The sequence below is a fragment of the Cryptomeria japonica genome, chromosome 8, assembly GCF_030272615.1.
Source record: "Cryptomeria japonica chromosome 8, Sugi_1.0, whole genome shotgun sequence".
Lineage (NCBI taxonomy): Eukaryota > Viridiplantae > Streptophyta > Pinopsida > Cupressales > Cupressaceae > Cryptomeria > Cryptomeria japonica.
Window position 1 is genome coordinate 436477096 of NC_081412.1, and position 72089 is coordinate 436549184.

A 72089-nucleotide genomic window follows, 5' to 3' on the forward strand; every position below is an offset into this window, starting at 1 on the left:
ACCCAACATGCAAAAGGGATGATTTAATAATAATAAATAAAAGGCAAAAATTAATGAAAATGTCATATCTTAATATTTATCCATAACATAGCATGGAGTGATGAGATTTCTTTATTATTTAATGAAAATAAAGGGCCTTCACTAAAATTCACAAAGAATAAATAATATGATAATAAAATCCACAGATTTAGAGTTAGTATTTCTATAAGAAATGTAGAATTACAATCTGTAAAAATTTAATAAATTTAATTTGATAATTAGATAAATTTTAAATATAATAGTATACTACTAAACATAATAATAATTAATTCACCAATTATTAAAAATTAGGATGTTGTTTAGATGAATACATCAACATCTACAATTTAAGCATACTTTAGGTTAATTCTAATATCTTTTTATTGAATCAATCTAGCACATGGAATTGAACCTAAACAATCCATTGAAGTGATTGTATGAGAATTGATTACTATAAGCAATATACCTCTTCTCATGATACCTATGTTTGAAGTGGGATGGTACCTTTACATACTATTTGGGAAGTTACCAAGCAACAATTTAATTTTCTTCACAAGGATTCCTATAGTTATGTATGATAATTCGTGCTTTGATAAAATAATTCAAATAAATGAGTAAATATTATAAATAACTATATAAGGATGCCTACTATGATGTATGATAACTCTGTTGGTAAGAGACATTGTTCTGGTGAAGATTAGTGTATGAGAGATGCTTAGGAGTTGACATTCATGGCAACTTAGTTCAGAAATCATATCTAGTGCATGTAAATTTGATTTATCGAAAGCCATATTATCATGAGGCATAAGTCTGGAAGGTGGAATAGAGTATCTGATAGAGTATGAGTATGTTGTGTAGATATTGATTTTGGTTGCATAACTTTGGTTGTGGTGATAGAGGCAGATGATTCAAGGTTTGAGGAAGATTACTTCATAATCCTAGTATGCGTTGTTGATTCATGAGCAAGATTCAAGGTCCGAAATCTAGTAATTTCGGTAGAACATAGCTATTTTGGTGTAAAGTGTGATGCAGAATGATTGGGTTGATTTCAGTGATTGATTTCGAGTCTAAGGTGATTGGTTTGACATATGTGAAACTTGTTATCATTGTGTTTAGGTCTGCATTTGGTTTTATAGATGGATTGAACTGACTTAAGGTTACACATTTCATGTTGCATGCTATGCACTTTTTGGAAGCCGACATGAGAATTGATCTATTTTTTTTTTTTATGCAAATGTATAAGATCTATTTGGTTGCGCATTTTGGATGATGATATGAGTGTGAGAAGTCTGTATGAGCAAATGTGTGAAGTTTGGCAAATGTGATTGAAGGTTTTAGTGCTCTGGTATATGATAGAGCAATAAAACAAACCAAGAAGACTAAATAGTTGCAGAAGAACTCTTGAGCCTAACCAGAACTGCTATTTGGCACTAGTAGATGCTATTATTCAGTTCATTCATTATTTTAATCACTTATAATCTCTATAAGGTAGTGAGCCTTCATTTGGGTTGTAGCCCTCTCTTGTGATTGAGCAGTGAGCTCCAAGAAGTGTGCCTGAATGCAAGTGCATTCCCCTTCATGTAATATTATCATACTCCTGATAAAAGTAAAATAATATTGTGCGTTCAAATCCCACTGTAGTTTTTCCCTTTTTGGGTTTCCATGTAAAATTTTTGGTGTTATGGTATTGTGGTTGATAGGTTCATATTACTTTATTTTCATTCTTATGCATCAGATGATTTAAGAATCAGTTTAATAGATTTGTAAATTGTAGAAAACCGATTCACCCCCCTCTTAGTGTTCATTGATTCTAACAATTGGTATCAGAGCCTAGTTCCTCAAAAGAAGCCTAACAACTTGAGAAAGATCTGGAAGATTGAATCAATAGACTCTGGTTTGCAGAAGCAACTTACTATGGCACATGAAGATCTTCATGCAGCAATGAAAGAAAATATTACTCCAAGGAGAAGTCTAGATGTTGCTGAGGATTCCATTGAATCTCTGAATGAACAAGTGAGTACATTCATATAGAAGAGAAAGGAATTTATGGATAAAATCAAGGAGAAGGAAGAACAAAGCATTGACAATCAAGCCCTACAAGACAAGACAGATGAATGTGAGAATCCCTCTAGAGAAAATGGAGCCCTAAAGAATGAGATGCAATCCATAGTGATGAAGTTGATAAAGGAGATTGAAGACAAGAAGAAGAATGAATAAATCTAACTCCATTATTGAAGGATAGATTTGATGAATGTTGTAGATTGAACTATGAGAGTGATCCTTGAATTGGTGCAATGCAAGAATGGTGGAAAAGAACTTGAAAGGCATATCATAATTTTGAGAGATAATCTTTCCACTACCAAAGAGTACAAAGAAAAATTTAAAGCTAGCTCAGCTAGGCTAGTTGAGATGCTAGAAAGTTAGAGAAATGGTAAAGACATGCGAGGACTTGGCTATGAGAAAGGAGAATCCTCTAGTTCTGGACAAAGCAATCATCTAAAGAACAAGAAACCTTTGGTAAGACAACCTAATGCCTATCAATTCAATGGTAAATGTTTTGTTTGTAGTTAATTTGATCATATGGAAAGTCAATGAAAAAATAGGATGATGAATAATGCAATGAATAATGATTCTACCTTTACCGGTCAATATTTCATATGCAACAACTTTGGTCATAAGTCAAACATGTGTAGAACAGTGATGAATAATTTTCAAAATAAGAGATGCTATTCTTGCGGAATGTTTGGACACATTTCTAACCAATGCAGGATGAGATCAAATCATATGAAATTCACACCTATGTAGGGAAATGTTGTTTTCCATGCATGTAACAAATCCAATCACATTGCAAAATATATGTAGAAGCAAGAATGTGAGCAAGAATTCTCCAGTAGATAAGAACAAATCAGATGAGAAAGGAAAAGTGAAGGTTGAAGAGGTTAGAGAGCATCATAAGAAGATGTGGGTTAAGAAGGAAGATTCAAATGTTCAGAATGGCTCCACACCTGATTCTGGTGTTGGAACCTCATCCATTAACTAAGGCATTTTGGCCTTAGGGGGAAGCTTTTCATGCAAATTCTTAAAACCCCCTTTTGAAGATCTATAATCGGTTTAGGATGGTTGCAAATGATTGATATTAGTTGTACAGTTAATATCTAGAAGATTGCATGCCTATTTGAGAATCTAGTGATGAATTCTTGAAGAAATAGGGTATCCAGAAAGTCTTTAGGGTTGTGCATTTATTATAACTTAAAGTTAGGTTTTCAAAGAATAAAAACGACATTCTATCATTCATTCTTTGAATTGTGAATGAAGAGAAAGAGCAGGAGAGCGAGGTGAACGAGATTGATCAACGAAAATAGAGATTGAAGCGATCCAACAGTGATTCCAATCATTCAGTTGAATTTGAAAAAAGTATTTCTCCATATTTGAGCTATCTATTTATAACCCTATTTTTGAAATGGATTCACAATCTGGTATAGCAACTCCATTGGTAGTTAAGATCACTGAAAGGGTAAGGCTAGTGTTTAATAAACACCAGTTCAAATCCATCAAAGATTATCTAGAAGGAGCATTTTCTTTTGTGACGTATGACATGTTGCATAATGAAGATATTAGAGCATACATTCATTGTAATATCGAAGAGATTGAGAATGTAGACATGCTATCATTATACACCAAGCATATGATGGATGGAATGGGGAATCTAAAGCCCGAATTTAAATCATTACAAGATAAGGGTTTTATCCAGTTTGTTCATTTTCCATTGTTTGATGAACCTAGATGGGTCAAGTATGTCGAGTCAAATCCATGATGAGTTTATGTGGCTAGATAGACCTCACAAGATCACAAAGCAAGACATTCAAGAGGTAACCTATTTGAATGAAATCAGTGAGATCCCTAGTCTAAGAAATGTCAAGAACACAATAGTGACAGAGGTTATCAGATCTCAGCATGATAGTCAGTTGATGAAAATAAATGGTATCATTGAAAATGATGTGAGATTTGCTTCAATGGTGACATGATATAAGGTGTATCAGTCCATAAATTTTTTTGTATTCAGTACTATAATATATGCATCTTATCAGATACTCAAGGAAGACAAAAGATATGATTTGTGTGGAGTGCTTCTTAGTGAATTAATGAGAAAGTTGAAGAAGATCAAACAAGATAAGAAACATGTTTTTAAGTTTGATTCTCTTTTTGTTTGTTTGGCACTTTAATTTTGAATGAAATCCTCGGTATAGGAAAAGTACAGTGGCCTTATGATAAACCGGTGGCACTACAAATGAAAGAGGGTTTGCAAGGATTGGTTGATACAATAGCACATAAATATTCTTTCTGGGATTACTTCAAATTATTTTAGGCTATGATGCAAAGTAGAGAGAGAATCCCAAAAGACATTATTGAAAAATATGGAGATACTATATATTTCATGGTAGATAAAGACCAATGCCACATGGAGGTAGTTTAACCAAGAACCATTTGGATCATGTCCATGGGGTATGAAGTAGATGGAAACACACTTGATGCATATGCTCAACACCTATTGAGTAAAATGGTATATGAGAAAGAAGAGAGGTTCAGTACTTATAAGGAGAAAGATTTAGACTTGCACAAGAAATTCACCAAACCTACAAGAAAAACGAAGGTTAGAAAAGAGGTTGAAGAGCTTGTAGACCAAATGGGAATAACAAAAGAAGTTGTTCAAAGGTCTAGGGAATAGAATATACTAAAGGAGGAGGACATGGTAAAGCCTAAGAAGTCAAAACTAGTCTCCACTCCTCCCAAGAAAACCAAGCGAAGGCAAACCCAGTCTACACCTACCTCCAGTGTACAGGAGCCTATCCCTCCATCCAAATCACAAGCCAAGTCAACTGATGATGCTGAGAAAAGGAAGAAGGAGAAGCCACAAAGGGAGTATGTTGTGTTGGAATCAATTAATACTAAGAGGGGGGTGAATCATTGTTTTATAATGTGCAAAATTATTAATCTGATTCTTAATCCACCAGATGCACAAGAAAGAAAGTAAAATGTAAAAACCGAAAGCAAACAACCAAACAACCATAACACCAAAAATTTTACGTGGAAACCCTGAAAGGTTAAAACCACAGTGGGATTTGAACCCACAATATTATTATACTATGGCTAGAAGTATGATAATATTACATGAGGGGAATGCACTTGCATTTAGGCACACTACCTAGGGCTCACTACTTAATTACAAAAAGGGATACAACCTAGAGGAAGGCTCACTGCCTTATAGGCTAATAAAAATGATTACAATGATGAATGAACTAAAGTATAGAATATAACTATGCCAAATGCAATTTCAGTTAGGCTCAAATTATCTCCTACACCTAATCTTCTTTCTTGCTCTATCACTCACCGAACCACCAAAACCTTCAATCACATTCACCAAACTTGCAAATTCACTCATACAGACTCCCTTCACTCATAACATGCATCAAAATGATCAAACAATCAATCTTATTTATCCACACCAACAAAAAGAATCATTAACCATGTTGGCTTCACAATACTACATAATATGAAACATGTAGTAACATGGACCAGCTCAATCCATCCACAAATGCATATGTAGACCCAAAATAGATGATGAAAAGATTCACACACAATGACACAATTAACTCAAACACAACACCAATCACTAAAAACAACTCAAGCATTCCAAATCACACAATACCCAACTGATGAATGCATTGGCTTCGTTCTTCCAGAATCACCAAATACTGGACCTTGAATCTTGCACTAGAATCGACACCGAAGGTTAGAATTGTAAAGTAAGCTGCCTCAAATCATGAATCAACTTCCTCAATCACTGCAACCAAAGTTACAACACCAATGCCAAGATATGCACCATGATCTCATGCTCTACTGGTTACTCTATTCCACCATCCAGACTTATGCCTGATAGACAATATGACTTTTGGTAGATCTAATCTGCATATACCAGATAGAGTTTATTGAGTGAATTAACATCAATGATAACCCCTAAGAAATCTCCATACATGAATCTTCATCGGTACAATGTCTTTTGCCAACAATCTCTCCCTTTAGCATTGATGGCAACACTATGAAAAATGAACTGCACACTTAAGACTGCAAAACACCAAAACTTTTGACTGTCCAAGAATCTGCAAGCTCCCCCTAAGAGCATGCACCATTTTTCAGTTCATTCTCTCCCCCTTTGACATCAATGGAAAAGGTAGGAATTTGCCAAAATTTATGTACAGAAGAATATATACAGTGATTTACATGAATTTTAAATTATCAGCATGGGTTATCTTTAAGGACTTTAGATACTCATTCCATCCTCTCAGAAAATAATCCAAAAAATTTATCAAGGTGTTGAACATGTAGGCATGTATTTCTACACCCTTAAGGTATCAGGGGGTAGCCTTACCCAAAGCACTCATTACATCTTGCTGACTACCAAGCAAGTTTCTAACCATGGAGTGATAAGGCTTCTCAATTCACCTACTCTGTTCATAATCTAATCCCTTTCCTTATGAAAGCTATTAATTTTATCTCTTAGATCCATAACTTGAGCTTCAATACTACTAGCAAAAACTAAAAGGGGAAAAAGGTTGTAAAATTGCAGCTAACTACCCTTCATATTTTGTAATCTTCTCATTAATGTCTAAGGTAAACTTCGACAAAACAAGACATGACTTATATATCTTTCCACCTTCATCTAAAGCATCCTGAATACTCTTTACTGCAAATTTCAATACTACCCTATCATCCTCAACTACTTTTAACATATTCTTGAGCTTACCGGAGGACAAGTCACCAGAATCCTACTTAAAGGAAGGCAAACTTTTCTCTAAAACACTAGTTGCCAAAGATATAACCTCCTTGTCTTCTGATTGAGACTTTAATAAGTCCTCACTTTCTTTGATTTGGGCAAGGGTGGCTAACTTTAATGCTTGAATGGGAGAACGAGTGTTCAAATCAATCGGTCCATGGGAAAAGGCCTCTTCATCTATAGCAATCTACTTCCCTTTGTCAGGTACAGTGCCTCTTGCCATGGTCACCAGTGCCTCTTCAACCTTCTCTTCTCCTTTTTCTTTCTCTACACCTACACTTGCACTTGTATCACCCATTGTTGCATCAGTTTCTTCTCCTACATTCTCACCTACTCCCTTCTCATCTGCACTCTTCTCGGCTGCTTCCTTGGAATGAACTTCCATAATTGGATGATCTTGCATAGCTTCACCGGAGTCTTCAACTGCCTCATTATCAATGGTATCATCTGCAACTATTCTTAACCGATTATAAATCTCTGAAAGGGGGGTTTTAAGGATCCACATGAAAATATTCCCCCTAAGGAAAAAATGCCCTAGTTACCGGATGAGGTTCTAACACCCGAATCAGGTGTGGAGTCATTTTGTACATTTGAATCTTCCTTCTTTACCCACATCTTCTTATGCTGATCCCTGATCACTTCCATCTTTGCTTTTCCCTTTTCATCTGATTTGTTCTTGTTCACTAGACTATTGTTACTCATGTTCTTACTTCTGTAGTATTTTGCAATATGAGTGAGTTTGTTTCATGCATAGCAAACAACATTCCTCTACACAGGCCTGAAGTTCATCTGATTTGGTTTCATCCTGCATTGGTTAGCAATGTACCCAAACATTCCAAAAGCATAACATCTCTTATTATGATAATTGGTCATCACTGTTCTGCACATGTTTGATTTGTGACCAAAGTTGTTGCATATGAAACATTGACCAGTAAAGGTAGGACCATTACTCATCACATTATTCATCATCACATTATTCATCTTACTTCTACATTGACTTTCCATATGACCAAATTTACAACAAGCAAAACATTTACCATTGAATTTATAGGCATTGGGTTGTCTTACTAGAGGTTTCTTATTCTTCTAATGATTGCTTTGACCAAAGCCAAAGGACTCTCCTTTCTCAAATCCAAGTCCTCACATCTCTTTCCCATGTCTCTGACTTTCCAGCATCTCATCGAACTAGATTGAACTAGCTTTGAATTTTTCTTTGTACTCATTAGCAGTAGAAAGCTCATCTCTCAGAATTATGATATGTCTTTCAAGTTCTTATCCATTATTCTTGCATTGCACCAATTCAAGATTCAACTGATCATTATCATATGTCAATCTACAACATTCATCAAATCTATCCTTCAATGACTGAGTCGAGGTTTCTTCATTTTTCTTCTGGTGTTCAATCTCATTTGTCAGCTTCATCACAATAGATTGCATCTCATTCTTCAGAACTGCATTCTCTCTAGCCAACTTCTCACATTCATCTGTCTTGTCTTATAGGGCTTGATTATCCATGCTTTGTTCTTCTTTCTCTTTTAGTTTGTCTATCAGCTCCTTTCTCTTTTCTCTAGAAGTACTCACTTGATCTTTTAGAGTTTAAATGAAGTCTTCACCTGCATTCAAATTTCTTTTCAGAGAACTTACTTCATTTCTTTCTGCATCAATATCTTCAAGTGCCACACTAGGCCGTCTTTGCAAACTAGAGTCCATTGATTCAATCTTCTGAATCTTCCTCAAGTTGTTAGTCTTTTTCTGAGGAACTAGGCTCTGATACCAATTGTTGGAATCAATGAACACTAAGAGAGGGATGAATTAGTGTTTTATAATTTGCAAACTTATTAATCTGATTCTTATTCCATCAGATGCACAAGAAAGAAAATAAAATGCAGAAACTCAAAGAAAACAACCAAATAACTATAACACCAAAAATTTTACTTGGAAACTTGGAAAGGGAAAAACCATGGTGGGATTTGAACCCACAATATTATTATACTATGGCCATAGGTATGATAAAATTACATGAGGGGGATGCACTTGCATTCTGGAACACTGCCTAGAGCTCACTGCTCAATTACCAAAAGGGCTACAACCTAGAGGAAGGCTCACTGCCTTACAGGCTAGTAAAGATGATTACAATTATGAATGAACTCAAGTATAGCATCTAACTATGCCAAAATGCAGTTCTGGTTAGGCTCAAATTGTCTCCTGTGCCTAATCTGCTTTCCTTCTCTATCACTCACCAGACCAACAAAACCTTCAATCACATTAACCAAACTTGCAAATTCACTCACACACTCTCTTTGCTCATAACATACATCAAAATGATCAACCAAATCAATCTTATATATCTGCACCAATAAAAAGAATCATTAACCACGTTGTCTTCATAAAACTACATAATATGAAATGTGTAGTAACATGTTGACTCAATCCATCCACAAATGCATATGCGAACCCAAAATAGATGATGACAATCTTCACACGCAATGACACAATTACCTCAAACACAATACCAATCACCAAAAACAACTCAAGCATTCTGGATCACACAATACCCAATTGATTAATATATTAGCTTTGTTCTTATAGAATCATCGGATACCGAACCTTGAACCTTGTACTAGAATAAATAATAGAGGCTGGAATTGCAAAGTAAGTTGTCTCAAATCATGAATCAACTTCCTCAATCACCACAACCAAATTTACAGCACCAATGTCAAGATATGCATCATGAGCTCATTCTTTATCGATTACTGTGTTCCACCTTGCAGAATTATGCCTAATAGATAACATAAATTCTAGTAGATCTAATCTGCATAATCGGATATAGTTTATTGACTGAGTTGCCATTAATGACAACCCCTAAGCAATCTCCATACATCAATCTTTGCTGGTATAGTGTGTCTTGCCAACATGTTGCAGCCACAACTGAAGATGTAGAGATAGAGTTTGATGAAGTGGTGTGAGGGGTGAAGAAGACAACTACCTATGCTAGGGTAGTGAAGAAGACTCAACTCAGTGGAGCCCAACCTGCCAAGAAGCCAAGAACAAAATTTGAGCTATCTAGTAGAGCGAGAGAAAGCAAGAAGCAATACTTTGAGTTGGATGAAGCTCTGAAGTCCAACAAAGTAGAATGTACTTATGTTGTTTCCCCCCTAAAGATATTAAATAAAATAACTGATGAAGTGCTAAAGGAAGGAAATTTGAAGAACGTACTTGTATATTATGAAAGGTGTGAGGATAATGATTAGAAAGCATTAGAGGAAGCATATGTACAATATATGAATGTTTATAGAAAAACCTTGATAGAGTTGTCATCTATTATTCTGAAGGGATTGTATGATATTTTGGTTGCCAAGAGGCATACAACCACCTTAGAGGATGAAAGAATAAGAAAGTATGTATTAGTGAATTTATCTTTTGTTATTTCTAAAATTGAAGTTGATAGATTGCTTAAGCTTGCAAAGGACAAATTCTGAAGCAAAAAGAGAGTCAATAAAATCATGCTCGGTAAGATAGATGAAGTGGTTAAAGAGAACAAAGCAATTATGAAAGAATTTTTTAAAGAACACATATATGATATAAATCTGGCACATGATGTAGGTTTACTAGATAAGATAAAGAGCCTTAATCAGGAGAAGGACAAAATTTTGGGCAAATTGGGAGAACTAAGAAGCCTTAACACTCCCCGAATAAACACATTGATCAGAAGTAAGCAGGATGCAATGACTGCTATGAACAAAAGTGTTCTAACAGATCAAAGAGTAGCAGAGATGCACACATATCTTCTTAGTGGTATGATCAGTAGTTTGGAGAATATGAAGAAGGGTTGGGATGACTACCTACTGTCCCTAAAAATAATTTTTGTAGATATTTTCAAGTTTTTGTAAGTAACTTTATATATCCTTGTATATAAATTTTCACAAATTCCTATCTTTGGCATTGTTGTCAAAGGGGGAGAGAGAGCGTAGTGAAAAATGGTGCAAATCCTCAGGGGAAGCTTATTGAGATTGAAGAGTCTTGGAGATTTTTGAAGTTTTGAAGTTTTGCAACTTTGAGTGTACAGTGTCATTTTTCACAGTGTTGCCATCAATGCCAAAGGGGGAGATTGTTGGCAAGAGACACTATTTTGGTGAAGATTGGTGTAGAAGATATGCTTAAGAGTTGTCATTGATGGAAACTTAGTTCAGAAATCATATCCAGTGCATGTAAATTTGATTCATCGAAAGTCATATTGTCATGAGGCATAAGTCTGGAAGGTGGAATACATCATCCGACAGAGTATGAGTATATTGTGTAGATCTTTATTTTGGTTGCATAAATTTGGTTGCGGTGATAGAGGCAGATGATTTGAGGTTCGAGGAAGCTTAATTTGTAATCCTAGTATCCAGTGTTGATTCATGTGAGAGATTGAAAGTCCAGTATCTGATAATTCTAGCAGAACAGAGCTATTTTGGTGAAACGTGTGATGCAGAATCTTTGGGTTGATTTTGGTAATTGATTTTGAGTTTGACATGATTGGGCTGACATATGTAAAGATTCTTATCATCATTTTTAGGTCTGAATGTGGTTTTGTGGATGGATTAAGTTGACTTAAGGTTACACATTTCATGTTGCGTGTTATGCGGGTTTTGGAAGTTGACATAAAAATTGATCTATTTTGTTGATGAAGATATATAAGATAGATTTTATTGAGCATTTTGGATGATGATATGAGTGTGTGAAGTCTTTATGAGCGAATGTATGAAGTTTGGCGAATTTGATTGAAGGTTTTAGTGCTCTAGTATATGATAGAGCAACAAAACAGAGCAGGAAGACATAACAGTTACAGAAGAACTCTTGAGCCTAACCAAAATTTCTATTTGGCATTAGTAGATGCTATTATTTGGTTCATTTATTATTGTAATCACTTGTAATCTCTGTAAGGCAGTGAGCCTTCCTCTAGGTTGTAGCCTTCTCTTGTAATTGAGCAGTGAACTCTAGGTAGTGTTCCTTAATGCATGTACATTTCACTTCATGTAATATTATCATACTTCTGATCAAAGTATAATAATATTGTGGGTTCAAATCCCACCGTGGTTCTTCCCTTTCCGGGTTTCTGCGTAAAAATTCTGGTGTTATGGTATTGTGGTTGATTGCTTTATGTTTCTGCACTTTACTTTCATTCTTATGCATATGGTGGTTTAAGAATCAGTTTAATAGATTTGTAAATTGCAGAATACTAATTCACTCCCCCTCTCAATGTTCATTAATTCCAACAAACTCATGCTTTGATATAGCTTCTATTAATGATCATAAAACATGTTATTATTTATAATAATATAGCACATATTTCTACCCAAGTGTGCACTAGTTTGGGTCATGGTGAGTAGCATTAAGGTTAGCAATAATTTATATATATTTTTTAGATGAAAGTTTAAATCTATGCATTGGTTTAAAGTAACCTATTTCAATTGTGCACCAACCAGGATATTCCTATGTTGTATATAGGATATAGAACTAGTTCTTAGAGATGAATGATACCAAGATGGGATAAATTCATGAATCTGAATTCACATAAAAAAAAGCCACACATAGGCTTGTTATGGTATACAAAAACTCTAATCAAAGCTATTGAAATATAGGGAAAATTATCATGGTGTGCAATCTTCACTATTACTTTGAATTTTACTTGAATCAAATGTGGATACAAACTAATATAAGGATGCAAGTTGGAAGTATCCTCTACCCTTGCGCTTCCATGCGATCTAGGGATTAAGGTTGTCAAGTCTGTTTATTGAAAAGAAGCTTTAATGTAATATTGGATGTAGCTTGCCTTATTGTTATTCCGTACTAAATTTTTATCAGATCTTGGGTAATATTGTAATACCATTATCACCATTGTAATCACCCATGTTCATTAAGGACAATTTGAGTCTATTATCTTCTTATGCTATGTTCCTTACATAAGACTTTTGACTAGAGTATCTGTGTTATGTGTTAATTGTTATTTTGTTCAAATATTGTTGAGAGAGTGCAAAGTTTGAAAGATTGAGGGTAAGTCTTGCAAGTAGTTGTGGACCCTGCAAAAGTAAGACTTGCTTTTGAAGCCAAGGAGGCGTTATGAAGGGCATTCGTAAGACGATAAATTGTAGTAGTGAACGAGGACTAAAATTTTGAGTAAGATCTAAAGTTTTTCTCAGTAATATTTTCTTAGAATGATAACATATAGAGGTATGAATGCTTCTAGTTCAAGACCCATGTTAGGACATAACATTGTTGATAATGAATTGTTTGTTGATAAGAGTGGATGTTGTAAAATCTCAAGGAATAGGCAATAATATTTAAGGAATGAAATTAAAGCTTGTTTACAAAAAGACACTAGACAAATTGAGTTAAACTTGCAAGTCCAAGGTCAAGATATAAAGATTGCTAGAATAGAAAAATATATAGAAGATTTGAAAGGAAATCTTGAAGCAATTGAAGGGGAGATTGATAGTAAAGAGTAGAAAATCCTATAGAAATGTAGAAAGTTTAATAGATAGAATAATTAAAAAAGAAAGGTATTTGCAAAGATAGAAAGCCTCAACAATGAAAATGATAAAATTGAAAAGGAAATAGAAACATGGGTAATGAAAATAAGGGATTCTAGAGATAATCTTTTGCAGCAAAAAAAGTTACAAAAAGAAGATGAAACCTTTGAGATTCAAAAAATTTCTAATGCTAAGAAGATTCAGGATACGTTAAGGAAAATAAAATTCCTTAAAATTGAATATGTGAGTTCAAAAGATAAGGGAAGAAAAGTAGTAATCAGTGGGATCCACAATTCCCGGGGTTGGGGGGGAATTGTGGTTGTGCCAGCTTTCCATATGGTGGAATCATCGATTGGGGTGGAACTAAAGTTTAACTACGCGGGGACAGCTACGTGGTGGGACAAGCCCAGTCATGGGTCATTTCTCGTCCTTCTAATCAACTGGTCTAGTAACATGGGCATCTCCTCACTCAATTAAGGTAGGAAAGCTTACTCACCGATATGAGACAGGATATCATTCATTTGTTAAACTATAGTGGGGTGGGCATAATTAATTAATTCAATTTACTAGCAGGTTTCTTGTCAATTAATTAATGAATTAATTAGAAGCAGGCCTCTTGATATTACGTATATAATCTGGCAATGTGGAAGTGAAGGTTCGAACCAGTGGAGGTTAGGTTATAACTGGCAATGTGGAAGTGAAGGTTCAAACCAGTGGAGGTTATAACTGGCAACTGATTCTTCAAAGATAAGAAGCTTGTTTGGTTAAAAAATAAAAATGGAAAGAATATTCTGATCTAGCATCTCAGAATGTCTTTAAATATCCTTCTTCAATTTCTATTGATATGAATCATAATAGAGGAAGATCTACAAGGTACAAGAATGGTAAAGATTCTAGTCAAGATATATTCTTCAAAGACTTTTTAGTACTTGTAGTAAAGAAGCAAAAGGGAAAGAAGAGACTTTGCATTTATCATAGACCATTCAAAGAAATTGCTTACAAGAAAATCTTCTCTAAAAGTAATGGGAAATCAAAACACAAGAGGATCAAAATGAATATCAAGATCTTAGCGAGAAACAAATAAAATATTCAGTTTATAGATATTGAAGAGATTCCAATTAATAATAGTATAACAAAAAGGGGAGGAATAAAATACCAAAATTTCTCATCATACATGCCAGTGAGAATGTTTTGGTATATCTTGGATAAATGGATTAAGAGGGGAAATTTCATGATTTTTCCGATTTCTATGAAAAGAAATGAACTCTTTAATAGGATCATTTTTTCTGCATAAATATATTGGTTTCCTCAAAATCTTGTTGATAAGTTCAAGAATCTTGGTCTTCAGTTGATATTCAATATTGCTAAATACAAAAAAGTGACAAGAATATAGAATGAAGAATGGGAACAATTGATAGAGCAAGAATATGAAAGGTTGGATACAAATACTGAGGATCCACAAGCTACCACGATACAAAGAATCAAAGAGCTTCCAAAAGAATGCCATAGAAATATTTTAGAAACATATTTCTTTCATAATCCTACTCTTATATTTCAAGATGATGGATGGAGATATATCCAAACAATTCCAGAATTGAATCAAATTCACTTTCTATCTCCATTCTTGACAAAAGGACAACTAGTTGTGTTAAAGCATTTGGTAAGACAATATAGAAAAGCTCACATCATTCTTCGATGTAGAGATATTACAAGAAATGTTCCATATGGTTTCCATAGTCTACCAGTCCTTTTAAGTATTTTTAGTCCATCTTGTAAGATATTATTATCTAAGCTAACACCTTTCAAGGTTGATAGTGAGAAAAACACTTTATTGCACATTCTCAATCTATGTGTGCATTTTACTAGTAGTTAGCTAGAATGGTATATTGAACATTCAAATACCAGAAAATGGGAGAATGGTACTCACTTAATGTTAAACCATATGTCAATAAATTAAAGCATTTTTATCACTACAAATATATTATGGAGTTTAGTAATCCAAATAATATCAATGGTCTCCTGCTTATACCTGATATTGGCTTATGGCACATTTTGGATTGGGATAATGGTTATTTGAAGATCATGGTATTGTATATAATTAGTTTGTATATAATTAGGCTTGTAATAAAGTAAGGATGACACTGTCAACCTTTTGGTTTGATATTCCTCCTTGCAAATTAGATAAATACATTTTAATCTTTGTTGTTGTAATTTAATAACTTGCATACAACTAGCACAAGGGTTTGTCTATGCTGTGAAGTCAACCATGTTAAAAGATCTGACAACAAGATGCAACCCTGTTTATAAAAAGCCATGATGTCAGCCATGTGAAGCTCTAACAACAAGATGCAAAACTTGTGTAAAAATAAAGAACCCTAAAACCACTTATAGGTGTTAAGTGGACCGTTCTCACTTTTTTGAGTATATAAAAGATGATAGTAAATATATTAGTAAATAGTCAGTCTATAGAAAAGTTTTAGAAATTATTAAATAAATAATAAGGGGCCTACATGAGCTTGCAAATCCCAAAATACGTACTCCAATATGAAAAAATTTCATAGTACGTACTACCACCTACCACTCCACTTCCACTACCTTCCAAAAGTTCCTCCTACTTTTTCATTTACTTTTCTTACTACTGCTCACATCTACCAGTACCACCATCTACCAGTTTCTCCATCTACTACCTACACCTACCAGTAATTCAAAACCTACCACTCATACCTACCGGTCAAATCCATCTACCCCTTGGTCTCCAACTGCTATAAACAGAGGCCTTGTGCGCTCATTTGGGCATGGAGTGTAGGATTTTTCTTGAGTCTTGTATAGAGTTGGATCAAGTCTTGTGTGAAGTTAGTCTTGTATTAAGTAAGCATTGAGTGTTAGAGTCATATCTTGTGTTGTACATGAAGCAAAGTCTTGTATTAAGTAAGCATTGAGTGTTAGAGTCATATCTTGTGTTTTACATGAAGTAAAGTCTTGTATCAAGATTCTATTGTGAAGAGTCTCTTAGGAGCAATTTGGAAGTATCCTCTACCATTGGTGTGCAATCTTCACTATTACTTTGAATTTTACTTCAATAAAATGTGGATGCAAACTACTATAAGGATGTTTATCAAACTAAAATAAGTTGTTGACATGAAATAATATTTAAACATTCAATGGATATAGCTATGGATGATGATGCTTGTAATCTCTTCCTAATGAGAGCTCCATTAAAATCTTATAAATTAGAAAATAAATGAAATGAGTATCACATTTGACACCTTTAAAATGTTGAAATATGCATTTCACTTTAGGACCACAAATAATGAATTCACCTTCACAATAGAGAGAACAATATTGCACTAGACAAATGAAATGATTTGAGATGTCAAACAATGTACAAGAGCCTTTATTATAAAGGCAAAGGCAAGTATGCAAGTACTAATGATGTGTGAGAAGGTAACATACAACTACCTAGGTACAAATACTTTTGCACTTAGGAAATATCAAATTATGACAACTAGTACCTAAGTGGAACTTAAGGATAGAGTAAATAATGATTTACTCCAACACCCCTCCTTAAGTGAAACTTAGGGAGAAAAATTAAATATGAGCAAGATGGTCTATAAAACCATTCTAGGTACCCATGTACAATACAAATGCTCTCTCACAAATGGAGAAAATGAGAAAACTACATGGGAGAAAATTCCTTTCCAAAAGAGAATGAAAAGGAAGTTAAGTGATAGGATGAGTGATGAAGTGAGGTCTCAACATCAATACCCCCAATAACTACATCCATCAAAAAGATACAAATGATGTCCTTCCCATAAGAGGAAATGTGAGAGACTATTTAGCTCCCCCATATAATGAAAAATCCTCTACAAAATGGTATGTGTCTGAACTTGATGCCATGCATACAAAAATATTTTTTCCCATAGGAAGAAACAAGCCCATGTAGAAATATAGGGGTGTCTCCAAATCTAGATCGAAAATAGAAGGAAGGTGAAGATGATGTCCTTGAACTGTTCATGTCTCCTTATCCATGTTGAAGTATGGACTTCACTCTAAAAGACCATAGACATTGAATTCACCTTCAAAATAGAGAGAAAAATATTTCACCAAACAAATGAAATGATTTGAGATGTCAAACAACGTACAAGAGCCTTTCTCATAAAGGCAAAGGTGAGGATGCATGCACAAATGACATGCAAGAATAGGTAGGGAGTAGGTAACATCCAACTACCGAGATACAAATACCTACGCACGTAGGAAATGTCAAACTATGACAACTAATACCTAAGTGAAACTTAAGCACATAGTAAATACTAATTTACTCCAACATAAAATAGATATTTACAAATTAATTAAAAACTATCTTCATAAGTGTTGAATGTAAAAGAGGAGCAAGGTAAGGGATTATATCTAAATGGTAAGTGGTAAGATTTGACAAAGTAGAAAATTGGTAACACTTTTACTAAGTAATTTTTTTTGACAATATAGAAAGATTGATAAGGCTTCTTCCAACATCAAAATCATAATAATATTGTCACTATCAATCATAACTCATAAAAGGAACATTACTAATAGTATGCCCCCTCAAATTGGTTACATAGGAAATATACAAAGAATTAGTGATAAATAGAAAAAGATGTCATCATGATAAAACATGTGAAAGTGATAAAAGATATCTTCATGTGATAAGAATACATAAGGACATAAGTAGGAGGTGGCCATGAAAATAGATATAAGATAAAGATATTCTTCAATGTAGCACATGTTCATTGTATTTTTAATTATAATATAAAGATAAGAATAATTTGACATGTAAATTAGCATTTTCCATGAAATGCCTCTATTATAAGTGTGCTAAAAGAAAGGGCATTATAAACCAAATCATCATGAATAAATAAACCAACAACCTCATCATAAGAGGATAAAAACCTAACACTATGCTCCTCATTAAACAAATCATCAATAGATCAAAAGACATAAGAAAGGGGAAATAGACCAAAATAATCTAGTGAAAGTGAAATATGTGCATCAACTTCACTACAATAATTAAGAGAAGAAGAATACCAAGATGCACAAGTAGTAGAGTCCATAAATAAACAAGAAAAAGGTAGCATGAGATGTATAAGTTATATGGTCACTGGGTATATCATCATCACATGAATAAGATCACTAGATGTATCACTAGTGCCCAGAGCTAACTCATCAATATCCATACAAGGTAAATCAGCAACATAAGTTAATGCATTTCTAGGTTAATGTACATCACTATCACAAGCCATAAGATTGATAGGAACAACATAAAGCTCATGAACAAGTAGAATGACTATACTAAATCAAAGGAATAAGAAATAACAATCTCTATGATGGAAGGAAAGGAATGCATGATGAAGAAAAACCTTCATAAAAAATTCATCCTCATCTGTAATATAAAAAGTCTTAAGAGCATTTAAGAAAATGGAAGGATTGAAGAGCACATAAGATAGAAACACATCATATATAAAATTATTTCATGCATCAAGCCTATGAGAATGGCTATGAAAATTGTATAATTAGCTAAGTACTAAGAATTAATTTGTCAATCTAATGAAAATTGGGCCTTGATCAAATATATGTCTCAAAATCTACGAAATAATTGTAAAACATTTTAATTCAAATCCATGCCTCCTTATGCATGCAAAATGAATTTGTCACATAGAATTGACTATGTACTCATAAAAGCATTAATAAAGAATTGATAATTACATCATTACACATTAACACATTTTAGCTATGTTTAAAGTTGGGTGGTATTTATAGACATTAATTATGAATTAGATAGACAAAGACTTATTCTCATTTAATCAAACCAATTGATTAACTAATTCTGTGATTTTGAACAATGATCAAAGTCAACAAGTCAGAATGCAATGATGTCTAAAACCTCATTGATGTATGCTTTGAAGATACTATTATAGATGTATTATGAATGCTGTATGAAAATTCTTTCAATAACTCTTTGATTTTCAAATTAAATAATACATTTCCTTATATACAATAACATAAGAGACAAATGCCCACAAATATGTGCTAGTATTTTTTTCATTTGTAATCTGTTCTAATCTATGACTGACTGCTACAGCAGTAATATTTTAGTGTTTTTCAATTTGTACTCTGTTTTGATTCTTTTCCTCAGTTAAAAAAAAGTTAAAAAGAGTTGTAGTACTACACGGACAGGCTTTCAATTACTTTAGTGATAAGCAAAAGATTCTTTTCAAAGGGATAACAAACTCTAAAGTAGCTCATTTGTTACGGATCAAATCCAGTTGTAAAGATACCTTTCTTGGAAACACCAGTCAATCGGAGAAAATCAATACGCTCTGTACGCTTCAGAATACGGGTTGCAGTGAACTGGAAAAGTCCTCGGGCAGTGAGAAACTTTTCCAGGCACGAAATTCGAAGTCACTGATGTGAAAGCGATGACAGGAAATCCCATTTATAACTGACTTAAAGACTGTTAAGGGATTTGTTAACGCTAGAATTAATATTATTGCTACCACAGAGGAAATTGAGATTTGTTCAAGAAGATAATTGGTTTCAGCCCGGCTGCCTGCTCATGCCGTTCTCCCGGAACAATTTGATAGTCTGGAAACTTCCAGATTTTTTCATATGGAGATTATAATTCATTTACGGATGTGCTCCTGGCATACGTGGAGCTCGAGGATAAGCAAATACCGACAACTGTGAGCATTTAACATCGAGGGTTTCAAGAGCCTTGGAAGTTGACATCTCCGTCGCCAGTTTTTTAAAATCTGACTGCAAAGTACAAAGTCCTTTAAATGAGCATCATACTTCCTTTTGTTTGTCTTTTCAAATAACTCGGATTTTACAGACAGATTTTCGTGTGATCTGTAGATTTTTAGGTCCTGCCATGGAACGCCGTTGTTAACAAGCTGTTAAATGTTTCTGCTTTTAGCGAATCAAAGTTCTCGCTTTTTCAAAATATGCTTTTTTCAATGCTTTATGATTGTCCTGTTTCAACATGCGCAGATTGTCAGAAGAGATAATGAGAATAACGAGGTAGAATGAGTCGATTTCAAATGATGCCTGGTCTGACAAACCTTCTGCTGGTGTTATGAGAACAGCCAGATGTTGAGGGAAAAGAGCAATGTCAAGCGATCTGCCATGAAAAGGTCTGCTCTTCATTTCTTGAGCTCACGGATGCTTCATGTAAGAAATTACGGCAAAATTCCCAAACCCCGAAATACAACAACTTGCCCTGTAAATGTCAGATATTTAGGGTTTGATGACGATACCTGCAACTCTGCGTTGCAGTCTCCGTCTTGCAGAGTCGATATTCATTGTCAATACTTGCACATTTTGGATACATTTATTCCAGATCCTTTGCAATTATAATGTCTGACAAAAATGCCCTTCCATTATGTTTTAAGGGATGTCCATACCCTGTTCGAAGGCTCCTGGTTTGACACTGGTTGGAAGGATGCTGGCAAATGTCGTGCAAGTGCAGAGAGCTGAAGATGCCGAGGAAGTAGGCTTTCCAGGATGAAAGAGGTAAGATCATCCTTACATTTTCTCTTGCTGTTAAATTAACCTTTGAGAAATTTAGGGTACGAGTAAAGAGGAAAGATCTTCCTTCCATTTTCTCATTCTGTAAAATGAACCTTTCAGAAATTTAAGAAAACAGAAGACCTTTTAATACAGTTTGAAAATATACTTCTTTTATTTCAGAAATTTAGGAAAACAGAAGACCTTCTATTACAGTTCGAAAATATACTTCTTTTATGATTCCTTCTGATATTAAGAAATTAGTTTCACGGAGCAAATCATTTATTTACATTATCGCGTACTTCATTACCAGTTTCATAAGTAGATCTAAAACAAAGGCAAAATGCCGTGAATTACGCATGATTTTCAAATTTGTGATAAGCCTGGTAATGGAAATTTGGTTGGTTGACATTTAAGCTCGTACTGTCACCTGTAAATTGGAAGATTCACTTGAATATTGAAGTTTAAAATACAGCTGTGAACTTATATGAGACTTTGTTGTATCTGCTCGTATTAGAAATATCAAAACTATGATTTATTAGATCTGGGTACAGGTTTGGTGTATCTGCTCATTTTAGAAATATGAGCAGAACTAAAGTTTATAAAATCTGGGTACAGCTTATATGGTATTCCAACACTTTTCAAAACTAAATACGATACTATATCTTCTTTACCTAAGCAAGGTTATCAATAATTTTAATAATGAGATATCATTTATTAAAAAAAAAAGAAAAAAATTGACAACCTTAACATGTATCTTTCTAGTTGTTTTAATGAGTTTCTATATTTTTCATGAGTTATTTTATTTAAAATTTATTCCAGTTGTTTGAACCCTTTTTTCAAAGTGAATATTTTTTCAATAAATTCCAAAAAATTTAAATTATTAAAGATTATCTTTACAAAAGGTATAGTCAAAAAGTCTATCTTACATTGTCTTATCAAGAATTTTTCTAATACTCATGTAAAAATTGTCTTTTATATAACTCAAAATCATACTTCTTATAGTAAAGATAGAACTTTGTATCATTAATTTTAACAAAATTATATAAACACTAAATATTGGCATATGTCCACTCTTGAAGCAAAAGTGATAAGAGCCTTATGTTCAAACCCCTTCTTGCTTAGAGCTTTGGGATGTGTTTGTTGTTAGGAGAGGATAATCTAAGAATCTTACAAAAGAAAATCCCTTTAACCCGTACATAGCTTTGTACATTCCATCTATAGAAGGCATCCATCTGAATTTCAGTCAAAATGGATGATGTTTCAAATAGCTTATACAAGAATTTGTAGAACTCATTAATCTAAACAAAAGAAGATTGAATTGGGTTACCAACAAAGGTTATAAATTAGCTCTTTCTAGATTTAAAGACATTTAGGTTGTATAGTTTGACACACTTTTGAGCGACTCTTTGTAGTAAGAAATGAGAATAAAGAACCACATAATTAAGTTGTTTATAGCTTATCATATGAATTTCAAGAGATTGATTGTTAATCTCTTCATTCATATTACCTTGACTCCTATATAATTTATTACTTAGAATAATAACTTTCTCTCTATATAAAATTTCTTCCTTTTATCATTCCATGTCATAGTCTTTTGTGGATTCTTTAGCATAATGGTACTCATTGGCATCCATGTCTACAACTCATGTTAGATTTGCATGATACTTCCCTATCATTCATGGCCTAGTCATTGCTTATGGGCTCTAGTATATCTTTAGATCCATTTATTTTATCCAGATGCCCCTAATGTTTTTCCCTTATGATTTTTTTAATTTGATCAAGGTGTATATCATCCACTATGATTGGAATCCTTACCATTTCTTGTTTGATGCTACTATCCCTCTCAACATCAACACTCCTTGGTTATCCTTAACACATATACTAAATACTTATAATCATAGATTGCTAAAGGATGGCATATGTTCTCCTATAAATTGACCCTTTCAAAATTTATTTAAAGCTACAACCTCTTACATTAATATTAGGTAAACCTAAAATGCTTTATCAAGTACAACATCCATCATGAAATTTTTGATTGAAGAAAACGAAAAGTTAAAGAATATTTATTTTAAAATTATAGACTTGACAATCATCTAAATTAAAAAGATATGTTTTACTTCAAACTAGAATTTTTTAGCAAAAAAATATTTTCCCCTTTGTTTGTATCTTTGGTTCCTGTCTGATTGTAAGTACTCCTTTTATAAATTCTGGAGTAGTGCCCCCTAGATATTTTACTACTAAACTTTGTTACATGATGACTTGTATTTGAGAGTACATGGTTGCTTGTGTTTATCTCTAGGTTACTTTTTGTTGATAATCTATCTATTCAATAAAGCATAAGGCTATCTTAGTAGAAATTCATTCATGCCCCTCTTAGCATAGCCCACCCCAAGTGTCACAATCACAATCTAATGCAAGCTTGCAAAGCAAGGGGAATTAATATTTGTTAAATTTTCCAATCCAAACATAGTAGCATTCAACTTAGTAGCACTTTTGAGCATTTGGAAAATTAATGTATCTATAGGAGAAACAAATATTTAAATACTTCACACCATATTGTTTTGGGTAAGTTTAATTTTATATGTTATCGATGGCAAGTAGAAGATCTAAGTTGTATCGACTTATTTGACTATAAATTCAATAGTATAATCTATATTTTTGAATATTCAAAAGATATTTAGAATTTTTTATCAAGTTTAAGAATGACGAGTTCAACTTTTTCTTCATATTTATGATATTAACCATGCTTTTGATTATATGATACAATATTTACTAGACTTAAGAGATTAACATGAAATACACCTTTTTATTCTAAACAAAATGAAAAGATTTCTTCAATTTTCATAATCATAATAATGTTGTGATTATATGAGATGGGTACAAAATTACACTCTTTTAAGTCATTTATACCTAAAAGTTTCTAATATCAATTAATCTTGATAGTCATGATAGTGAGCTATGCATTTATAATTTCTTTGGCATATTCTTGAGATCTAAGATATTTTAAAATTGGTAGCCATGGGAGCACCATCTAAGATTTTGATATTTAGTTAGTATGATATTAATAGATAATTTTTTTATATTTTTATGATAATATTTAATTTTGAAGATTTAATCAAACTATCTAGTTCCAGTTAGGCTACACTTTTGATAATATGAGGTTAACAAGTAGTTGCAGTCTTCCTCTATTTTTCATAAGATCTTTCTTCTAAAAGAAAAAATATATTCTAAAAATGGAACAATCCAAAATGATTCCAATGTGAATACTAATATTGGGTAATACTCTTTCATTTATTTTGACACATTTATATCTAAAATCCTCTTCACGTTGATAGTCTTAAGCTCAAAATAAAGCCATAATTTTGATGTTATCATGTTAAAAATGAGCTCCATTCTCTTCCTATTTTGATATGATTATTTTGAAATTTCTAATTCATTGGATTCCTATCAGGATGTTAAAATTGGGTTGTACTCTTTTATTTTATTTGTCACATATGAAGCCAAATTTATATTCAAATTGGTAATTATACTAAATTAAAATAGTGCATGGCTTCCAATTTCATGAACTATGTTTTCCTCTTCTTTTTTTGTTATACCAACGATATCCCTACAACCCAGCCCAACGCTCAACTTGCCTTACCTTATAGCCAATTTCGGGTTTAGGAAGGGGCGAGTTGAGGTGAGTCTAATCCCTTGGGGATGCACACAATCACCAGTAAGCTATGTGCATGGGGTAAGATTGGGCCTTGAAGTCAAACCCAAAACTAATGGGGAGCAGACCCACGGCCCAAGCCAACTCTACTAGCTATGCATGTTCATTGTATTTTTCTCTTTTAACTATTATACTTAAAAATGTTCTTTAATTAAGAAAATGACAATGAGTAGATAATTTCATTTAGTTATTGCTACTCAAGTCAAGACAAACCTAATTTGGCCTCCCCACAAAAAAACACAACATGTTGCCTCAATGGCTAATGCTTCAGTAAGTTCCTCATCAAAGAAATTATTTGTAGACTTTCTCCACAAATCCCTAAGGGGTTCTTCCGATTCACTTGCAAAATTCCTTCCCAAAACATCCTTTCTTCCTAAGGCGGTTCTAGGCAAGGAGGGTTTGGACTACATTACATACTACAAAAAAATTCTCTCAACAATGGATTCAATGAATTGTGGTTGTCTCTTCCAACACTCCATTACAATATCTTTGCACATTGGAACCCTTTTGGTGTCAGGTAAGCTAAAGATTTACCACAATACTAAGGTTTTCTTGTCATTTTATTTAACAATATGAATGATAGGGAGGTTGTTCTTTCGTTGGGCCTCTAGAAATAGGACTCACCTACTTTCTTCCTCTACCCTTAGACCCCCTTCAATCACCTAGTGGATCCTACTAAGGTCTCCCCTACTTGGGTCAAATTCCTTCACCACCCCTTTCATTTTTGGTCCATGTTTGCCTATGAATCTATTGGCAACAAACTCTAGGTCGCTTTATCAAATTCAACCCTAATACTTGTCTCTTCTCCTACACCTCCTTTGTAAGAATCCTAGTGGACTTAGACATATATAAATTACTTCCTACTTAAAACTCTCTTAAGGTTTGCGAGCATTCATGGGGCCAGAGCTTAGACTATGAAGGAGTCTCGTTCAAATGTGTATGTTGCTTTGCAACTAGGTACTTGGCATCTTCCTCTCCTTGTGGTTCTCAACTCGACTCCTCTCCAAGCTAGTGAAAATATGTGGAAATGTGTCATCTTACTGTCTTTCATGTATATTTGTCTTTAAATTTGTCTTCGGCTTTAGAGTCCTAATTTTTGTGTTCTAAATTACTCAACCCTTGTTCCTCTTCCTAAGTGTCTCTAGTATCTTTTACTGATGTTGTTGAGGCCCTGATTGATTCTCCTTCAAATCTTGCCTTGTGTATAGCTAACACTCCCATGACTTCTTTAGGGGCTCTTTCAAGTACTGGTCTCATTTCCTCTTTGGTTTTCAATTCCCTTTCTCTAGATTGCTAGGTTCACCTTTTGGGTTCAGTGAATCGACTTTAAAACTTTGTTGCTACCTCTAAGGGTTTTGCCAACATTGCTCCCCTTCTTTGTCTGTAAATGGATTCCTCTTGGACTGTGTGTCATAAAAAATTAAGTCATTCGAGCTTCTGACCTAGAGATCTCTTACTATTCCTTTGGACCCATGTCTTGGTCCTATTTTTTATTTCCAATAATGGATATGTTTTGTTTCTGATTATGCTTTATGATTTTTTTGTTGAGTTATCAAGGTGTAACTCTTTTATTCTTCTTCATTGTCTGATTCGTAATGGGTTGGGACCCTTCCCCACTTTCATAAGAAAAACGACTAAGATTCTTAATGATGACAAGGTGCACCCTTTTAAAAATTAAGAAATGTTTTGATTGTGAGTAGGGTGCTTTCTTAAAATTAATGAAAGAAATGTGATAAAATATTTACCAAATTATGGGCTATCCCTTCTTGTTACAATGGGTTCTTCTCACCCATGTGATCATCAATGTGTTCAATCCTTGTCAACATCTTTAGTATATGAAAATGTGGCCAGTGAAATGGAGTTCTTTTAAATCCATATTAAAATTTATACTCAATTACAAGTGATAAATATTTAGAGTTACTTATCATTTTAAATCCAAACTTAAAAAATACATTTAAAAATGGGTTTATAAGCTTTTAAATATTATCAATTTATCTCGATTGTTAAAGAAAATCCTTAGCAATATATGTTGGTTGTTAGTTCTATAAGCTCAATTCTTGTAAAATGTTATGAGCTACAATGAATATTTGGCCTCATTTTTTAATATCTTGTCTACAACTACTCCCTGTATTCTCTTTAAATTTTCTCTAGCTTTGATAGTGAATATATTGGCTACTATAACTAAAATATAGATTTTATGTAATTGTTCCTCTATTGATGAAAATTATAGAGATTTGCTTGAACTTGCTACCCTCTTGTATAGTCCCTATGTTGTTACAATTGATGTAATAATAAAATCAAGTTATATTATCAAAAGTAAAATTTAAGATAACTTAAGAATAAAAGATTTTAAAACCTAACAATCTTCTAAAGTTTTTGCCATGTTCTTTGCTACTGGTTTATCTTTAAAAACTATTTCTTTTTGTAAGGATTTCGAGTCCCTATAAAATCCATTTTACACTAATAAAAAACACAAGACACATGATATATTAAAATATATAAAGAACTACCCATTAATTGGTTAAATAACAAATTTTAGAAAAGAAAAATATATTGAATACATTAAATTAAAAGGAAGAAGGGACATGGGTATCTATAAGTAAATGATATTGTTAAATAATAAAAAGTGGATGGGAAAAATAGTTTTGCATAAAATATAGTCATGTACATCATGATGCTTGCATTTTTTTTTCAAGATTCTCACTAGCAAAGGTAGAGAACAATTGTGTATTATATCATATAACTAAGAAGAAAGTTTCTTACCTAGAGAACCACATTGGAGAATACTCTAAATAGTTTTTCTTGGTGTCAAATGCTTTATACATTTCATACCTCAATCTTTATTTAGTTGAAGAATATTTCTTGGTTAATTCATTTTTGCATTGTACAATATACTTAAAGCCTTAAAATATTGTTGCCCTATATAAATGAACCATTGGACAACAAAAAATATATATTTAATATCACATCAATATTCAAGACATGAATATAGGGTAATAACAAATTTATTCTTTCAATCTTGGGCAAGAACTTTGTCGCACTACATCTCTTGTTATGAATTTAATCATAGATATGTGATCAAAAGAAGAGTATTGTTTATGAAATATAACTTGACATCAAATTTATGGTTGTGTATATTTAATTTATATATCAATTCTATAAATATTTATGAATTATACTAATTACAAATAGTTTCAATTTATAATTTTGAAGTGATTTTTTTAATTATAGATAATTTGTATAAAGAGTATTTATTTCTCATACATTAAAGTGTTGAATTTGATTTACCTTATATATTTTAAGGTTTTTCTGGAATATTTATCCTTCTTACCTAATTTTTTTCAAATCTTATATATTTTATTGTATGTTATTCCTCTTACTATTATCTATCCACCCTTATTTTCTTTGATATGTCTTATATTTGGGTTTATTATATCACTTCCTTCATCCATTATTCCTTTAATTTTATGGTATAGATCCTTATGAATCCATATCTTGGAATTTTCTTCATGCCTATTTCAACAATTGTAAGGTTTTCTTTACATAGCTTCATTTATTTATACCCTTAAATTATAGTTGATGATATTACATTTCTTTTTGACATTAATGATGTTACATGTTGAATGACTAAATCATTTTTATTCTTATCTAACTTCTCCTCCTTCATGGACATTTGTTTAATGTTTATTCATGTATCCTAGAGGATTTGAATTCATTCAACTATTTCCCTTGTGTGATGGATAGTGATGGTCTATTCCCATCTTCTAGTGATGTATATAGTAAAAATGTTTTATGTAGTTAGGTTACACCTTCCTTATCTATCGATGATAGTGTTGAGCATTGTTATGTTTTTATTTTATTTTATTTTATCAGTAATGGGCCGAAACCAATAAGGTGTAAATACCCTACCCCCTTGTGGAATTTGAACCTGTGACCTCTCTTTCAAGAGCACAAGTTCTCCACCACGAGGCCAACTCAGGTTGTACTCGAGCATTGTTATGTTATTCTTTCTGTGACATCCAATTTATATACCCTTAGATTTGTGTTGTTTTGATGGAACATATAATGATGAATCTATAGGTTCCTTAAATTATTGCTAACACTCCTACAAGAACTATTCCATTTTAGGGATAGGTAAATATTATAGTAAATGTGGATTGATCTAATCACCAATAAGATTATATATTAATTTAATGTATGAATCATTTAAATTAATAAATTTATCTTGTATATTATTTAGTTTATTTTTTATATTGGTGTGTGTCCTAATTGAACATTATACATTTTGTAAAGTGGTCAAGGAAAGACATGTCTTAATTGCAAATTATGCATTTTGTAAAGTGATCAAGGAAAGTTTGGACATTTTAATTGATTCTCCTAATAAATCTTTAGACACTTTTTATCCTCTTCACCAAATGTTTGTATGGTTCATAATTTTGTTTATTCCATGTAGGCCTCATATTGAAGTTTAAGACATGCCTAATTTCACTCTATCTAGGCTTAAACTTGTATTTTATAAGGCACTAATTTAGGCCCTATAATGATTTTGGACATACTTAGTAGAGGACGAGTAGATGAAAATATATGTATATAAATGACAAATTTTGTAATCTATTAATCTTAATCTTGATTGTATAGCTCAATCTTAACAACCAAGGAACATGTAGAGTATGATATAATTGATCAAATTGATAATAAATAGGCTAAGATACATCCTTGAGATTTATTGTATACATAATCTTCATATAAATATATAGTACAAAAACCTTATTTAGAGAATATTTAAGTGAATTCTAAAAGTCAATCATGAATAGTTTTTCTAAAATCTAGAATATATTTTTCATGCAACAAGAAAAGGATTTATTTGATACTATAGATGTTTCACTTGATCTTTTAATAATGAGCATTTCTCTTTGTATATTGTGATTTGAATGTAAAAAAGTTATTTGTTTTTTAAAAAGATAAACGAGTTTTACATGGACCCAAAACCAAGAGTTTTATAGAACCTGGCCATCAGCCAATCAAACAGAAACCAACAACAAAACATGGGAACACCCTAATCCGAACACAAAAGAAAAAAAAACAACAAGAAACAAAACAAAACATAGGCAAACACTCAATTAAGCGAGTGCACCAGCTCCTTGTTCTTCTGGATGGTAACCTTGTTGATTTCCTCCAAATCCTCCATAATAAACTGTAGTTTCTATTGCCACCCACAGGAGAGTCTTCATCGCCCATATCTTTCTTTCTGTTACTCTCATTAGTATCACTGTCAATAGGATTAGATCTGTACTCCGCCATCATGGCATTGATCTTTTCCAGCCCCTCCATACTATTATTCATGGGCTCCTTGCTCATGTCAACCAAATTCTTAAGGTTATTCTTGATCTTCTCCATAGACTGCTCAACCTTCTAAATTATTTGCTCATGATTACATTTCATAACCTCCACAACATGGGAAAGCTTATGGGTCATGATCATGAGCTCTCCATTTTGTTAGGCTCAGGTGAATCAATGAAGATATCAATTATCTCCTTAATCCCCTCTTTGAGGGTATCAATCTCCTTCCCCACCCACTTCCAACAGTTCACCTGGCTTCTAGTCGCTTCCATCACCAGATTCATCAGAGTACTTTCCTTCTGTAAACCACTATCCACATCTTTAGGTAGAGTCCCCTACTTCTCCTTCAGGACATTAAGATGAATGTCCAATTTGATTTCCTGGTCCAAGGTCTTGGGACCATAGTCTTTAGCAACCAACTTCTTCTTTTTGGAATAAGGCTCAAATTTAGATATCATCTTGCTGGTTGATTTATATTTACTTGCAGCCCATCTGGGAGGGTTCTTACTACTATGGGTTCCAGGAGTGACCAACATCTCACCCTCTTCAGTCGGCTTATAATCAGGGTCAACAAGAGGTTTAGCACTCCCACTATCCTCCATCTCCATATCCAAATCAGAGACATCTTGAACATTAGTATTAGGGATTTGGCCTTTCTTAGAGAGAGAGGGCACAACTTCATGGGCTTTGGCGTACTCCATAATGAGCACAATAATCCCTTCATGGAGGACTGGATTATTCGGATTCTCAGCATGTTTTTCAAGACTATTCTCCAAAGAAGAAATCAGATAGAAAGGAATTGAAATAACTTTGCCATGCCTAAAGTGATTCAAGATGGTAAAATGATAATAAAAGATACTGGCATATCTGCCATCAAGCGTAATGTACCTCATGATGAATTCAGCCATATCCGCCCAGGGAGCCATTAGATCCTTTCTGTTGTAGCCACCATCAACCATTTTATTAGCTTGAATGCTCGTTATCTTTATCAAAAAAATTCGCCATGTCTTCCTCCCCAGTTTTTGTCTCTGTGAAACCTTCTACCATTCAGAGCCAAACCTGTAACCGTAGCCACTAGGGTTTCATCCACCTGAAATTCAGCACCATAAGCCCTCAAAACCCCCTCCTTCCACTCATCGATAAACATTTCTGTGAGCAGAGGAAAAGGGCCATGGAGTCTTTCCAAGAAGGGAACCATCCCCCCATCAACACTTTCCTACCACACCTCCTTATTTTCTTCCATTTATCAAAAGTGGGCGGTTTTTGCCTATTCTTGTCCCCACCCATAATGGTCCGGGTCACCAAACAAAAGTAGGAAATGGGCCACACCAGACAAGTCTCCAAACAAAAGCAGGATAGGGGCCACACAAGAAGACAACAAATCCAGGCACAAGGGAAGTTTCTAGATCTTCGAATAGGGAAATCTAAAGGAAACCATTTCCCCAACAACTTAATCAAATCATGATTGTTCTTCATTTATTATCGCAAGTGGATGGTATCATCATATGCTAGGTCACAAATGGTAAAAAATTTCTTTGTTGATAATGGATCTAGTTTAATTATATATAAGTAGGGATTGTTTAAAATATTTGAATGTGGATATGTGCATTTATAATTTTCATGTTACTATAAAATGATTTAATAATATTGGTAGACATTTTATGGGAACTATTATTCATAGTTGAACCACTTACCGCTAACCCACCATTCTAATTCATGAGAGAAGACACTCCTTGTGTAATATGTTATTAGGGCATACTTGAATGTATTCTATGAGAATGTTGCCTTCTACAATTCACAAGAATTTTAATTTTTACATAAAAAGCAAAAAATATTTGATTTACATGTAGATAATCATCAATATTATCATTTTCAAATGGTTGGAGGGCTTACAAATTATTTTAACAAAAAAGGCAACCAAAAAAAATATTCAAAATAGAAAAATTAAAGCACAAAGAGGTTCAAATCTCCCACAAAATGATATTTATATAACTAGTAACAATTGGGGTATATTAAATTTTACAGTTTGGTGTATATGAGACAATTAGGCTAATCCTAAAGATTTCAATACTCATTCACTATTATATGGATCCATAGAACATACAAGTATTTGTCACCTAAGAAAATACGTATATAGAAAGAAATCCAAATCATCTTGAGTGTGACAATAATTATAAGTATATTACATCCATTGATGATTCTTCTTCTCATCTAGCACTTGAATAGCTATATGGTCATGGATATAAAATAATGCAAAAAGTTGGTTACAAAGAAAGGACTAGAACATTACAAGAATGTCATCACCTTGTTGAGTAATAAGAAAACAACTTGGACATAAAGGGATTGGATATGCACCTTAGGATATTATTAAAAAATAGTTAAAAGAGTAAAAATAAAAATAAGAAGCATTCAATATCTAAAGTTTAAATATAATTTTGATCTTTAGGGACACAATGATTTCATTCATACATACATACATACATACACTACATCATGAATAATTCATTTATTCACATTTGACAATGGGATTTCTTATAGTGTATTGATTGATTAATCTTAGGTAGTGATTCCATTATGATGTAGTGCACATTAGTTCATTTTGTATGTCTTTATACCATTTGCATTCAAAAAATAAAAAAATACAAATACTATATAAACATAAACTTCTTAAGACATGTCTTCCGAACAAGACAATATAACAATGATGGGGCATGGGAGTGGGAGTAGGAGTAGAGCTATGGTTTCGATGGAGGAAGATAAGGAATTAGGAGAGGGGGATGAGGATGATGAGGCCAATGGCCTAGGGGTGTGTGGTTTCTCTTCCTTGACCAGAAGTGCTTTTAATCATATCTTTTGGTGGCTTGTGTTGGTTGCTTTCTTGTTTATGATCGGACATGTTTTGTACCTTATTTGGGGGGGCTTGCATTGCTTCTCCCTTCGGCTTTGTAGGTTTCTTGCCATGGGGTTCTTCTTGTTGGAGTGTGTTGTCCCCTGTTTTTTATGCTCATGTTCTTGGGAGCGATTGGTGGCAAATGTTGCTCGTTTTGAGCTACTTTTCTTACAGGTCTCTTATTGACTGGTGTGTCTTATGTGTTTTGATGCCTTGGCCTAGCTAGTGCTTTATGCGCACTATTTTCACCAGGTGCTTTTTTTTCTTTGGAGATTTGGGGGAGTGTTGCAACCTTTATTCGAATCGAATCTTTGAAGGTATCATCTTTGTGTGGCCCTTTCTTTGGTATGGGCTTTGTTTTAGTTTTTTTTCTTTGTGGGGGCTAATGCTTTTGATGGGGGTTGCTTGTATTTCTTTAGCCCTCTCATTCTATGGAAGCCTTGTTAGGGCTTTGTCCCTTTGTGGCTTCTCTGGGCCCTGTGTAGGTATGCTTTTTTTTTCTGGGTTATGGGCCTAGTGCTTCTATGGAGATAGTTCTTTGGGGTCTATTTTGTTGTGCTTTTTGGGAGATTTTTTTTTTGTTTTTTGGAGTGCCCCCCATTTCATGGTTCCCAAAGTTGTTGCTTTGTTCTTGGAGGGTGTAGTCCTTTCTTGCCTATCTTAAATGTCTTCACTCTATGTTTCATGTTGCTTACTTTGAGGGGATGGTTCAGTGTTTTTATCCCCTTGGTGTTGTTTGATGTGCCTTTCCTGTGGGTTGTAATGATTGTCTCTATTTTGTTGGTCCTACTGTAGTTTTCCTCCTTGTTTCTATGGTTTTGGTCTTCATGCTTCTATCTCAACATCTTGGGGTTTCTTCCATTTTTCCTATAGAGGTGGCCCTATCTTCTATTGAGGTGGAGATGGATGGTGTTGGAGATGACCTATCTTCTATTGAGGTGGAGTTGGATGATGCGGGAGACGTTGGGAGGTGTTGTTGGGGGCCTGATGGTGACTTGTTTCTTGGTCTAAGGGAACTAAGGCTGGTCTTTTTATTGATAATTTTTCTTTCTCTCCTATTGAGGTGGAGATCTTGAAGGGTAAGGTGAATTCAATGTTGTTCATTCTCAAGGTTAAGGTCATGGGAGCCTTGCTAAAGCCCATTATTAAGGTTGAGGGAGCCTGGAAAAACCCTATGTTCCTGTTTGTCTAAGTTTTCTACTGTATGGATTCAGCCTTTCATTTTAGCTAGTTCTTCAATGTTTAATCTTTGATGTTAGGCTAGGGTTGGGCTATTGGTTGTTTATGTTGTATCTTTTGGTAGCATTCTGCTTTGGGTTCCAGGTCCCTTCAAAACTTGTTGTAAGGGGTTTTGGGTCTCCTCAAAACTTGTTTGACCCTTAATAAAAAACTAACACATGTCTTCCTAGATGATCTAGGTGCTAGTAATCTCTTTGGAGATACCTTAGAGATTATGAGAAATATTCTTACTAGACCTTATTCTTCACTACTTAGATTTAGAGAAGTGTAGAGAAATGATAAAGATTCTTTTAGTTGGCTTTGTTGGAACTTGCGATCTACCCTATTCGAGTAGGATATGGTAAGTTGGATTATTCCAAATTGAATATTTGGTGTACTTTTTCTTGGGGTATAATCCTAAATTTTAAAGCTTGGCATATGGCCAAATTATTATTATGGTTCATTTGTTGTTCTAGGATTCTTATTGAATAACAACTTAAAGAAAAAAGAGGCTTTTCTAGTCTTTTTAGATGCCTCCATGCCTAGTAATGGAAGATGATAGTGATCAGCTAATTTTATCTCAATTTTTTTCTTAGGTAAATTTTATATGAATTAGTTGCTTGAACGATCTTTCATATATAATTCTTGAATCTTGGCTTTTCCTAGTTAAATTAAACACTCTTTAGGTCCCATTGTGCTTAACTCTAAGTATGATTGGATGGGAAATCTGGTTAAAATGAAATAACATTATCTTCAATGATAAGGAATAGATTAGAAAGTAAATTTGGGAGAAGGTGGTTATGGTTTACTCTTAGAAATTTACTCTCTAAAAAGTGGCAAAAGTTAAATAAGCTAATCCCATGGAAACAAGTATTCTTAAGAACTTGTTCGATATAAGAAGATTCTATAATGTGATTTTTGAAAAGAAAGGAAAAAACATGTAATAAAAAATCTCTTCTTTCAAAAATAGATTAATCTATATTTTGATAGAACTTTTAGAAAAAGCCCAACTTTATTGAATAAAAAAGTTCTTATTATAAATCATCTTTAAAATGTGAAGGATGTTAGCAATCACTTTACTAATATGAATATCAAGAATGTTGGAACAGCCAAAGGACTACTTATGACTCTTAAATTAGATATTAAACATTATTAAATTAATAATCATACTATTAAGGAAGACTTTAAATAAACGAAATAAGAGGATTCATTTTGAAAGGAATGTCCACTTTGTTAACACAAAAGAAAGAGATATCCGTTTGTTGATTGGTTGGTGACTCTAACCTCAAGGAAGGTTTCTATTGCTTAATGCTTAAAAGTAGTAGCATATATGATAATGAAAATTTATATAATTTCTTTAAAATCACTGAAGAGATAAAGTCAAGAAAGGTATACAGGATGTACCTTTAACTGTATTTAACTTAATTTTCTATGGACTTGTTGCAATTTTTTTTTCTTTTTTCTTTGGGCAAGTTTAACCTTGGTCTTTTCTAGCGCTCTTCCATAGGAGGTTTACCTTGGTCTTTTCAACATTTCCAAAGTACAGTGGCAAACAGCTTGAGTTTGCAGGAAATTCTTTTGGAAGTCAAGCTTGGATTTGCGTTGCTTTTTGGCACTTTCTGGAGCTATACATAGGCGTTCTTTAAGGTGTTTTTCTTGGTGTTTGAGATGCCTTGGAGCGATACATACACGGCATACACCCTCTCCCTGTGGGCGGATTCCCCTTCTGTTTTGAATATTATCATTTCCGTTGGAATTTCATTACGAAAGTTTCATAGAGTTTTCGAATTGGTGTTCGACTGAGATGTCTTTTATCAACTGTTTACATGGAGCCAGATGGTCTGTTACTTATTGCTCCACAATCCTGTTTAAAACTCTGGAATCCAGGGTTTGCTTCCGCTTAGTTCTTCTATTTTCTCACATTTTAATTCTCTCAATTATTATGGCACCTTTTTCTTGTGATCTTTATTATTCATATAGTCTATCTCTACTTGGCCATTGACGGTAGCTGGTGAAAGCTCTGGTGTTTCTTCTGTCGTGGCACCACCTATTCTGTTGTTTATTATGGCCCATGATGCTTTGGTTTTATCAGGTGCTTTTCTGACCTAATCCGATGGCAAACAAATACCCTATTGATATTGAGGCCTCTCCTTCTCTAAGGCCGTTTGCAATCCCTGAAACCCCTTCAAAGCATGGTCTATGAGATGGTAATGTCAATCAAAGCACGTGCAGAATCCCTGAAACCCCATCAACTTCTTCTCTTCTTGTGATTGAACCTTCTCCTTCCAAGGTACTGCACGGTGTACCGGACCCTGAGGATCTCATTGGATGTTCGTACTAATTATTCTCAGTAGGTCTTTACGACCAGCTTTGATAATTCTCATCCTCTCTCCGCTTCGAAATGTCCATGATATAATGATGGAGCCTGTTGATACCTCAACATGTCAAATCCATTTTGGATTCAGGACTACTGACTTTTGATGCCTGGTCTCGTCAGTTTTGCGTATCTATAAGTTACCTGTGGTCTTCCATTCTTGATTTTGGTAATAGGAGTGTTTACTTGTAGCCTTAGCTATTTTTATAATCTATTTGGAAATCTTTGTTTGGCATATGAATCTCTTAGCGTTTTCTTGCATTTCATAGTCGTTTGCGTCCCCTTGACACAATTTCATGCTTCCTAGCTATATTCTCTTTGTTTGGAGTTTATTGATTATAATGTTTAATTCCCATATTTGAATACGCATCATTAGGTTTTGCTTTCAAGTGATATGTCAACACCAAAGTCAAATAGATAAAAACTGTAGTGGTAAATTTTTTACCTTTCGCCATTTAAATCTTGTTTATTCATATTCATCTATGATTCAAATATGTTGCTGAATTGGTCTTAACATAGTAATCTTCGTCTTACACGTTTTTTTTATATTCACATGTTGATTAGTGATAATTATTTAAATGTTGATTAATAATAATTAGTTTTGAAATTTTAATATTTTTTCACAATATTAATATAATCAACAATTGATCCACTGCTTTGTGACAACTACTTTGGCTAATCAAGGTATGGCAGCTTGTTGGCATGCTATAGTTTAAAGGTGGGTATCTGTGTTAGTGCATAGATCAAATAATAGAATGTAGAGATTGACAAATTTCATTGTGTCACTGGAATCTTAACTATTTTTTCTTTTAATCTTGAGTGCTTCTACATTAGATTGTGTATGAGTTTTTTTCATCAACGTTTCCGATCACACTCTGTGATCCATCATCAGGATGACAAATAGAGAGCATGCAGAAATGAGAAGATCACGAAGTGTGATCCCAAACGTTGATGAAAAAAACTCATACACAATCTAATCCGGAAACACTCAAGATTAATATATCATTAATTGTGAAAACTTTATGTCCACTATTTTTTCTTTCTTTCTATCAAATTATAATTCTTGCTTCAATTGTATTTTTAAGATTTGTGGGTAATTGACCAACTAATTTTGTATACATGTTACATTGTGTTTATATTATTTTCTTTATTAATACCTCAAAGACCATGTTTCATACATTATTAAATAACAAAAGGAGATAATGTGCAATTTAGTTATACTTGTTGAGCTGCTTGTTCTAACTTTGTTAAACAATTGGATCTTTTACTATTTTATTATTATTTTTTTGTTAAAATAATTTTATGCCCTTCAACCATTAGCACAGAATTTTATATTTTATCTATATTTATTGCCATGATCCTCTATACTATACTGAAGGTTATTATTTTTACTTTAAGTTATTTTTGAAGACATGTGCTAGATGGGTTTTGAGTGAATTCTAATTAGTGAGCTTGTGTGATACACTATATATTGTACCTACTTTGTTTTTGGTAATAATTAGTATGGAATTCTATATATGAGAAAAAATTGAAATAAAAGAAACAAATAATTGAAAGACTTCTCTTTTAAGATGGATTAAATTAAATTTTTTTAACACTTCAAAAAATAGTTTATATCCGTGTCTAAAGATAGCTTATATATGTTTAAGAAAAAAACTTTTGTTTAGCCTCAGCATCCCTTCACTAACATCTTATTGGAGAAACCGAAGGGCTAGTCACGACTCTTACAATTAGATACTAAAAATTAAATAGATAATCTTATTGTGGAGGGAGAATCTAGCATCATTATAAATGGACAAAAGAGGCTTCATTTTGGGGAACTGGCTATGCAGCCATTTCTATGGCTGCATATAAATAGAAAGAGATCTGTTAGATGATTGATTGGCGACTCTAACCTTAAGGAAGGTTTCTATTCTTTAACGCTAAAACGATTGCATAAAAAATCCCTGAAGGGTACAAGGAAAGAGAAGTTGCTTCAACTTAATTTTCTGTCTTGGCTTCTTAATTTTTTTGAACTCGCTTAAATCTCACGTTCCCTTTATTGTGCCATTTCATTTGCTTTTCTCGGGTTTCTAAGCACATTTCCATGGGAGTTTTACTTGGTTGTTTTTTGCGTTTTCAAACTTCGGTGGAAGACAACTTGAGTTTGCGGGAAATTCTTTTGGAATTCAAGCCTGGATTTGCGGTGTTTTCTAGCACCTTTTGGAGCTAGATAGGCATTCTGTTAGCTATTTTTCTTGGTGTTAGAGATGCTTTGGTGGTTTGTACACCACCTTCCTTTAGTTGGATTCCCCTACTATTTTGAATATTATCATTTTTGTTCGAAATTTAATATAGAATTTCATACAGGTTTTGAATTGGTGTTCAACTGAGATGCTTGCTATCATCTATTTATTTGGAGCCAGATGATCTCTTACTTATTGCTCCACAAGCCTGTTAAGAACTCTGGAATTCAGGGCTTGCTTTCGCTAAGTTCTTTTATTTTATCAATCTCTTAATTATCATGGTGCCTTTTTCTTGTGATCTCTATTATTCGTATAGTCTATCTCTTATTGGCCATTAATGGTAGTTGGCAAAACATTTGTGCCTCATCGATCATGGCACCACCTATTTTGTTGCTTATAATGGCGCATGATGTTTTTGTTTTATTGGATGCCTTTCTGACTTAATCCGATGACAAACAGTACAACATTGGTATTGTGGCCTCTCCTCCTTTCATACCTATCGCTCTCCATCCTCAGCATTTGGGCTTTCTTCCAGCTCTTCTAACCATGTTCTATGTACTGGTAATGACAATGAAAGCATAAGTGGAATCCGTTGAAAGATTATGATGATTATAAAAGCACTAACAGTATACTGAAGAGCTGTTAAAAAACTCTAGAATGAAAATAAATCATTGCTTAAGAAATTAAGCGATCAACAAAGATAAGATAAGGAGGTCCTTAAAAAGCAAATTTAGGAGGTCAACTTTGTTTGCAAGAATGTGGCTAGCAAGTACAATGCTTCCTTTCTGGCTTTCCACAATGAGATGGAAAGGAGAAGGGCGAAAAATAGAAAGTTCAGAGAGTCTCTGGTCGTGGTTGTTTAGTGTTTTGGTAGTTCTGGTTTTGCTTTGTTTGTTGGTTTTAGTTTAGTTGTTGGCTCTCTATTTGTCCTGCTGGATTTTTGTTGTGCTCTGGTGGGAGGTTTTGTACTGGTTGTGCATCCCCATGTGTTCTAGGTGTTGCTATGCGAATATGTAAAGAAGAATTATTCGTATGAAGTTATTTGTGCATCAACTAATTTACACAATACTAATAAACTATTTTATATAGACTACAAATCTGCTACACATGAACAGATAAGATAAAAAATAAATAAAAGAATAAAACATAGTGCATGGGTATTTCTTAAAGCTAATTATATGACATACACGTTCAGTCTTTATTATGTATAAACAAAAATTAAAATTTAAAGCTAAAAGAAAAAAAAACTATTGCCGTTCAACATGCATCTTCTCTTCCCCTAATGATCAATAGAGGTGAATTTTAACTAGTGTTGAAGGCTACAAAATAAGGGATAAAAAGAGTTTTGGTGAAGATATTAGCATCTTTTTCAAATGAAGGACAAAATTGCAATTCCACTTGTTCATCTTGAACCAAATTATGAATGTAATGATATTAGATATCTATGTATTTCATTCTAGTACGGAATACATGATCCTTTGTCATGGAAATAGTAGTGTTAGTGTTATCATAGTAAATGGCAAGTTGGATGTTCTTAAACCAAATGTAGATCACTCAATATCCGATTAACCAATTTTTCTTGACAACTTCTTGTTGCTACTGCAATGTATTATGCTTTTGCTAAAGAAAGAGCCATTGTTGCCTACTACTCTAAGTATAGTTGTAGAATCAAGGGAGAAAACATAACCAAATACATAGGTTTTCTATCATTCGCTAAACCATCCCAATTAGAATCTATGTAAACAATTAGGTCAAACTTTTCAGTGGGAGAATAATGATTGCCAAGATTTTGTGTACCACTCACATACTTGAAATTATTTTTAGGAGCATACCAATGAGACTCATGTGAATCTTCCATGAACAAAGACAGGAGACACATAGCATACATAATATTGGGTCTAGTAGTTGTGAAATATAGAGGCTCCCAGCCAATCTTATACAAAAAGTAGCATCTACTTTGGAACTTACATCTTCCTTGGTTAATTTTTCACCAAGTGCTATAAAGATTGCAACTACTTTGCATGTCATCATTCTAATCTTTTTCAATAAATCAATTATTTACTTAATTTGAAAAGTAACTAAACAATACATGAATCCTAGATCTCTAAATCTGAACATTTTAAATTCTTATTTATTTTTACTTGAAATTTCCCATAAGAACTTTGATGTTACCTTTATGTAATCTTTTACCGAGCTTGATAAAGGTTGTTAGCCTAACTTTTTCTTTGCTAAATGATATTAAATAAAATCATGACAACTCAAAAAAAAAGGATTTTAGTTTTACTCATGAATCTAATAAATCCCTTGAATCCCTTGATTAAATGACAAAACTATGAGTCTTTGCTGGTTAATGGAAATGACTTAAATCTTTGGTTGTGCCAGCCCTGGACTTGATTTTATTATAAAATTACTTCAATTTATTTTACTTTAGGCCCATAAACCTACAGAGAACTTCATTTAATTAGGCCGTTCATTTACTTCGTTTTCCTTGAACTACTTCTGAACAATGCTGCACCGTTTTCACTAACATGAAACAGATACATTAGTAGCATTTCCTTCGGACGATCCGGACTCTGCTTTGACAATCTTCTATCACCTGTACCAATGGCAAACCCTTTTTACAGACATAATTGTATGTTCATTTCTCTATTGCAGCAACCATTGGTTTTATTTATTTCGAACCGTCTGAGTAGATGCAATCTGAAATTATATTATTTGCTTATGCTGCCTTTAGAATATTGAACAACACATAGATTCGTTGAATATATTCTACTCAATACATCTTATATTGACTTCTCTAGCCATATAGCCTGAACAATATCCTGTATTGAAAGCACCATCTCCTTGATGTTGTTTAGTGTGTGATTGAAGTCAGTCAGTCTTAAATCACATACATTAAGCAATATATTAAGTCTAAAGAATGTCAGTCAATTTTGTGATTGAAGTCAGTCAGTCTTAAATCACACACATTAAGCAACATATTAAGTCTAAAGAATGTCAGTCAATTCTAAGTGTTTAACATTTTTAAGCTTAGAAATGTATTTTTATATATGACCACACACCTTAAACAATATATTAAGCCTAGAAAATATCAGTCAACTCTGAATATTTAACACTTCTAAACCATTCAACTGAGTTAAGCGTCGCATGCACCATCTTGATTGCGACAAGTTCTAAATGGTATGTCGTACATAGCATAATGACAACTCAAAGTCCTACGCCATTATTCCTGCTTTGTGTTGGTTGGATTGGTGTGCAATACTCTCACAGATAAACTTTCCATTAAGAGGCTTCTCATTTTTAATGCTATCATGATATGAGCTTCGCTGGATCGACATCTGACTGTTGCGTTATGCTTGTTATCACTGTGCCGACTTGCTAATAGCTTGCTACACTTTCATGTGTACTGTTATCTATTAGGTGATCATTCTTATTTATTCACTACATGCAACCTGATGCTAATTTTGTTTATGACTGCACTACCATTATTTCATTCCTTGCTTATGATCTAAGTTTCCATGCTGGCATTCTTAAGACCAGTCTAGCTTCGGAAGTCAAGTCAGCATTTTAAAGCTTGCGCCCAGCTGTATGTGGCTACAAATGTTGGAAATGATACAGCATTATAGATTTCTGATATACACAGGTATGTCCAAGTTGTGGTTAGCATACAAGATTATCTCTCGGAGGTTCTGTGGTTACTCCAACACCCTGTTTTCTGTAAAATCTTTAGGATTCGATGAGCTTCTAAATCAACATCTACACTTAGATCTTCAGTAACAAATAGTCCATAAGATCAACCGTTTGAAATGCAACGTTTAATCCGACAGAAAGTGCATTCTTTGTTTGCTATATAGCTGTGTTACCAGAAATGCGATGGGCAATTTTTGTTGTATTTTCAGTTGCAGGTTTCTATATAATTGCTTAGTTTATTTTGGTTAGGAGTCATTTTTTATTTATCTAAAAATTATTTGTGGAACTGGTAGTATCATGAATATTTAATTTTTCTGTTTAATTTTAAGAAGGCATATTAGTTTTGTATTAATAATATCAATAACAATTTGTATAGTTAAAATTTACTAGAAACATTTCAAATTATGCTTCTCTTAATTAAACATTTGTTTGGAAACACTCCACCTACTTAAAGCAGAGAACACTTAAATGAAGACATAGGTAAGCTATTTCTAATTTTGTGAAGAAGTCTGCATATATGAACAAAATCTCTCCCATTTTTTTAATGCATTTCTCCTTTGGGAAAGTTTATTTTGATTTTCTTATAAAAAATAAAAAATAAAAAATAATCTATTGACATTTTCATAAAATTAGAAGTATTATATATACTACTTAAATTATAGATCTTAAGACAATTATTATAAAAAAATATAATATATTATATATATCATCTCTCATGAAACTGCTTAAATTATACACACAACTTATACTTATATACTTATAGAAGACTCAATATGTTGCTTAGAGTGTGACATTTAAGGCTGGCTATTTCTAATATGCAACCAATATTTGATTTCTGTAATCTTGCCATTACGATTTCTGTTTCTCATTTTGGGGACGTAGCTAGACAGGGATCATTCACTATGCTATATGTTAACATGATGCCATATTTCTTCTTGGCCTGTGCATCCTTCCAGAGTGGCAGCCATTTCTTCTCTTTCGCAACTTTGTTTCTCATACGCTTTTATTACTTGCTTTGCGTAATCCATTTAAAATAATGCACGCCTTGTTGGATTCCGAGCCTAATGTTTGCTTGTGGGTGTATGCACCTAACTCTCTATACAATTGCACAATTGTTTATTAAAATTTTAACTTGCAATTTATTACTATATTTCAGCAAACTCGTGGATGCTGCACTATTTTCCTTTGGCCTTTGTAAATCTTTACTAAGATTAGCAAGATCCTTTCGCCATGCTGGTTAAATATAGTCGCTATTCCAGTTATATGCCTAGCATTGCTTTACAAAGGCAATGTTGGTTTTAATTGCGTGGAGTAACTTTGTATCGCTCTATGCCACTTTAATATTACTAGCAGTCCGTGTTAAATGCTTTTATTATTGTCTTTGGTTCTCCTCCTTTCAGAGATGAGGTATTAAAAATTTCGCATCATTGGTTTGGAAAACATTTAATTTCAATTGCGGCTTGGAAACCTTTTTTTGTTCCTTCTTGGTTTAGTTCGAAACTTATTCCTTTCTGGTTTGGTTTACCTAAAATTCCTTTTGAATTTATGGATCCAGATGTTCTTGAAAAAATTGGAAATACTATTGGAACTTTTTTAACATCTAAAATGGACTTTGTGGATGGGGAGGTTCTGGTAAAAATTTGTGTTCTTATTAACCCGTAACAACGTTTGCCCTAGTACTTGTAATATCAAGTCTCATGATGGTATTTGGCACCAATCAATTAAGAAATTAGATACGGAGCTTCTTAAGTCTCCTTTACTTTTGGATGCTCTGTTACTTATGGATTTTAAGAAAAACCAACAGGTTGTTGGCTCTGTCCCTAAATCCCTTAATAAAGATAGTTTGTCGGCGGGACCTTCGGTTGAAGGATGTGGAAATGTCTCTTCGCATAAATTGGTAGAAACAGGTCACATTAATCTTGAAAATAATTCAATGTATTGTAGTTCTGGGAAATCCAATGTTCACATTTCGGGTTCGGTCTCACTTTCGTCTTTATTGAAGACATTTTCTAATAATGAAGGTATAGTGGATGGTAATCCGTCGATGAATGGAATAGATCATCCATTGATGATAGATTGCCCTAAGATGCCAAATAATCACACAAAGGGTAAGGGCGACAACTTGTCTTCATGCACTCAAAAGGAGGTTTTCGATTCTTCAAAGAATGTGAATTTAGATAAAATTGCAGTGGTTGATAGGGAAGCTATTAAACAAGTACTTGCCATACGTTTTCCTAATGATGCTTCTTTAGTTCAATAAATTAAGAATTTGGTGTCTAATAATTCCCCTCTGAATGTTGAAATTAATATGGCTAATGAATCTTCCTTAGGGAATAGTAATCCATTAGAGGTTGTCCCTGTTATTATGCCAGATGAGAATCTGGTTCAGCAAGTAAATGATATTTTTAACAATCATGCACATCAAATGGATGAGGGTATTACTGGTAGAGTTGTTTGTTCGATTGAGAATGATTTGGGGGGTATAAACTCGACCCTTCCAATTTCTGCATCTGTTAATCCTTTTGCGGTTTTGGCTACAACAGAGTTGGGTTTTGAAGATAATCCATTTATCCTAGCTTCTCCAAAGTCATGCAAGAGTTTACCAATTGTCCAAACAACTCCGATTTTTTCACCATCGGTGGTTTCTCCTAGGAGAGGTAGGCCTCAAAATAATCTTAAGACTCAAATGGAAATTGATGCTGGAATTCAAAAGATTTTGTCCCTTTCTCCTGCTGGTGGGCAAGGGAGGCATTCGGTCTCTCTTGGTAGGCCTAAGAAAACATGCCTAACTCCAGTAAGTGTAAAAAGAAAGAGGAGTAAAAGATTTGTGACTAGTCCTCCTGTGACAAGATCAGGGGCTGTGAAACGTAATTTGCAAGGTTGCTTTGGGGAAAGCAAAAATTCTCCAATTAATGGGTCGAGGGGAGCTTCGGCCTCCCCTCGAGGACAATGAGGATTATTTCTTAGAATGTTAGGGGCTTAAATGCCCCTAACAAGAGACGCTTAATTAAGTCCATGTTGCAAGAAACAAAGTTGCCAAAGGAGTCTGCTGATTTGGTTTTTTCATCTTGGAGAAGGTGGAATTTTCTTTCTTCTCTAGCTTGTGGCACTTCAGGAGGTTTGGCACTACTTTGGAATAATTATAATATTGAGGTACAGTTAGTGGCATCTACTACAAATTGGATGTTGGCTTTAGTTATAAGCAAGATTTCAAAGGTTAAATTCTGGCTTTTTAACATTTATGCTTCGTCAAGTATTCAAGGGAAGAGTAAGTTATGGGGTGAATTAAAGAGGATTTCTTCTCCCTTAAAACATGGTTCCTTTATTATCTTCAGGGGCGATTTTAATGCTATCACTGATTTAGATGAGAAAAGAGGAGGTGTTTTCCCTAATTAAAGGATTATGGATGACTTTGGGGATTTCATTTCTGAGATGAGCCTTTTTTATTGTAAGTCTCAGAATGGAGTTTTCACATGGACAAACATGAGAAGGGATTTTTCTCAGATTGCTGAGAGATTAGATCGGTTTTTGTTATCTGAGAATTGGATTGATTCAGATTTTGAATTCTTTTCCTCTATTCTACCGGTCTCGAGATCTGATCATTTTCCAATTTCCCTTTCAGTTATTGAGGATAAGACTTCTTTTAAGTCTCCATTTAAATTTGAGCCCATGTGGTTTAGGAATTCTTCCTTTTTGCCTCTGCTTATGAAATGGTGGAATTTTGCTCCTTTTTGTTCTGAGTCCCGTATGTTTCAGATTGATAAGAAGTTAAGTTATTTGAAATTGAATATTAGGGAATGGAATATCTCACATTTTAAGAACATTTTTCAGGAGAAACAAAGGATTCAAGATATGATTGAGTGTCTTAATACTCATGTGCTTCAACATGGTATGGTGCCACAAGTTTTTGATGAATTGAAGTCACTAAAATTACAGCTTGAGGTGTTAGCTAGAGAGGAAATCTATTGGAGATAGAAATCTAGAGAGTTATGGCTTTCAGATGGTGACAGGAACACAAAATTTTTTCATTCTTCAGCTAAGATTAAAAGATGTAAGAATAGAATATCTTGTATTCAGTGTCAGAATGGGAATTTATTGACAGAGCCAGAGGAAATTGCTTTAGAGGCAGTTAGGTTTTTTAAGTCATTATTATCTTCGGAAAATGAAAATCTTAGCAATGATATTATATCTAATATTCCTCCTTTAGTATCTTTGGAAGACAATAAGATGTTGATGTCTCCCTTTTCCTTAGAAGAAGTTAAGAGTGTTGTCTTTGCCATGAATCCAGATAAAGCTCCGAGACTAGATGGTTTTACTCCTTTATTTTTTCAGAAATGTTGGGATTTTGTGGTAAATGATGTTTTATTGGCTCTCGAGGAAGCGAGGAGAAATAGGTCTATTTTAAAAGAACTTAATACTACAATGATTGCAATTATTCCTAAAAAAGAGAATATTAAGACTTTTGCTAACTTCTACCCCATTGTTTTATGTAACACTTTGTATAAGATATTTACGAAGGCAATTTCCCTTAGGTTGGCAAAAATTCTACCTAGGATCATTTCATTGGAGCAAGGTGGTTTTGTTCCCGGAAGGGAGATGACAAAGGGTGCAATTGTTGCACATGAGGTGCTGCATTCTATTTCCACCCAAAGAACCCCGACCATGATACTTAAACTAGACATGATGAAGGCTTATGATAGAGTAGAGTGGGGGGCTTTATGTGTTGTTCTTGAGAAGTTAGGTTTGTCCAAGGCCTGGGTCAAATGGATTTGTGCATGTAATTCTTCTACAAGATTCTCGCTTTTAATTAATGGTTGTCCTTGTGGTTTTTTCACTTCCTCTAGGGGTTTGAGACAGGGAGATCCCCTTTCTCCCTATTTGTTTATTCTCCTAGTTGAAACCTTTAGTTGGGCTATTAGGGCTGCTAAAGTGGGGGGGCTTTGGAAAGGTATAAGGATTCAAAATATTCCCCAAAGTATTTCTCATTGTCTCTTTGCAAATGATACTCTATTATTTGGACATGCTTCGTTAGTAGAGGCAAAAGTGATTAAAGGAATAATACAAAATTATGCATCATTTTCTGGTCAGAAAGTGAATGGAATCAAAGATTTTTTTCCTTAATACATCACAACTGGTTCAGCATAGGTTGCAATCCTTTTGGGGATTTGAGACTAGAAATCTTCCATGTGCTTACCTTGGGATTCCTTTCTTTGTTAAACAGGATAAGATTGGTTTTTGGGATAAGATTATTTCGGTCATTTCTATAAGAATTCTCTCATGGAATCATAGATGGTTAACTTTGGCGGGTAATATTGTTCTCATCAAGTCTATTTTAAATGTTGTTCCCATATATCTCATGTGTGTTTTGAAGTCTCCAAAAGCAACTATTGTTAGTTTACAGGATATTCTTAGAGATTTTCTTTGGAATAATAATAAAGATGGCAAGAAGAAACTCCCTTTAGTTGCATGGGATAAGGTATGTTTGCCTAAGGAACTTGGGGGAACAGGAATTCAGAGTCTGGAAAATCAAAATTTAGCCTTAGGTGCTAAGTTGGTTTGGAAATTATATGACAAGCCTAGCTCCTTATGGGCACATATTATGTGCCAAATATTTAAATAATGGACCGAGAGAGTACATTTTTAAAGTCTCAAATTTGCCTTTGGATTCTGCTATTTGGAATTTCCTTTGTAAATGTAGATCAATTATTTTGCCTCATCTCTCATGGATTATTCATAATGGTAGAAAGGTCAGATTCTGGGATGAAGTATGGAATGGACACACACCTTTGGTGAATATTAGGGATTGGTCTTCTCTGATCACTGTTCTTTCCTCCCTTTGTGGTGTTTTTGTAGTAGATTATTTTGAAATTGTGACTAGTGGACCCCTTAAGCTAGGTAGATGGAAGTCGATTGATTTCTTAGATGTTGATCAAAGCATGAAATTAGATTTTTTGAAGATTTTGGGGGATAGAATTGTATTTCATTTCGATTCAGAGGATGAACTTATTTGGACAAAGAATATTTCTGGTAAGTACACTGTTAAAGATGGTTACAACTCTCTTATGGTTGCTAAATATTTATCACCTTAGCCTTATAAGTTGTTTTGGCATTCGACTTGTCTTCCTAAAGCTGGAGCCTTTGCTTGGTTGGCAGTTCAGGACAGAGTCCTTACAGGTATGAGACTAGACAGGCTTGGTATTACTGCTATTTTCCCTTGTGTCCTTTGTAACAAAAATTTAGAATCTTCTTCACACCTGTTCCTACATTGTGATTATGCTTATGAATGTTGGCAGTGATTGTTTGAGAAGTTAAATATATCCTTTGTTATTGGTAAGGATCTCATTTCCCATTTCAGATCTTGGCCCTTTATGTTTGCATCATCTTCTTATGCATGCCTTTGGATCATATCTCCATCTATTGTGATTTGGAATGTTTGGCTAGAGAGAAACAACAGGATATTTAAAAAAACAAGGTCTCCTGTGTCTGAGGTTTTATTAAAAATTGAGTCTTCAATCTCTGAGGTTGCTTTTTCATTTATTTATAAGAATTTGGAAAATCTTACTTCTTTTTCGCACTCGGATAGTAGAGTTACTAGAGTTTGGAAGATGCTGTCAATTTTACCCTCTTATGGTTCAATTTTTTTTTTAAATGATGCAATAGGTAAGAGATGCTCTGCTAGATGGAAACCTCCTCTACAGGGGCACTTTACACTAAATTTTGATGGGGCCTCTCGTGGTAACCCTGGGCCGACTGGGGTAGGCATGGTAATTTATGATCACAATGCAAATTTTATTCGAGCTAAGTGTCATGCTATTGGTTTTAAAACTAACAATTATGCGGAATTTCATGCTTTTGTCTTTTGGATTGGATATGGCAATCTCTTTGGGAATTAAGGACTTAATAATTGAAGGTGATTCTATGGTGATTATTCAATGTGTTATGAAAAAGAAATCGAATTGTTAGAATTTGCAGTATATACTTGATCCCATTTTACAAAAATTAGAATTGTTTGAATCTTTATTGGTATCCTATTGTTACAGAGAAGTTAATAAGATTGCGGATTATTTGGCAAATTTAGCCATTGATAGCAATGCTAATCATTGAGAGGTGGGTTTTGAGGAAATTCCTTCTAGGGTATGGGAAGGTTTGCAGCAATAGTTATATGATTTTTTTGAGTAATGTTGATGTAAAATTTTATGATGATAATTATTCTCGCTTTCCCCTTTCATTTCAAGTATTAATGCTCGTTGTCTAGAGGAGAGTTCGAGCTCATGGTATTTGATACAATAGTGTTTTTCCAAAGGTTTTTTGATACTTTCTTTTTTGGCAAGAAGGTTTTTGGCTCATGGGATTTAGCACATAGCTTTGGAAAATTTTGTCTTCTTCCATTGGTAGCAGCTATGGAGTCTACATTTGAAAATTATCCGATGGGTTTTTTTGGCAAATTGTCATATGGTCTCTATGCAAAACTGATATTATATGTGTTGTGACCGTATTTTGTATGTGGTTTTGGGTGGGGTGCATAAACTGATCTGTCAGAATCTATAAGTTTATTTTATAAGTTGTGAACATGTAAAAAATAAAACATATTAATAAAAAAGTTTAGTAGAATAATCCACTTTTATTGAAAAAAAAAAAAAATGCTTCTGCAATCTTAGTATGCTGGGTGCTTGATAAAATTCCAGACTGGCAGTGTATAGAGCAGCGTAAGCTTGATAATTAGAATTATAGTTTATTAAATAACATTTGCTTGACATATAGGCTGCTTTATTCAACATTGAATTAGCTTTTTCAACATATTTCGAACCTTAACATTTTTGATGTGGAAGCTTATAGACTACGCCATAGTATTTTGTTGAAGACTGAGGTTTAAACACTTGTGTCACCAAAAGTTTTTATAAAATATCGACGAATCATTGGAAATATTTATATGATCCCCAGCTGGGTCCTGTTTTCCAGCTTCCCTGTCTACTAATCAATTTCATAACAGATATTTCTGAAAAGCAGATTTCCCTTTCAGAGTGCGCTATCATTGATTTGGATTTAATCAACGGTACAAACCTTATCTCTTCTGTACCTTTGATGCTATTAAAATATTGCCGTGTGTCATTGTCTCGAGGACTATTACATATGCCATGAAATACATAATATTGGCTGCAAAATATTTATATTGTTTTATTTAAAACAAAGCAACTATAAGAAGGAAAGCTATCAAAGAAGAAACAAATAATAGTTAAAACTTAGCCAATAGAGGATTGAGAGAATGATACAAAGAGCCATTTATCTTTACTTTGACAAGTTCTTTAATTTGCTAAAGCTGATCAATGACTTTGACATTCTTCTTTCATAAGATTTGGAGCTTTGGAGCTGTGAAAACAAATAAGCCACCCAAAAAATGATGTTAGAGTAAAACCTTAAAGTGTTAGTTGTTTGCTGATGGCTTTTAGAAAACAATGTAGAACATATGGCCTTCCAATATGCTTTAAATTAAATTGTCTGATTGAATTTCTCGACCTGAGAGATAATGCCAGCACAAAAAAAGAGGATAAAAGTACTTCCAAAAGAGCTCTTGTTGGAGATAAGTTTGACCTTGTCTTGTCTAAAAAATTGGCTAGTGTTTGTTCAAAAGAGAATGAGGATCTTTCAAAAGCTGAATATTTTTTCAAAAAAGTAGAGACCACAGTGCTTTGTGGGTGGATAAACTCATTGGCAGAAACACTTGCTTATTCAACAACATTGTCTCTTCTTTTGTTGAAGTCTTTGAAGACGGTATTAGAATCTTGCTTCCCAATACTTTTATGGATGAGGCAACCTTGGATTTGGCTACGACTCTTATAGGTAAGTTCTACACCTTCAGAACCAATGTGGATGTAGTCTATGAATGGGCTTCTGATGCTAGGAAGTTAAAGGGTAGTGTGTTGCTTAGTGCTATGGCTGATGGGCTTTTCCATTTTAGATTTCCCATTAAAGAAGATACAATTAGAGTTCTCTCAGAGGGCCCTTATTTTTTGGATGAGGGACATTGAATCATTTTCTCTCTTTGCAAATGGAAGCCTGGTTTTGACCCAAAAATAGACCTAGGTAAAGTAGCCACTACAAGTTCAAGTTCACCTATCAGAGCTCCATCTAGAATATTGAAGTGCCAATACCCTAAAAAGTATTGTAGGTTCATTTGGGATGCCTATTACTATTGATAAAGTCACTCTCCAAATTTGCTAGACTATATGTCAATGTTGAATTTAATAAGCCTCTTCCTCAAAGTGTCACTCTCAACTCAAAGTTTGGTAAAAGGTGCCAACCCATTCTTTAGGAGAATGTAGGACTTTCTATGAGAATTATTTTAGATTTGTTCACCCAAAAGATTATTTTTGCATTCCCTCCATCCAAAACCCCTTAAAAAAGGTAAAGAAATTTCTAGAGGCTCCCCTAGTCAAGAGTTGATTAGGGAAAGCTCTAAATCTTAAAAGCTACCTCCATTATTGCATTAGTCCCAAGTTCTAAAGGAACCACCACCTAAATATAGTAACCCTATGTTTAGGGCGTGAGATCCTTAGATTAAGAAAATTACTAATGGTCTTAAAGAGGGAGAAATCCTTAAAATAACATTGTAGGAGGAAAGAAAGGAGTCAAACAAAACTAAAATGTCAATTGTCAAAGAGGGAGAAGATTAGGAAACGCAAGGAATGACAAATGTGAAACCTTGTGTAGATCATATCAATCAAGATAGAAACAAAGGTGTCTCCCTTGTCCTCGTGAAGACAAACCCCAAGGCTTTGATTATGGAATTGATAGATCTGCAGTTTGGAGACAAAGACCTTAGGATTGTGGAGATCCCTATGGCAATGACCTCCCATGATTTGATTTAGGATGACTCCCACACATAGGTAACGATGTTTATCCTTTACGTAAAGACTTGAAGACTAATTAGATAGACTCCTAACTTCCTAGTGAGGAAAACAACATTGTTGAAGTTTTGGTTGATTTTAGCAGTCCCCTTGAATCTCCCCTCCCTCTTGTAGTGTTGAAAATTGGACACCCCTTTCAAAGTTCACCTACACTGTTTTATCCCCTTTAATGTCCATTCCCCTAGCATCTAAGTAGGCTTATTTCAGACCTTGCATTAGTCTTTTCCCTCTTGGGATGCTCAAAACATCTTTTCAACAACTACATTTTAGCATCACTTTTGCATTAGCTACATGATTCTCTTACCACTTGTCATTTTCAAGTGTATTTTGTCTAGAAACTAGTGTGTTGTGTGGATGTTTGTGTGTTGCGCATTTTTCCTATGACATCTTAACATTCAAATGTTAGTTTTGAGTGTTTTTACACTTGTCACCTACCCTTGGGTCAATGAAAATGACTCAAAATCTTCCAAATTGGTTCACCGAGCTCTTCTTTCCCTCTTATTGTCTTTTTAAAATCCGTCTTTTCAATCCATGCAATATCTCTGGTTCTCTCTTAGTTCTATTAGCAATCTTTGTTGCTCTCTCATCTTTCACAACTTTCTCTTTCTATCTCTCATTTTCTAAAACAATATCTAGCTTGCTACAATAGTCTTTACATCTTTCTTGGATTTCTCATCATCTATTTCATCATTTATCATTTATCTATAATTTATCTATTTATCTAAGATTTATGGAAAGTGATTCTCAACAAGCATTCCTAAATATCAAGGTACCATATTAATTATAACAAAAGTGTTTTGTATTTCTTTAATACTAAGGAAAGGCTCGAGGAAAAAAATGTTAAAGTTATTGAATGTCAAAAATACTCTCTCCTTGTGACCTATCTAGGGTTACCTTTAGGTACAAAGAAAATACCTCATAAATACTAGTTTAGAATTGTAGAAAGAATCCATAGTAAAATTTTGGGTTGGAAGGGTAATCTCTGAAGCCTAGCTAAAAAAATTCAATTGCTGAAGGCTACCCTCCAAAATATTCCTATTTTCTATCTATCCTTTTCTGAAAATTCTGGCATTTATAGCTAACAAAGTTGAATATGTCTAGAAGAAAATTCTATGGATATGGGTGTAGGAAAAAAAAAACATTGGATCTTTCTGAATGGAACATTGTTTATAAACCCAAATATCTTCGGGGGCTTGGCCTAAAAAAAACTTCAACCTCTCAATAAAGCTCTTCTTGCCAATATTAGATGGAATTTGATATCCAAAAATAATATTTGGACCAAGATTTTTGATGCTAAATATCTCAGGGGTGAGGACCTCTTCTTCTTCTCCCCTCTAAAGGATTAATGTTATGGAATAATATCCTAAAGACAAAGAAAATATCAAGGTAATATATTAGACAACATGTGGGTAATGGGATAAGAGTCATTTTCTTGCAAGGATACTTGGATTGGTAGTGCTAATCTCAGCTCCAGTCTCATGTTTAGTGAATGCATTCACCCTCTTTTGTGACACTCTAGATTAATCCCTTTTTATTATATTAACTAGAACAAAATACAACCCAAATGGAGGCCCTTCTTGCTACATCTCTTTCTATGGGAGAAAATTATACACCAATTTATTGATTCTCTTGGATATTACTATTTGTTCGATCTCCAAACAAATGATATATTTATTTGGATCCCATACCCCATAGGGAGATTTTCTCTTAGTTTAACTTTCTATCTATTAGAGAACTACTCTAGAAGAATGGAATTTAGATAGAAATTAATATGGGATAAGAATATCACTCTCAAAATTGCAAACTTTTGGTGGACAACCAGCCACAATAAAATTCCGATTATTGACAAGTTGGTTAAGAGTGGATTTAACTTAGTTAATAGAAGCATATTAGCTGCTAGGAAGAGGAATTGGTGGATATTCATTCCACAATATAGGTTTTCTAGGGAGATTTAGGATGAGTTGCTATCTTCCCTTCAAACCAAGTGGGTTTTTTCTAAAATCACTAGAAGATTTGTTGAAATTTGGAGATACAGTTTTTCCTTTAAACACACTATATTGAAGGAAATTTGAAACCAAATCCCCCCTCATCGCTTGGGTCATCTACAAGGAGAGGAACAACTAGATCTTTAGAGTGAATACTAAGAACAAAAATTATATTTGGTTTCAGTTAAAGGAAAGATGAAAATCCAAAATCAAGGGTGTGGAGAATATTCCATAGCCCAATCATTTCTCATTGGGAAGCTGCCTATTTCACCAAAAAACATATAGAAAACCACATATTTTGCATAAAGAACCTAAAACCATCATCAAATATCAACCTCCCACTACATTTGCAAGGTGGGGAGAATTAAACAAAGAGAATCTTGATGCAGATGTGTTAGATTCGCTCTATAAAGATGACGTAGACATACCACCTATCTAGTTGGTAGTGGAACAATATGGAAAATGTTTTACTATAATGCAAAAGAAATGGTATGATGGACATAGTGGTTTAGGTCCAAACAAACAAGGGAGAATTGAGTCAATCATACCTAAGATGAGACACAAAACTTTGGGGTTAGGCTTTGTACCATAGCAAATTGGAACCTCATCTACCAAAGTGACTTCATGTGAAAAAAGGGTGCAATTTTGATGATGAAACGACACCAGAGGACCCCCACCCTAAAATTGACTCCAATGAATGGGATTGGGATTCTTATTCGTCTAGCTCATATGCCTTAGAAAATATCGTTATTGATCTTGATAACTTACCTATGGAAGACAAATATTCCCTTGCCTATCAAAACTTGTCCCCAAGCTTGGATAGAAACATTTTGGGATCCTGACACAGAATCTGAAACAAGCAGTTCAGATAATGATACCATAAGCATCCATGTTTTTACCATTTCTACTCAAGATTTTTATAATACCAATGATGACATGGCCCTTGTATACCTTGACCTTATCCAATAGGACCAACAAGAGCCTCCAATCCTAGACTATTTTGAGAATGACAAGGCTATTGCAAAATATTTTGAGCTTCACAAAGGCATACTGCGAGGAGATTATAAACCAAGCTTTTCCATTGATTAGAGTGCACATCATATTTTGGGGAGTCAACTCCATCTTCCAGTCACAAAAGTAAAAATTAAAATTAAAAAATTAAAAGAATAGGTTGTTGACATTGTATTGTCATTGATTTCAATCAATAAGTATGTCAACCGGTATGGAAGATGTTATTATTAACATTGGAGATTGTTGGCATGTCAACCAATATGGGATGTCAACCGGTAAGCAAGAAAAACCCATAAGTGCGGTCTGAGATAGCATGTTCTAATCGACAGAATAGAGAAGTGAACGATATGAAGGTTAATCAGTTATTGTATACCAATAGCATGTTTGGTTGGTGAATAAGTTTGAACCGACACAATCAAGTGAGTTGGATGTTGACAGAGATGTCATGTGGACTCCAGGTGGTGAATATGCAGTGGTAGGTGAACGGTATGGCGATGAGGTAGTTTCCAACTAGGTTGATATTAAATGTTGACTACAAAAAACACAGATCGATTGCAGAGGATTGCGGCTCAAAGAAGATCGAAGGGAAGATATCTTATTCTTTGACATTATAATCGAAGTAGGATATCTGATCGTCTTGTTGATCTGCAAAAGTAAATTGCTAGATCATTTATTGTGATCGACAAAATCAAGATTGATGAATAGAGTCCAATTTGCTGAATATAGTAAATGTTTAGAGGAAAAATAAAAAGAGGACAAAGGTTTTTGCTGAAATGTTGTAGGTTGTTGATTCAAGAAGATGAGATCTGGTTTGATACGGATCGAGGTCGGTGAGGAAAACCCTAAGCGTGTGAAGTTTGAGTTTTTGTTCTGGCAGGAAAGCAAGAGTATAAATGTGTAGATCGTAGATCTAAGAGATAGGAAAATGGATGAGAAATTTATGATAAAGGGAATCTCTGCGAGGCGAGAGTTGAGCAGTTCAAGTGTGAGAAAAATATTGAAGTGTCTAAGTGTTGGAGAAGAACCGGTAAGATAGGTGTAACTGATAGGGATTGAGGTTACTGATAAACTGTTATAGAGTATAACAGTCTATTAAACCGGTAGTGTCTGAACTGGTAAGATAATAGCAGAGAGTGAAGGAGAGAAGAGTAAGTTTCAGAGAAGATCCTATAAAGCCGAAATTAAGTTGTAGAGAATTCAGACAGAAAGAATAGAGGACCGGTAGAGAAGAAGCAGTGTGATAGAAAGGATTTTAACCAACAGAGATAATCGTTTGCAGGAGTTACAAAACTCATTTGTATCAGGTGTCTATCATTGTATTGATTTTATATCTGATTTTATTTCACTGAGTGGGTGTTCGGTGCAGGGGTTGGTGCTCCTTTAGGTAGGTGCCCATAAATTGCTAGGGGTTCGTGCTTCTTGGGTTGGTGCCCTAAACATTGTAATACTATTATTTCATTGTGAGGTTGGATTGGAGTAGTAGATCTTCAACAACATTTCTCATTGAGGTTTTTCCCACATTGGGTTTTCCTCGTATATCCAGTGTTATGTGATGCACTCTTGTGTGTGGTTGCTTGTTAGTGCTTTCATTATCCTACTAGTTGCACATATTGTTTAAAATTATTTATAATCATTGATTCATCACCCCCCTCTCAGTGATATCTTGTGTTCTACAATTGGTATCAAGGCATTAGGTTCCCTATTTGTCAAATCTTTCTCTAGCTTGGGTAGATTTTGGTTTAAGAATGCAACGGAAAGGAATGAATCCTCCTCCAAAGTTCCCATGTTTGAGGGTACCAACTATGCCTTATGGAGTAGAATAATGGAAACATATATGTCCTCCCTAGGTTTTGATGTTTGGATGTTTGTGAACAATGGGTATACTATCCCTAATGCTCCTCCTATAGATCTGGATGCTAAGGAGTATGGAAACAATGCCAAGGCTAAGAGTTATATTATCAATGGATTGTCTGATAATGAGTTTGTTAAGGTTATGCACTGCTCATATGCCAAGGAAACTTGGGATAAGTTGAAAAGATTGTTTGAAGGAGATGTCAAGGTCAAGGAGGCTAAACTACAAATGTTAAGAGGTCAACTTGAAGGCTTGAAGATGAAAAATGGAGAGATGATTGTTGATTATCTTCAAAGAATTGATGAAACAGTGAACACTATTTGAGGACTTGGAGAGGATATACCTGATGAAGTGATTGTCAAAAAGGTATACAAAGGTCTTTGCAATAGAAGAAACCAAGGATCTGAAAACATTTTCAATGGATGAGTTATTGTAAAGATGTTAAACCTTCTAAATTCAAAAATAAAATGAAATACTCTTTATTCTTAAATAAACTCATAATTCCTTTAATAAGTCTATTTTCTTCCATTATTCCATTCTTAGCTCTAAATGATCATTCCATTGATATCATAACATAAACAAGATTTCTATAAAGAGAAAAAGATTCTTTATTCAGTAGTATCTCACTCATATCTACATATAATGCTTAGGACTTTCAAATGCCTTAAGTTCATATAACAAAAAGACATAAAGTAAAGGATGAGATGTGTCCATTGATCTTCAATCCAAGCTATCTTCAATGCAATCTTTAGAATAAAGATGAGAACAAGATTTAGGTGCTTTTTACACCCAACCTCGAAGCTTACACTTCCCCAGAATTCTTGGTCAATCAAGAATAACCGATCTTGCACAAATTGCTTAGCAAAAGAAATTCGATAGACAAGATGGAATCTGGTGTGTGCCTAGAATGATACATGCATTTTCATTTTTCTAATTCCATAAGAAACCAACAAGATCAATCAAGGATGTGGTAGAGAGCATAAAATATATCCATCTATTTCAATGGTCAATAAGTGACTCAGCCGAGTATAATGCCATGCATAGCATTAAAATAGTTTGGAAAAACAAACTATTCTCTCTATGATTCCACATTTGGCACCCATCCCGGAAGGTAACTTTCCCACAAACGCAAACACATCAATATTTCCTACTATTTTTAAGGTATTTAAAGAAGACAATCTTTCGCTTAATAGATAAAGAAGAAACAATCCTTCATTTACAACCAATTACATTTAATAAGAAAACATTCTTTTGCTTCTATATTTTAAGTAAAACAAGAATAAGAACTAAAAATAAGGTGTAACACATGTATGCATATTTACCATATAGATAAAAGTAAAATTCAGAAATAGAATTTATGAGTACACACTCTTTTGTCTTTTCTCATAAAATCCAAATAGCGTAATCATATATCTTATGAAGTTTCTAAGTTTAGAATGCATAAGATCTCTATCTTTCCATATGTTCTTGACTATCTACTTCTTTTCTAGAATTTGATACTAATAGATGTTTTCCATGATCTAAAATGACAATTCTAATTTGCACATACCTATATGGCTTTTACAAACAAAATTTCACATATTCATTGTGACTTCTAAAGCAATTACTATTCAGAAATAAAAATCTTTTCTTCACAAAAAATCTAAAACAATCCAATCTCAAGATAATTCTATTCTTATTTTCTAATAATAAAACAAATTATTTCTCGTTTAAAACCCTACCTTTGAAATACAAACCAAGTATGATATGATCAATGATAATCTTCTCCAAATCTGTTTGCAAAGCCTCCAGATTTTTAATGATTTTCCTCCTCTATGTTGTTCTATCACTTGAGTTCTCTCCTCTCTATCCTCTAACCTCTCTTCTCTATTTGCTACTTACCATTCTCTGCATATTTCTTTCTATCTTTTTAGTATCGTCGTACTCTCCATTTAATCCAAACAACAGTCTATATTTATGCTAATTGAATGCTATGTTTTATGCTATGTTTTCTCCATAATTCGGGCTTACACCCCACTGCTATAATAGTTTTCCATACCACCATGCAACACCTCTAACAACTACTTGGCCACATAGGGCTTCTTCTAACGGTAAATACCACGTCTAACAGTTTGATAACTTCTTCAAACACATCATGGTTATTGTTCCTTCCAATGTCCGTGTTCAACTCAAACACTACTTCGTGGTTGGTTACATAGTCGATATACTCATTGACTCTTTTTTTGCAAGGTATTTATTACATGGAATAGTGCTCATGTTTCATAGCATAAAGTCCTTATCTCATTTGTACTCAATGAGTTCGATATGGTGATAAGTCAATATTGATATTGATCTCCTTATGCAAATCATTTTCTACGAGTCTTAGTGTTATGCCAAGTCGACTTCACTTATGTCGACTTCCTTTATGACATGCATGGTTTTGTTGACTACGTCTTGCAATTCTTAACTCGATGCATTAATGCATACGATATACCTCAAGCAAGCTGATATATATATATATATATATATATATATATATATATATATATATATATATATATATATATATATATATATATATATATATATAACATAACATAAACCCGATTATTTGATTCTCATGCCATTCTTTTAGCTTTTAACATTACATATATATATAAATGATTATATATATGTATAAACAAAATACATGAAGTAAAGTAATTAAATTTCATGATAATAAGATATATATACATTATAATTATATACATATATACATGTATATGATCAAATTGATATTCGAACTCCTACACATATACATATATATAGTTATATATATGTGTGTGTGTGTGTGTGTACTATTCTCAAAACACAAAAGTGAACACATACTTGTATAATATTTCATCCAATTACACATATCTGCACACAAAGAACGTATAAATCTATGATCAATATCCATATTTAACCTATTATTTGAATATAAGTCTTGCTTTGAAAAAAGAAATATCATTTCACAATCACTTATGCGATTCAGATTTGATTCAATCACATTTAAATCATGAAATAGATACACATATATATTCTAAAGTGGTGTGTGAGATTCCATCTATTCTAGCGAAGTCCATGAGCTAAAACAACTCTACCTAAACCATTTTCTTGCCTTTATCTGTGTTCACCTGTTCCTGCATTCACTTGCACTCAATTGGTCATTAGCAATGACGATCCCTAGTTTCATAATAAGAATAACACTGAGCTATTTCATCACATTGAATTCATATTTCATTATCATCCATTGCACTAAAAATTTCATTTCCATTTCATTTCAATTTCACAAACAAAAAATAAGCATTATTTTCCTAATAAAATAATTATAGATAAAATGGTTTGTGACATCCTTCCCCACTTGGAAGAGACATTGTCCCGATGTCTTATTATTCTATCAATAAGCACATAGTATTTCAACATCATAAAATATTAACCATACATCATAGTCTCAAATCATAACATAACAATAACAATAACAATAACATCCATGCTATCCAAGTTCACAACATGTAAATCAAATCAGAGTATTAAATTATCTCATGCAATAAGAAAATACAATTCTAAGAAAACAAATGAGGACAACACCATCTCTATCAACCTAGGACAACACCATCTCTATTAACCTGACCTTCATTTGGGCATTCATCATCATGCATATTGTCCAATGGATGCATTTGCATGCCTTTGCATCTCTATCCAATATGCTCTCTATATGCTCTTTGCATCTCAATCATTGACATCAATGACAACTTAATGCAAACACATAGGAAAGGGCAGACATTGTCAAAATTTTCATTGAAAAAAAGATCAACTTTGCATGGTGCTACACAAATATGTCGGGCCTATATCCTCGACTTGTCCTTCCACTTTCCACTAAATCCAACCTCAAAGCTAGTCAAATAGAAGTTGAGGAAAATGCACCCATAAGTTACATTATTAGTCAAAGCTAAGCTCAAAGATGTTGGTTTAATATGACCAATTGACTATGCCAAATGGATTCGAACCTGGTACTAGTTAACAAAGCCACTAGGGGCATACAAATTTACACTGATTTTAGAGATCTAAATAAAGAATACCCCAAGGATGATTTTACTTTGCAAAAACATTGATATCATAATAGAAATGGCGTTTAGTTATGAAATGTTGTTATTAATGGATGGATTTTCTAGGTACAACAAAATCAGAATAGCTCTTGAAGATTAGTACAAGACTTCCTTCACATGTGCATGGGGAACTTACTACTGGAATGTGATGCCATTTGGTTTGAAAAATATAGGAGCAACCTATCAAAGAGCTATGACAACAATATTTCATGAATTTATGCATAGACTAATGGAGGACTATGCCAATGAATTATTGTGCAAATTAGTTACTAGAGATAGTCATATTTGCATCTTGGCCATGATATTTGACAAAATGGAGGGATCTAAGCTGAGGCTAAACCCAAAGAAATATATTTTTGGGATAACAACTGGCAAGTTACTAGGCTACACTATATCCACAAAGGCATCAAAATGGACCCTACAAAGGTGAAAGAAATTATGGATATGCCTCCACCCATGAATATTCATAAGCTAAGAAGCCTTCAAGGAAAATTACAATCAATCCATAGTTTTGTAGTACAATTGGCTAACAAGTGTCACCCTTTTCAACACCATCTTCATAAAGGGATAGCTTCTACATTGATACAACAATCCCAACAAGCATTTCAATAGCTCAAAGATTATTTTTGTCACTGCCAGTATTGATGCCCCCTATTGAAGGCAAGCCTTTTATTTTGTATGTCTCAACAACCACCACACAATGGGCGCTCTCCTAACACAACTTGACAAACAAGGCAAAGAGAGAGCAATTTATTACATAAGTCATACATTAGTCGACTATGAACTGAATTATTCCACTATTGAGCATTCATGTCTTGCAGTAGTATTTGCAGTTCAAAATCTTTGACATTATATATTGAACCATAAGATATTATTGGTTGCCAAGATTGATCTATTAAAATGCTTACTCAACAAAGCATCCCTCATTGGTTGGCTAGCAAAATGGGTAATGATCTTGAGGGAGTTCGATATTGAATACATTGACAAAAAGGTAATCAAAGGACAAGTCATAGCTGATCAACTCACAAATGCACCTATTCAACATGATCAACCCTTGTTGATTAATTTTCCTTATGATTTAGTCTTTGCAGCAACAATTTCTGATCAATGGCAACTGCATTTTGATGGATCACATACAAGATTTGGTTTAGGAGCATGAATCTTATTTGTGACTCCTCAAGGGGATGCTATTCCAAAGTCTTATAGATTCACCTTTGACTGTACAAATAACATTATATAGTACATGGATATGGTCGCATGGCTCAGAATAGTAGTTCATAGCATATCACACTTCTTTGGGTTTAGGGGGATTCTCAACTTGACATTCGACAAGTGAATGATGACTATGACAAAAAGGATGAAAAAATCGTCCCCGATAAGAAATTCGTTGAATTTTTCAAGACAACGTTCACTACTATTCAATTCAATCAAGTTCCAAGACTTCAAAATAAATCAGCAGATGCTATGATGACAATTGCTTCCATGTTGGATATGCCTTAGAACATTGAAAGGTGTGAATTTTTTGTGGAACAACTATTGATCTTGAATTTTGAGATTCCTTAGTCAGAACTTGTGTGCGTAATTGTTGGTCCTAATTTCCTATGGTATAAGGAGATATATGACTACCTGAAATCCCAAATCATACCCTCAAGTCTTCCCCATAACCAATGTTGATCCTTTATTAACCAATTAGCTAGACATGTCATCATCAGTGATATCCTTTACGACCGCTTGTTTGACCAAACCCTCCTCAAGTGTCTGGATTTGAAAGAAGAGAAAATGGATTTACATGACTTTCATGATGGTATATGTGGGGGCCATTTCTATGGTCTTAACATAGCCAAAATGTTGGTATGATCTGGATACTATTGGGCTACAATGTAATAAGAGGCCCGTGATTTTACAAAGAAATGCTACAAATGTCATTTGCATGGAGATTTGATTCACGCACTAATGCAAGAGCTTCAACCTATTATATCTTAATGACCCTTTTCTCGATGGGGACTTGACCTCATAAGTAAGATTCACCCAACCTCTCCAAATGGACTTAAGTTCAACATAACTGCAACTGAGTACTTCACTAAATCGATTGAGGATATACCTACGACCTATATCATTGGCACACAAATTTCTAAATTTATTTTGAATTATGTCATATGTCGATATAATGTCCACCTTTCCGCAGTCACTGATAATAGTCATTCATTTTAAAATCAAGATATCAGAGAACTCTATGAGAAATTTTATATTCAGCATCACTTTTCAACTACCTATTATCCACAGAGTAATGGCCAAGCTGACGCATCCAATAAAACCATCACCAAGATACTAAAAAAAGTTGTCAATGACACTGGTTGGGATTGGCATGTGTAATTGAATCATACCTTGTGGTCTATCCGCACACCTACTGGCGCAACACCTAATTCCTTGATGTGTGATGTGAAAGCTATCCTTACTTTGGAGGCGAGTGATGCAGAGGCCTACCCAAAACTCCTAATAGCAAGTCCAAATCAGGTTACACTATTGACCCTTCAACCACTCACAAGGGACCTGCAAGGAAGGAATCTACACCTTGGATGAAACTACACACACATTCCCTAGTCTTAGGCCTACTCAAGATGAGTAACAGACCTCAACTCTTCGGTTAGATTTACCGGTAAGATGAGTAAAAGGCTTGAACTCTTCAAACAGGCTTTACCAGTGATCCCCACTCCTTGGGATTTTGTATTTGGTCAACACACAACATCTAGGACCTCTTTCAAACACTGGTTTTGATCTTGGGCATCAAATCCTTATACCTCCTTTGTAAACCTACCCCTCCGACTAGTAGCCCTCCTAGACCAGTGTTTTGGCCTTAAATAAAAAATATTCCACACACCCCTACAAACAACTTATCATTTCAGACACCCTTTTGGAAGATATATAGATTCCCAAAATTATTTGGTCAGATCTGTAAATATAAGGTTTGGTCCTTCAGAGGCTAAGAGACCTAATAGGGGCAATTAGCCCTATTTTCCAAAGCAACTACCTCTACCGGTAGACCAAATGAAGAATCACCTTGATGGGAATGTGAGGGGTAGTGAGAAAATTCTAATTACAGGGTTGCACACTTGAAATCATTCGCTAAGATAATTTATGATGACTGTCCTAAAACTTGTCCTAGGTAGTGAGATAGAGATGCCTACCTAAATCTGTTCATTTCTCCACACAATAAAATCTTCCTCGCAACAAAACATGAAAACACTAAAATAAAAAGGCTTATCCTCCATCCCTCCAAAGTAAGAGTCTTCTAATGGACCCGAGTGCAAGATAAAGCCATTTTGGTTCGAAACCCTCTCCAAACCGTACATTTTTGGGTTACAGTCAGTAGAATGAAGGTTTCTCTCTACTCCCGAACAATTAAGACCCCAGACCACCACCAAAAGAAAACTAGTTCATCCTCCTATCTACTCCATGGATTGTGGGGATCAAATCAATCTATACAGTCACATACAACACCTACAAACTCAAAATTTCTTGGAAAATTGAAGTATTTTGAATATTATTGCTTCACAAACTCCAACTCCTACAACAACAACCTTGGGAATTGATCCCACAAGGACTATACAAATCTCCAATGGTTTGCCACTGAATTCAGAGTAGGTTGGAGCCATTGAAAGGCTTCCCCAACCAAATTACAAAGAGTTGCACTTTTGTACTCAAAAGTTGCATTTTACAAAACTTGCATTTTCGCAATTTTGCTCACAAAGTTGTCATACTTCCTAAGGTTGGGATCCACACACATGGAGCAACCAAACACACACAAAAAATTTCTAAAACTTATTAAACATGAATCTAAACCACCTACTACCCCTCTTTACCACATTGTCCCAATTGGCTTCTCAAATTGCCTAATTGGTGACTTGGGCTTACATGGTGGGGTTTATTTGCATACATGAAACACAAGACACTCTAACACATCCTTATGGTCCTATTCTTCATTCTTAGGGTCATGAATATCTTTTTGATGAGGTACTCTTGCACCATAATCCCCAGGAGAAGAGATGTCAAGCCCACTTGAGATCGGGGTTTGTAAATCTGCACCATGATTGGATATTTGCTCACTTGTCATCCAAACCACCTCAGAGTCTGGTTTATCCTGCCAAGCCACCAAATACTCACTATACTCCTTGTTCCTTATCTTCTTTGTGGCTCTAGTGTCAATCACTTTGCTCAACTTAGGTGATTCCTACCTTGGAATGTCATTATCTGCTGCAACCTGCATTGGTTCTCCTTCTTCACTGTCAGTACCTTTGAAAAGTGTAATATCACACACATTAAAAATAGGTGATAATCCAAGACCAGGAGGGAGTTGGATCTCATAGGCATTTTGTCCACACTTCTTCACTATCAGACATGGTCCAATCTTCCTCTGCATGAGTTTGGTGTATTTGCCTTTCAGTAGTCTGTCCTTCTTCAAATGTACTCATACCAAATCCCCTACATTAAACTGTACATCTCTGTTCTTCTTATCGACATGAGCTTTATACTTCACTGCAGATTTTTGGAGATGAGACTTGACTTGGTCATGCACCTCTTTAATGGTTGATGCAAAAGATTCACCATCTGCACTAATGGATTCTTCTTTGGGTAGATCTCTTAACTCCAACACTCCCCTTGGGTGTATGCCATAAACAATTAGGAAAGGAGATTTACCGGTACTCCTATTTATGGTGTCATTGTATGAGAATTCTGCCTATGACAAAATGTTATCACACTTCTCTCCATGTTGCCTTATCAAACACCTTAATGGATTTCCTAATGACCTATTGACAACTTTAGTTTGCCCATTCATTTGATGGTAGGTTAATGAGAAAGCTAGGTTAGTTCCCAACTTCTTCCAACGAGTCCTCCAAAAGTGACCTATGAACTTCACATCTCTGTCTGAAACAATGTTCGGGGGAAATCCATGTATCTGGACTATCTCTTTGAAGAATAGGTCTGCAACATATGATGCATCACAAGAAGTCTTGCATGGCAATAAATAAGTCATTTTACTAAACTTGTCCACTACTACAAAGACACTGTCAAATCCTCTCCTTGTTCTAGGAAAACCCAACACAAAGTCCATACTTATGCTCTCCCATGGCCTAGAAGGAATGTGTAAAGGCTAATATAAACTTGCATTTTTAGACTTCCCCTTGGCTTTCTGACATATGACACATGTTTCCACAAACTTTCTCACATCTGCCTGCAATTTAGGCCAAAAATAATCTCTCTTCACAATATCTAGGGTCTTGTCAAGACCGAAATGGCCTGCCATAGCTCCACAATGTTTCTCCCTAATAATATTCAACCTCATGAAACATTTAGGATTACAGAACTACACTCTTTTGAACAACAATCCATCTTGTATCAGAAACTTAGAAAACTCAATATGATATCGGTCACTCAAAGTTTCACATACCTTGTATATTTCTCCAAAATCTTCATCAGCAACATACATACTCTTCAAGGAATTAATACCAACACTCTCCATCTTGATTTGGTTTACAGTCAAGACTCTTCTGCTCAAAGCATCAACAACTTTGTTCTTGACTCCCTTCTTTTGTTTGAGGGTAAATGTAAAGGCTTGTAAGGTCTCTACCCACTTCATATGCCAGTGATTAAGCTTCTCTTGACTATTTATGAAACTGAGTGCCGATTATTAGTAAACACTATGAACTCCTTAGGCAAAAAATAGTGCCTCCACTTCTTCAAGGATTGTACTAGAGCATACATCTCCAAGTCATAAGATGAGTATCTTTTCTTAGCATCATTTAGCTTTTCTCTAAAAAAAGCAATAGGCCTTCCTTCCCAACTAAGTACTGCTCCAATGGCCATGTGGCTTGCATCACATTCCACCTGAAATATCTTGTTGAAGTCTGGTAAGGCAAGGACTGGTTGTTCTGCAACCTTCTTCTTCAATGTTTCGAATGAATCATCTGCCTCTTTGGTCCAACTGAACCTGCACTTTTGTCCTCCCTTGAAGGTGTCAAGCATGGGTGCACAAACATGACTAAATCCTCTTATGAACTTCCTATAAAAAGTTGCTAAACCATGGAAACTGCGGACATCATTCATAGTTCTAGGTGTAGGCCAAGACAGTATAGCACTTACCTTCTCTTGATCCATTTTCAAGTCACCTTGTGAGATTACAAAACCCAAGTAGATGATCTCTTCCTGCATGAACAAACACTTCTCCAAATTGATCATTAGTTGCTCTTCATGTAACCTCTTGAGAACCATATCTATGTGTTTTAGGTGTTCTTCCCTTGTGTGACTGAAGATCAAGATATCATGTAAGTATACTATCACAAATTTTCCTATGAATTCCACCAAGACTTCATTCATTAACCTCATAAAGGTACTAGGTGCACTGGACAACCCAAATGGCATGACTTTCCATTCATACAACCCCTCATTAGTTTTAAATGTTGTTTTCCATTCATCCCCTGGCCTTATTCTAATCTGATGGTATCCACTTTTTAGATCCATTTTTGTAAAGCATTTAGCACTCCTTAAGCAATCAAGCAAATCCTATATTCTAGGGATTGGAACCTATACCTGATGGTTATCTTGTTGATGTCTCTTGAGTTTGTACAAAGCCTCCAAGTTCCTTCTTTCTTGGGTGCAAGGACTACCAGTATTGCACATGGGCTTAGACTTTTGCCAATCAGTCTTGATTCAAGAAACTCTTCAATTTGCCTTGCCATATCTGCATTCTGGTATGGGGTGAGCTTGTAGGCTGCTTTGTTTGGCAATGTAGATCCAGGGATCAAATCTATACAATGACTGATGTCCCTTACTAGTGGTAGGGATCTTGGTATTCCACCAAAGATGATTCCTTAATGCTTATCAAGCAACTGTCTGACCGCCGGGTCTAGGTGTTTTTATCCTCCTTTCTCTTCTACAAACTACTCTTTCCTTGTCACCTTAGGACTAGGCATGAGGGCATAGCAAACTGCACCTTTCTTTGTAATCTCCTTCATGAACTGTTGACCTTCTACTATCAGCACTCTTGTATCCTTCCCTTTTGATTCCACCTCTTCCTCTATCGGAGGCAAGAGTTCTATCACCTTACCAAATCCTTGGTGATTGAGTAGGTGTTCCTTAACCCATCATGATGAGCTTTCAAGTCATACTACCATGGTCTCCCGAACAAGAGATGGCATGCATCCATTTTGGCTATGTCAAATATTAATCTGTCCTTGTAAGATCCAATCTGAAACTCCACCCAAGCCTTCTCTTCCACCATTTCTTGACAAGATGGAAGCTACGTCGATGACCGATGGAGTCGCCTTCGACAATCGGAGTATCATAGGACATTGGGATGATATTTTTGGGTTATGTTGATGGCCTGATAGAGTCGTGGTGTCATCGGGAGATCAGGTCTACCTGTTGAAGGCTATCCCGATGAGCCGATAGAGCCGACCTGTTTGGAGTCGCATTGTTAGCGTCATCTATTGGTTTATCGAGAGATCGGAGCAATGCATTTGTGGTCTTTTTGATGGCCGATGGAGTACAAACTGACTATGGGTGTGCGCTCGAATTGAAGTCCAAAAGGTGAACACTTGGACATTAAAGATGGTCTTGTTGGTGTATATGAATACGAACCAGCCTGACAACCTGGTGCATGTGGGATATTGTGTTTCTCATGATTGCAGATTGATGCAGACAGTTAGATGTCTAACCGATTGGTGAAAACTGACAGTTGAACGGTCGACATGAAAGATGTAATTAGAGTAGCCAGAGGAAACCAAAACAAAATGTTGGTTAGGTGGATGGATGTTACTGAATGATAGACCGTTGGACTCTATAACGATTGTGCTTAACTGATACATTGTAATTGATGGTTGATATATATGTTGCTAGAGATGTAACCGAAAGGAAGAGAGGTTATAGTGTGACGTATGGTGTGGAGTCTTGTATGTTGGAAGCCATGAGTATTCTGCATAGGTGATGATTGTGATCTGAACATAGATTCTGAGAGAAAACACCTGTGAAGAGGATCTGTAACTTTATTGTAACCTTCTGTTAACTGTGAATAAAGGGATCTCTCGTTGGTGGTGAGATTTTTACCAGTAAGGGATTTCCCACGTAAATCTGGTGTGAACTCTCTGCTGTGTTTTCTATGTGATTAGTTTTTCATCAGTTTGTGTATATCTTAATGTCCTGCAAAAGAATTTAAAAACATACTTGCTTGATTCCCCTTAGAATTGGTGTTAGGAGAGCGTTTTCCGCACTGTACTTTCCTTACAATCTTCTAAGCAAGTAGGATAGAACCCAATCACTAGACCAAAACCAACTGACCAAATATGAGTATAAGTATCATGAACAAGCCAATTCCATCACCAGATTATACTGGAGTCGATCGGATCATATCGGATCCAAGTTAACCAAAAACCACTCAACCTACCAGGACAAGAAGAGTGTCAATAAAGCATCCAAATATCCACTGTTGACATCAATGACAAAACATCAATGCAACACATAATCAATTCCACCAAATGGCCAACAATCTCCCCCTTTGGCATTGATAACAACACTAGATGTGAAAAAAATCGAAGTACCAAGAAATGCCAAGCAAGTCTCCCCTTGTGGAAGACAACCAACAATATCCCGCATATATGTCTGAATATCAATATTTCTCCCCCTGTGAATAATATCTCTGTAAAGATCTAAATTTCTCTTTCTTTTACACATCAACATCTCTCCCCCTTTGACATCAATGCCAAAAATGTGACAGAAATATCAAAGAAAAATCATAAGCCTCTGAATCTCAAAGCTAACTACTCCCCCTGAGCAGTAGCATCCCACATCAGTGCCAGAATGAATAGTATCTCAGATAATGCATGCCAGGCTGATGCCAAACCACATCAATCAAGTCTCTACCAGAGGAGAAGAAACTCCCAATCTGTCTCTTAGGTACTCAATGATTTCTTAGATAAGGGTTTAGTGAAAATATCTGCAATATGTTGTTTAGTGTTCACATAAACCAATCTGACTTCATTTGCTTCCACCTTCTCCTTAAAAAATTTATACTTGATAGATATGTGCTTTGTCTTAGAATGATATACTGGATTCTTTGATATATCAATAGCAGCAGAGTTATCATAGTGAATAACTACTGGTGCATCACAATCCACCTTTATATCCTTCAACAATTGCTTCATCCATAAAACTTGTGTACAGTTAGTAGCAGCAACATACTCAACTTCAATAGTATATAGAGAAGTACATGATTGTTTCTCATTGATCCATGAAACCAACTTCTTTCCAAGAATGAAAGCTCCACCAGAGGTACTTTTTCAGTCATCAACATCACCAGCCCAATCGGCATTTGTATATGCACATAAAGTAAAGTTATCATCCTTATGGTACCATAAGCCATATTTTGATGTACCTTGTAAGTATCTAAAAATCATTTTCACTGCCATCTCATGATTTTCTCTAGGATCACTCTAAAATCTTGAAACAATACAAACAACATTCATAATGTCAGGCCTAGTCTGAGTCAAATAAAGTAGACCTCCAATCATAGATCTGTATCTTGTAGGATTTACCAATGTAGAAACATCTTTTCTTGTCAATTTCTCACTTGTAACCATAGGAGTACTTACCAGTTTAGAATATCTCATACCAAATTTCTTCAACAATTCCTTAGCATATTTAGTTTGACAGATAAAAATACCTTTGTCAGTTTGAGTAATCTACAAACCTAAGAAATATTTCATCTCACCAATCATAGACATCTCAAATTCTTTTTCCATATGTTTTAGAAAATTCTATGCATAACTTATCTTCACCTCCAAAAATAATGTCATCAACAAATACTTCAATAATCAGTATATCATCATCAATGATTTTATAATATAAATTACTTTCATCACTGCCCTTAGTAAAACCAAGCTTTAAAATATATTTATCCAACCTTGCATACCAAGCTCTAGGTGCTTTTTTTAGTCGATATAAAGCTTTCCTTAACCTGCAAACCATATCTGTATCATCTGTGAAAAACCATTAGGTTGACCAATATAAACTTCCTCATCAAGATCCCCATTCAAAAATGCACATTCAACATCCATCTGATAAACCTTGTAGTATTTATAAGCAGCATAGGCAAGAAATAATCTTACAGCTTCAATCCTAGCTATAGGTGCAAAAGTCTCTCCATAATCAATTCCTTCCTTTTGAGAATATCCTTTACAAACCAATCTAGCCTTATTTCTTATAACTTGACCATTCTCATTCAATTTATTCCTAAAAACCCATTTAGTTGCAATAACATTTTTATTTTTAGGTCGGGGAACCAAAATCCATGTGTTATTTTTCTCAATTAGATCTAATTCTTCTTCCATAGCTTTTAACCAATGTTCATCTTTACATGCTTCAATTACTGATATCAGTTCAACTTTTGAAATTAAACACACCTCATTAGTTTCGAATATTCCTCTTGTCATCACTCCATTGCTCTTATCTACAACGATGTTAGAGTAATCGGGTCTTTACTTGATTAATTAAACAACATTTGTTTAATTCTTTAAGTTCCCTATTATCTCTTTTTACACTTAAGCTAACATTAGGTGCATAATAATTAATTATTTTATTAATTTTTATGTGCAAGCCTAGGTTTTTAGGGTTTCTTGACCTATTAGAGGTTAATTTTCTTTTCTTTATATTATTATCACATTACACATTTTGTGAATATTGAGCTCTCATCTTTTTGAGCATATTTTTTGTGTATTATTTTTTTTTATGTTATTTGCTTCCTTGCTTCTCCTTGTAACAAGTTATTTAGCTTGCAGGGATCTTTAGGCTCATGTGGTGTTGTATTTCTCAACTCTCACATGGTATCA

General features: G+C 34.3%; 1 long non-coding RNA gene across 3 annotated transcripts; it reads left to right on the top strand.

Moving 5' to 3' along the window:
- The first annotated feature begins 19668 nt into the window (after window positions 1-19668).
- Window positions 19669-49918, top strand: LOC131067863 (uncharacterized). Of its 3 annotated transcripts, none has more exons than XR_009358639.1 (4): window positions 19669-20258; window positions 20386-20528; window positions 20787-20907; window positions 49688-49918. It is a non-coding gene; the product is annotated as an uncharacterized LOC131067863 (long non-coding RNA). The 3 variants fall into 3 exon arrangements; XR_009111882.2 differs by having other exon boundaries at window positions 19669-20158; XR_009111883.2 differs by lacking the exon at window positions 49688-49918 and adding an exon at window positions 49014-49671 and having other exon boundaries at window positions 19669-20158.
- The last annotated feature ends 22171 nt before the right edge of the window (window positions 49919-72089 follow it).